At 34.8% G+C, this 63,534-nt stretch overlaps 1 protein-coding gene across 1 annotated transcript; it reads left to right on the top strand.

Moving 5' to 3' along the window:
• The first annotated feature begins 11,670 nt into the window (after window positions 1–11,670).
• LOC129220118 (carboxypeptidase B-like) lies at window positions 11,671–48,104 on the top strand. The gene is made up of 11 exons (XM_054854461.1): window positions 11,671–11,905; window positions 20,788–20,869; window positions 23,662–23,798; window positions 24,827–24,908; window positions 26,692–26,793; window positions 30,298–30,402; window positions 36,415–36,525; window positions 37,550–37,643; window positions 40,718–40,926; window positions 44,662–44,746; window positions 47,560–48,104. Exons 1-11 carry the CDS (start codon window positions 11,811–11,813, stop codon window positions 47,817–47,819), a joined length of 1,362 nt encoding a protein of 453 aa, XP_054710436.1. The 5' UTR covers window positions 11,671–11,810; the 3' UTR covers window positions 47,820–48,104.
• The last annotated feature ends 15,430 nt before the right edge of the window (window positions 48,105–63,534 follow it).

Genomic DNA, 63,534 nt, shown 5'->3' with positions numbered 1-63,534 from the left:
AAAAATTAAATAAATTGATAAATTCAAAATGTAAAAATTTAATTCTTATTCCATTCATTTAAAGTTAGATGACTTTTAGTTTAGAGATTTTGCAATTACTCTTTGTTGTATATGTATTGTCATTAAGTGGTTTAAATGTCATTGGAACAAAATTCAAAATTTAATCCCTCAAAAGTTCTTTTTGTTAGGTATGGTAAAGTTAAAATAATATGCATAAAAATGCCAAAAAGACAACTTGTGTTATTTTAGCTGAGCATTGTTCCAAATGAAGTTGGTATTTCTTTTTCCATCTACCTCAATATGTACAAAAGCTTCTGATCAAACGTTTTGTCAAGTCTTACCACTTTATTGATTGTGTTTTTTTTCTTAATTACAGGCTAATAATTTTTATTTTCAAATGCTCAAAGAATTAAATGAATCATCTTTATTTTTAGGTGTGCTAATTTTGTGAATTTTACTAGTCTGCTATATTTTACTGATATTGGTGTGTTATGAAGCTTTCAGGCATCTGTTTGTTTAGACAAATTAGTGTTTTGTTTCTAGTCACCAATTTTGATCAAAAGTAAATATCACAAAATGCAAAATGGGGGAAATATCAAAATTTGTGTTATATTTTGTAATATTTTTGAGCTTTCAATGTTGCCATCAAAGCAAAATTTTGCTAAAAATCATTTTGAATCAGGTATTATATGACATTAATCGGTTGCCCCCCCCCCCCCTATCTAGAAGGGGCTCTCCATTCGCATCATGTGGTAATAATGCATAACTTAAAGCAATATATTGGGAGGTAGAGAAGGTGGAGAAAATATTTGAGTTCCAAAGCTAGCACTTTGGCACCAGAGTATCATTCAAAAACCTAGAGCACAGGCTCTGGAACTGTGCTCCAGGAGGAGAGACAAGTATTCTGGCTGGTGTCTTGCTCCTTTTATATCATGCAATAACATACTGATGGATTTACCAGTGTGAAAAGTTAGCAACCAGGGTTGTAGTATTTTTCCCACATAGAACGGGGATATAAAGGGTGATCCAAAAGTCAAGACCAACTTTAAAAAGCAACAGTTCGAAAATGAACTAAAAAGATGCAGTTTGCACTGAACAAATTGGAAAAAAGATGGGTTTTGGGTGGTAACGAAACAAAAGTTGTTCTTTTTTCGACCAACAGATGACGCTATAGCATTTTATTTCTGCATAATTCTTATAATACAGTTTAACTAGCTTTCTCCACTATGGACAGCATTTCGATGCATATTAGCTTTGACTGCCATTGCTCCTTTTTATGTCATTTGTTGTTTTGCAAGATACTAGATCAGAAATCCGACAGCGCCATCTGTTGGTCGCCTACAGAACTATTTTTGGTTTGTTATCGGACAAAACCCGGCTTGTTTTCCATCCGTTTAGTGCTGACCGCAATTTTTTATCTTTACAGTCAAATCACGACTTACGCCAGGGATGCGTTCCAAGACTCCTCGTGTAAGTCGAAATTTTGTGTTGTGGAAAAGGGTATGTGTAAAAATTTTTGTAAACATACCTTATTTTTTGGACACTTGTTAACCCCACCTGAAACTATTTTAAACCATTCCTTAACTACACATTATCATTTCTTACATAAAAAACTGAATTTTTATTTGTATTTTTTAAAAAACTTTTAATCAACATAAAATACTGTTACAATGCACGAAATCAGTGATCAACGGGGAAGAGAGACATAAAATAAACCAGTACCGTACATACTGTATGTAGTAAAAGTAAAATGATGTTCTATAATAATACTGTGCAGTAGATTTAGTAATGATACTTGTTACTTTGAAAAATGAAGATTTTGATGATTTATGCTGCATGATCAAATCAATATTTTAATGTATTTTTAAATATAGTTGCTTCACTATTTCTTTTATAACGTTTCCATCTATGGCAACACTCCTCTTCTTAGTTTTTTTAATTCTCATTACAAGAGGAGACTCCATTTTCAAAATTTTTGCATTTTGCTTAGACACATTACTAGGCGAACCAGTGGCTTACACAAAAATTTTCGGGCCTGTCGCAAATAACTTTTACGCCACCCTCCTCCATATTGTTTACCCCTACTTCTCTATACATATTTCCCATCATTTTAAAAATCTCTGGCCCCCCCCCTCTAGGCCTTTCTCCCCCCTCCCTCTGTGCAAGCCCCTGTGGCGAACTTTTACGATTTCCTTTTCTTGACTTTTAATAGTATGGTATGGAAGATTCACTCACACCTAATTGTCATTCTACCTTCTACCGACTTCCTACTTGTTCAAGCACATTGAGAACCTTCATCTTTTTGTGAATTGTCAGAAACTTTCTCTTTTTCTTTCTGTCTTCACAAACTTTAGATGGAACTGCTCTTAGATGTCATTATATTTCATCAACTTTCACAATTGGAATTAAAAAAAATATGATAAATGAGGAGTAGTTAGTTGCATGCACTAACAAAGCTATGTTTAGACTAGTATGTTGTGGGAACTTCTGCTGAGAGAGATGCTAAAGGGATGAAGGTCCATTAATATTTTTAGTAGCCAATAACAAAGCGGATACTTTTACATCGTGATTCCCTTCAGAAAATTTTCGCGTTGTGGGCGAGGAATTCGCTTTGGGTCTAAAATTATTTACTTGAGAAAAAATCGCGTTTTGGCCATTTTGCGTAAATTAAATTGCACGGTAGCCGGAGTCGACTGTATTCATTTTCGAATTATTCCTTTTTAAAGTTGGACCTGATTTTTGGATCACCCAGTATTTCCTCCATAAAAAAACAAATATCTGTGGAGTGGAAAGTTAGGGTGATAATAACTTACCGATTAACTGAACAGTATAAACATTTAGCAACCGGCTTGTAATGATTTTTTTTTTTTTTTTTTGCTTTCAATAGGGATAATTTTTCCCACTTAAAAATATAAATTCTTTGGAATGGAATGGCAGGGGGGGTTATAAGTTACTGTTTGACTGACCTAAAAGAATTTGCTAGCTACCAGGGCTGTAGTACCCCACCCCCCTCCCACACACACATAGAGCAGTAGTACTTTTCCCCCCTTTGAACACACTTGTCTGTTCGATACAAGAGCAGAGGGCACTGGTATTTTTTTTTAAGAAACTTTTCTAAGAAAAAAAAACGAATGATGAAAAATACAATTCATCAATGGAAAATATGTAGTTTTTCAAGCTATTTTTGCAGTTACACATTATTGGGGGGCTCAAGATTTCTTTAAATATATTGTAGGGATAAAGTACTGGCTCTTTTTATATGGTCTTCAGTAATAAAGTTACCGAAGATTAAATACCCAAACTAATAAGCAATGCTAAGTATGTGCCTGTTTTTTAGAATTTGTTGCTATACAAATACTGTGTCGAGCAACAATATCTTTTTGGTGGGGCATCCTTTTTTCCTCCGGTTACCAATAAATATTTTTACAATTAAAATAAAAGAAACATTGTGTACCGTCAGACCAAACAACGTAAGTAGAAGCACATATTTGTAAATATGCTGTAATTTACAAATTTGTGCTTCTACTTACGTTGTTTGGTCTGACTTTACTATTCAGCACAAAGGTATTTATTTATCTTATTGTGTACCGTTTATTTATTTTTCTTTCTTTCTTTATCTGTGAGAGGAGACGAGAAGGATTAATCGTAATTCTATATAAAGATGGAGTAGCAGTAAACTAAGTTTGTATGACTAGTACTTGATGTTATTGCTTAACATAAGGCTTATGTCATTGTCACCAGAGAAATAAGAACTAAAAAAAAAAACATGGTGCACCAGTAATCAATATAGTTGAAGCTGCTACCCATAGATCTCATTCTACTTAGTATAGAAAATATGATGCTATATATTTGTATTGAGAGGTTTTTTTGTGTATGTATGTTTAAGTGGATAGTGAGGAGTAGATGAAGAATAAATGAGCATACTGCTCTCATTGGGACAAAAAGTTTAAAACTATGATTCAATGTCAAAGGCAGTTTCTTGTTTATAATTGTAATTTTCTCTAAAAATCAATTTTTCAATTTTATGTTGCACGAACTCTTTCTATGCATGGTTGGTCATTTCTTTATCTCCTCCTTTCTACCATCTTGCATTATTTATGTATGAAATATATGTATTCAATGGTATTGACAAAAGTTATTTAATTATAAAAGTTAATTACAAATTTTAAATCCTAATAAACAGCTAAAAATCAACTTAGACATAATAGTTTTTAATACTGGTCTATAAAAAAATTTCTGAATTTTTTTTTGCAATGAGCCTTTTATTATGGAACCACCATAAATATTCTGTAGATAAAGTGATCTATGGGTCTAAGAAATTTGATACTTCTGGTGTAGTGCTAGTGCCAAGAGGTAAAGAATGGGTCAAACAACTTATTTAAACATCCATAACTGTTGTAGAAGCCAGTAATGCACAAAATATTTTTTTCTAATGTCTAAAAAATTTAAATGGACAATATTTTGAAATTATAGTTATGGACCTAGTAACTGTTTCTTGGAATGCTAATGACATGTACTTCTGTCTAAAGACCTGTTATTTATTTATTTTTGTTGCAATTGATTTGTATTTCCTGAATATAATTGCATTTTATGTTCACTTTATATGAATTTAAAAAAATTATATTATTGCAGTTTTATTTCATTTTTTACAAAATAATTCCCTATTTTATCCATATTCCTGCAATATATGTATACATTGTACCCATTAATAGCAAAGTCAAATGGAGCAAATAAGTTTCATTATAACCTTAATTTGGTTATAAAAAGATAAATAATACATAATAAAACATGAAGGGAATCAAAGTTACTGTTGGAGTCTGTCATTTTCCCTCAGAGTTTAATCTGCAATGACTGGTAAGTTTTAATTTCTGACAAAATAAGTGCATGAGATTTATACTGCCGTGCTAAGCACAAAAGTCGTATCTGCACTTTTTATCGAATTGAGTAAAGGTCACCAAGTAGTTCTTTGTCACATATTCCACCCAAATACAATGTTTTATGATCATTTGTCAATAGGAAATATTTTTTTAAAAAATTCAAAAAAAGTTGCATATGAATCAAATACATGGAGACCCAAAACTTTAAACCGCAAATACTCCTTTTGCCCTCTGCTGCAAACATGTAAATTGTCTGAAATTTTCTAAAATGTTAAAATTCTCATAAATTCTATTCTCAATTCCAAAAAAAGTTCAGGAGCTGAGCTCCGATTATGCCCTGCTGTGGGGACTCTAAAATTTCCTGGATTTAGAATAGAAGACTCTACAATTTTTGGAGTAGAAGTGGTTTTGGGGCAAAGGAGCCGGAATCAGAGCCAAAGGCCCTAAATGTCCTGGATTTGGAATTGAAAGCTGTTAAAGTTCTTGGTGCTGGAGCCGATTGTTATCTCCTCCATTTCGCAGCCCTGATTTTTATTTCTCATTGCATATTATTTCCGTTTGACGCAACTTCTATTCTCTAACTGTGAATGTACTGCTTTGGCTGGAATTGGATATTTGGTGCTGCGATCAAAGCATGTGGTAGTGTATCTCATAATTCCACGGCCTAATGATTTTGTTCCAACTCTGCTGTTTGGAACTGTTGTAGAATCTGATTCTAAAGGTGGTACTTTGGCTAACACCACTATTTTTGGTATTTCATTTATTGTATTTATATGGTTCATTGCATCTCTGAAATGGTTTGTTTCCTTTAACTCTGAATGTACTGTGTTGGCTGGAAAAGACTGACTGGTGCTGTCATAGGAGCAGGTGCTAGTGTATCTCCTAATTCCATGTCCCAATGATTTTGTTGCATCTCTGCTGATTGGAACTGTCATTGAAGAATCTGATTCTAAAGGCAGTACTTTAGCTAATATCACTGTTTTCGATGTTTCGTTTATGGTATGTTTATGGTTCAATGCATCTCTGAAATGGTTTGTATCCTTCAACTCTGAACGTACTGTGTTGGCTGGAAAAGACTGACTGGCGCTTTCAGCAGAGCAGGTGCTAGTATATCTCCTAATTTCACGACCTAATGATTTTGTTGCATCTCTGCTGATTGAAACTGTTATGGAAGAATCTGATTCTATAGGTGGTACTTTAGCTAACATAACTGTTTTTTGTGTTTCATTTATTCTATGTTTATGGTTCATTCCATCTCTGAAATTGTTTGTTTCCTTTAACTCTGAACGTATTGTGTTGGCTGAAAAAGGCTGTCTGGTTCTGTCATCGATGCAGGTGCAAGTGTGTCTCCAAATTCCACGACCGAATGATTTTGTTATATCTTGGCTGATTGGAAATGTCATTGAAGATTCTGATTCTAAAGGCAGTATTTTAGCTAATATCACTGTTTTCGGTGTTTCATTTATGGTATGTTTATGGTTCAATGCATCTCTGAAATGGTTTGTATCCTTCAACTCTGAACGTACTGTGTTGGCTGGAAAAGACTGACTGGTGCTGTCGTCAGAGCAGGTGCTAGTGTATCTCCTAATTCCACGACCTAATGATTTTGTTGCATCTCTGCTGATTGAAACTGTCGTAGAAGAATCTGATTCTAAAGGAAGTACTTTACCTAACATCACTGTTTTCGGTGTTTCATTTGTTGTACTTTTATAGTTCATGGCATCTCTGACATGGTTTGTTTCCTTTAACTCTGAACGTACTGTGTTGGCTGGAAAAGATTGACTGGCGCTGTCATCAGAGTAGGTGCTAGTGTATCTCCTAATCCCACGATCTAATGATTTTGTTGCATTTCTGCTGATTGCAACTGTGGTAGAAGAATCTGATTTTAAAGGCGGTACTTTCACTAACACCACTGTTTTCGGTGTTTCATTTATTGAACTTTTACAGTTCATTGCATGTCTGACATGGTTTGTTTTCTTTAACTCTGAACGTACTGTTTTGTCTGGAAAAGCCTGACTGGTGCCGTTATCGGAGCAGGTGCTAGTTAGTTTTGTACTTCTTTGAGCTAGTGTTTTATTTGTCGTACATTTATTATTCCTAGGGTTTCTAAAATGGTTTGAATTTTCTAACTCTGAATGTTCTGCTTTATATGTATTCTGCTTATAGGTACACTCATCAGAGCAGGTGCTAGTGAGTTTTCTTCTTCCCTTATCTGATGATTTTGCTGCGTCTTTGGACATTGGAGCTTCTGGAAAAAAAGTGAACCCTGGAGCGCACTCTTTAAATCCTTTTCGAAATTTCTGTTTACTAATCTTACAGATCGTATTAGTTAGGAAAATTACTATGTCAAATATTTTCTTAAAAAATGAAGAAATCCATGTTTTACTATCATGGAGTTGACTATTCTCCGTTATTACTACACTCGGTTCTATTTTCAAAAACATAAATGAAAATCTGTAATTACCAATCACTATTACTATAAAAAGTAAAAGAAGGCAGACAAACAATGACTGAAAAACTGAAAGTTCAAAGAATATAGATTTTAGGCATTCATTAAGAACTCTTGACAAAACTATCAATGGGTGCAGTAAACAAGTAAATAGTGCGTCACAAACCGCTTGGATCAAATCTACTTTCCAATGTGCGTTCGCTAAAATTGCTTCATAATATTTTTTGCAATTAGCCTTTTCAGAAAATAATAGCTGAATACGCAAAGTTATGATCTCAAGGAGACTCATTTTTTCTTTTTCACATTCATGCTTATGATTTAAAGATTTTATGTAGAATTGGTTCTCTGCAATGACTTTATGATACAATAGCATCCAATGCCAGAACACTGACAAACCAAAAAGACAAGTGACACTGGCAAACCAAAAAAACAGACTTGCACCTCTTTCTCTCATATTAAATATTGGTAAGATTTCAGTAAGTAAAACGTTTTACATAAAAAATAAATTACCTCTTCCTTCACAGTTGTCTGTCGCTCATCTAAATGCACGTGATTAATAGTTCATCTAATTCGTTCAAGTGGAAATCTTCCTTCTACGCATTTAGCGGTGAAGCAGTTTCAGACGGAAAATTTAAAAAAGAATTAACGTTTTTATTGCCGTCAGAAATGTTGGTAAATTTATCTAAAAAGCAGTTCAACTACAGTCTTAGAGGCTTGCAAAAATACAGGGCTATGCACTTCTTAACTTTCTTGATGACAGACGAAGGTCACTGTAAGTCGTTAATCTACTAGCTTCGAATTCTTATTCCTTCAGAAAGTGAGAGATTCGAACGACATGTCTTTCTCAGCATGAAGGGGGATTCACCTTCAATGTTTACAAACCTGCAGGTGGTACTGTTCGTGCAAGTTTCAGTTTATCTTTCTTACGGAAAGTTCCTATATATAGATTGGATGGGGAGTGGTTAACACCATAATAACCAATAATAGTTGGGGAGCCACCAGGGCCGTATACAAGGGGAGGGTTCAACCCCCCCCCCCCCCCCGAAAAGTTTGATTTGACATTCAGTGAGTCAAGGCTTTCAAAAATGGGTGTAATCCCCACTATCTTCCGCGAAGCTCCGCATGAAAATTTTTAAACCCTCCCCGAAATTATTTTCTGGTTACCGCCCTGGGAGCTACACAACAAAGATCAATGAAAAACTGCAAATGTTTATAAGAACATGCCACTTGGTAAGAATGCTGTTTATGACTTTCCAATGAAATTAAGACCCAAATGTACCCCCAAAAACGATTTTAATTCTAGATGGCTGCGTTTTTCAAAATGACTTCCCAGGCTACAGATTTTTTAACATAAACCATACGAAAAAGTTTTTATACCGAATCATACATCCTGCCCCAAAAATATAGACACAAAGCATAAAATACAAATCACAGTAAAAAATAAGAAGCGGGTATTTTTATTTCATATGTGTGCAACAAATTTCAACGTAACGTATTTCGTACGTGAAACACAAATAAGGGATATTTTATAAGAAAAAACATCATATGTTGAATTTATTTTAAAAATCTAGAAAATTAGATGTCCCATAGTTAAAGAAAATTCAGATATTAAAATATCTATAAGGTTCAGAAACAGTTACAAATTTTAATATTAATTGTTTCCAATGGGGTTGTTTCCTTCAGTCAAAAGTAGTACTTTTTATCACTGAAATTGATAAAATAAGCAAAAAAAAAAAAACATGGACCCAGAATATACTTTCATTTTCTCAACAGTTATCTCTTAGTTAATTTTTTGAAATGTCCGATGTTTGAAACAAGGCGTGGTCTGGATGACATCACAAATGATGCACTTTGCCGCAGAGTCTCATTCAGATGAGTGGAATACGCGCATCAATATTTTACTTTTCCCTCTCAGTCAGGTAGATTCGTTTTATCTGGACGTTTGAAAATTCTATGCAATCCGTGGTTGGACAGTAGGTCTTTGCATTTATAGGCTCAGATAATTGGCATGAAAATTAGTTCCTTGTAACCTCAAAACGTATGCCTGCAAGTATTTATTTCTTTTGATTAAAAATGTTTTTTCTTTCTTTTTTTTTTCCTATGGAATCCGGACAATCCCCGCCCCTTTTTTTACGTGATAGACAATGATAAGCTTTCAGATACTTTTGAGTTGAGTACGCAGATACTTTATATTTTTATCTATCTCTGACCAATACACTGCTTTTGGGGGGTATTGCATATCGAGATTCCAACTTTTATTTTTTTTTCGGGACACCTAATGAATACAGTGCAACCATCTGGTGTTATCAGGGTGAATTTTATGAGCCACTTGGAATTTACAAAGAAGTGGTGGAAGGTTATGAACAGCTACCACGAGGTCCGCCGGTGTTTCATGTTCATTTGAATTATGAGATTTTAGATCTAAATATAATGAATTTTTGCACATTTTAAAAAGAAAAGGGGAATTCTGTCCATTTCTTAACGTTTTGGGAAGTTGAAATGAAAAAAACTGCCCCGACCCAGTGAACGAGCACCTCAACCAGTGAAGAAACACCACATTTTCTAATCGTTTTCTTTTTGGAATTGGGCTGAAGTGAGTTACTACTGCCAATGGGGTCGTTTCCAAAATGTTAGAAGTATTTTTTTCTGAAAGAGCATGCGTAAAAACGTGGGATCTGACCGTTTTTCAAATAATTTGTTTAATATTTTTTTAAAACTTTTAGTCACTGAAATTGATAGAATAAGCAAAAAAAGTAACATGGACCCGTCACAAATGATGCTGTTTGGCGCATCTTTGTACCGCGTTTCCACGTTATGATAATCAAGAAGCGAATTAAAATTGCGCTCTACGCTTGCTATCAACCATACCGTTGCCAATACACGTGAGTAAAGATGCGAATTAAATATTTTGCTCTGTGAATGGCAGTACAGAACGACATTTCATCATTTGTGATGTCATCGGCAAGAAATGTAAACAATAAAAGCGCACCGATTTAAGTAATTTTTTTTAAATATTGAACTTTAACAAATTATTTAAAAAAGTGTTAGATCCTATACATTTAAGCATGTTCTTTCAGAAAAAAAAAATACTTTTAAAATTTTGGAAACGATCCCATTTTAAATGACCTCTATTAGATCACGTTTTCGAATATTTCGCAGTTTTTTTGGAGTCTCACGATAAGCGCGATAATAACAAGAGGCTGCTGTGTAGTAATCTGCTTAACTATGGAGCTTCTGTTTTTCATTGCTTACTTAGGGTACAAGAAATTACCATTAGATTTTACAATTGAGTAACAATTATAAGCATTTTCATTCCGATGTTCCAAATGATAATCCAGCAATTTCTAGGGGAAAAATAAAACTATAGAATCGGCTTTTTATTTTATGCAGAGGCGTCACTACGGGGGCGTCTTCCCTGGTGTCATCCGTCTGGGGGATGACATCCAAAGTAGGATTGCAAGTTTCTGAAAAATATGAAGCTAAAGGGCATTTTTAGGACTACAAATTTTTTTAAAAAAATGGGGGGAACCCCCTCTCTTCCACACCGCATCATGGAGTGAATACTATACTCAGGATTAGGTTCATATTGCAAGGACTTAGACTGAATATTATATGGATTTCCTGCTTCCGTAGAATATTAAACTCCTTTTTTTTTGCATTGGGGGGGGGGGGAGGTGGAAACACAAACTACCGCTCCGGGTGTCACCCATGCTAGGTACGCCGCTGTTTTTTGTTATCAAAAAAATACTGAAAATGGCAAATAGTTACTGCCCAACACTGTCCAGTAGTCCAGAGTTCAGGAAGTTTTTTATGGACATTTCGAATCGTGATCAAGAGTTTGACGTCACATTGTTATCGGTCCGAGAATGAATTCCACAAACCGTTCACTATGATCACAAAAGATTTTGTGTTTGATATCGCTTCTGTTACTAAAACGATTAACAGTTTAGTGCAAATTAGAGCGTCACACGTTTTATTATTTTCTCTTATTGTTTAAAATTGCGGGTGCTTACGCAAGTTTCTATTAAATCTCTCACGTACAAGTTTTGTGAAATTATGGCATTGTTTAAAAAAGAATGTTCCAGAAGTGTCAAGTTTTAGAAAGTCTCTTTCGGTTAGACATAATTATATCTGCTTTGACGCACTCGTCTGCGGTGCTTTGCTTTAAAATCTAGATTTTTATTGTCAGTGATAATGAATTCGTCTGAAAATGCAATACCGCAAAAAAGTTGTCTGATTGCACCTGTTTGGCCTTGTTCACAGAACACATGGTAACACGTACGTTCATTCTATTGATCGAATCATCAGTTTCAAATATCCAACTGGTGCGAAAGGGAGCAAATGAAGGTAGTGTTTTTCATCAGTATATTTAAACTTCCTCTAAACGCATATTAGTCAGTGGAATGCTCAGGGAAAATAGAAGTCTAGTGAGTAAAAAAGTAAAGTTCTTGTAGATTATTGTTTCCATAACCACGAGAGCTAGTATGTCCGTCATGATTCCAACGGGTTTAGGAGTTATTTGTCTGCTTGTCGTAATTAACTCAGTCCATGCAGTCGAAATTAATACTTCTTACGATGGGTAAGTAAATATTTTAGTGTTTTTTGTTAAAATGCTGGAGTTAGATTACATAATACCCTTTTTTGAAGAAAATAAAGTTTAACCTTTTCCTTTGCTGCAATATTTATCAAACTTTTCTATCTTCCTTCTCTCAGAGTACAGTAAACAGACTGAAAGCTTAATTCTTATCTTTAAACAAGAAGTTCTGTCAAGAACTAAACGAGCCTGCTTTCCCGTATACCCATACTACTTTCTAGTACCTGATCAATGTTCTCTTCTAAAATCGCAAATTGTTTCAAACCTAATTTTTTAATATTTTAAACTGATTTCTAGGAATAAAATATGGGTTAATCCATGTGAAATCATACAAGAAAAGAAAAAAATGTTGCTCACTATTTTTGATTTTTAAAATTTTTTGCCTGTTATTTAACTTATATTGGGAGTTTGAAACAGTGGTTTAAAAATTCTTAAACCTTCAAAATCTTTTTTGGCAACCACTTTTCAGTAGCTGCGGAGTAGACTTTTCATGAAAATAATACTTTACAAAAACTCTTAGAATTTTTTTATTTATGAATGTATCAAAATAATTTAAAAACCATTAGACTAAGCGGAAAGTGACCTAAATTTCTAGGATAGATTTTTTTTTTCTGATAAGTTTTAACAAATATGTGTAACATTCATTGATTTAAAAATAAGAGTTTCCGCATAAAATTTCACATTTTTAGCATAAAAATATTAGTAGAAGGAAGTAAGACTCACTCTTACTTTTTTCCACATAAATAGATATCTTATAGAACTATTCTCAGAAGCAGTATGAAACGTCTGAAGCAAGTCCATTTCTTTTTTTTTTTTTTTACGTAATTAGTCAAACTTGCCGTCTTATAGAAACATGCTAAATTTAAGACTCAATATCCGAAAAGAGACTGAACGAAAATCTATGAAAATTTAACTGTATAACCTTCATATAGCAGTAAATATGTGGTAAAATTTTCATATTTGATCCCTTAATAGTTTTAGAAACATTGAGCCTCGAAGCTGACTTTAAAATCACATTTATTCTCACATCAAGAAATCATCATATAATGCAAAGTATATTCCACTCATTATATCAAATGATGTTTTGTGATATAAACTAACCTAACAGGGGCTGTCCACGAATGAAGTCCAGCTTTAAGGTGGGGTTCACGAAATAGTAACAGTTTGTGACAAGAGAGAGGAAGGAAATGACAAGAGGATCTACAATGGGAAGAATGAGATAACAAGCCTTTTTTTTATAAGAACGTTTAATGAAAAACAACGTGACATGTGACAAACGGGGTATGGTGAAGTGCGAAACTTTGTGACACAGGGGGGGGAGGGTTGAAAATGTTGAAAAGTGTGACATCAGTTATGCACCGCCCAACCATATAGTACAGTAAAAATAGGAGTTGGACCTAAACATCCAAAAAAAAAGCTAAACCTGGTGCAAATTGTTTATTACCCTCCCAATAAGAATAGGTAAAAAGTCTCACCCCATTGTGCGTCGGGTTTTGGAATGGGGGGGGGGGGGATCTAAAAATTGCTGTTTTTGGGTATTTTTAGAGAATTTTTAGAGTAAATTTAAAGTGAGAATATTATGTTATACTAAATTTAAAAGCATGAAATTATAGGTTTTTGACCCCAAAAGGGATGACATAACCCATCAATGCTACAGAGCCCCCCTATCTCCGTAAAACATTTCATATAGAAACATTTTTGTATGCTAAGTTATAGTTAGAAATCAAGTGTGTCCATCCACCAAGAACTATGGTGCACCTCCTCTCAAAGCTACAGCACCCCCCCCCCTCCGCCAAATAAAATAAATCCTCAACCCCCCCCCCCCTTTATTTCAAGTAGAAATATTATTTCATGCAAATCAAAAATATATTAAATCAGGACTGTCCACCCCATAAGAACAGTAGCTCACCTCCCAAAACGAAATTATATATTAAAAATATTATCTCCCCCCCCCCACCCCCTCTGATGGTGCACATTTGATTAAATGGCCAGATAAATTACGCTGAACTGTTTTTTTTGCTTTCAAATGATTTCTCCTAAGCTTGTGACAAAGAGTCTTCGTTATCAAGATGTTTTTTGGAATCTAGATCCTCAGCAAAATCGTTATTGTTGCAGCTATGTCTAACACAGTTTGTGCATATAACTGAGCATTTCAGTCCACTTTCAGACTTTTCAAACATTCACTATATCCAATGAACCCCTCAAAGTAAGCACAAGATTTGAGACGCAGAAAGTCTTCTAGAGCAGAAGGCTTGGCTGTTGCAATAGGACGCAGATTATATTTCTGTGGTGCTTTCTTTGCACCCACCAAAAATGACACTATCTTTCCCATACTTACAAGTGACCTATACACTGCATTGCTGGCATATTTCCTTGAAGCTTACAGATCATTACCAAAAATATGATCAAGCAGGTATCTTCCATCTATTATATATGAGGCAGTAAGAAGCAAAGGGATGTAAGTGGCAAAATTAAAAATTTAGAGATAACCAGTACAAATAATGGTTGGTGAACCTCTCCTCTATCTTGGGGCAAGATATGGTACTAGTAGACTTGGTAGTTGCTTCTATACAGCATGATTTAGAAAAGAAAATCAATGAAAGCCTACCTAGGATCTTATCTTTAAACACGTTTTATTCAAAACTTGAAAATGTCCGCTTACATCCCTTTGCTTCTCACTGCCTCATATATGACACCAGCTGTTCGTTCTGTGATGATGGATGAACTTTTTGCTTCAGATAATAGTACTTTAACGATACAGGATTTCTTTCCTTCTGAAACCAGATTCATCGAATATTGATGGAGGATCTGTTTCATACCATTCAGTGTAAAAGATGGTTTTGGCTTACACATCTTTACAGATAGTAACTACTCTCGTAATAAAAGCTAAAGACATAACTGCTTACCTCCTTTACAAAAAAAAAAAGCCTCAAAATCGTTTTCCTTCAATATTTTTTGATGTTACTACCCGAACGTTAAAGGTCTCATCGCAACTCACCTTATCATCAGCGAGCAATACCACAACCAACTTGAGAGGGAAGAAACTTCTGGGGGTTTTAGAAACGGATTGTGATTTTCTAAACTGGGAGACAAAAAGGTGTGAATATTTAGCATTCTATTGTTGTATTGCTCATTGCTCTCATCAAGATTTGTTCTATCGTTGAATCACTACAGGATCTCGACCATCTAAATTTGTCACTGCGTTAGATCGTTGGATAGCTGATGTTTTAGCTAATGTTTGATGTGATCAAATTTTTTTTTATCGCATAATGTACTCAAAAGTTTCAGATAGTGTTGCAAGTATAAGTCCGTATATTTAACATAATTCACATAACCAGCTGCGTAAAAGAGAGGTAGCTTGGTGTTTGCAAATGAGAACCTCCACCGACTTATAGGGTGCAAAATTGCAGCATTGCCCGTTTCACTATTGGCAATTTCGGTTTGTCCCCCTTTACGGTGATGGCAAAAGATTGTAGAAAAGTTGAAGTAATTTAATCAAGAAGAAGTAGGGAAACTTTGGTCAATTTGGACCTTTTTATGTTGCACAGGAATTTTGTTTTCCAGCGCTCTAAACAGTTTAATAACTCAGTCACAAATAATTTGGTTACTGAGCTCGCTTAGATCTTTTAGAATTATCATTCTGACATTACCATATCATTGTGTAGCATTTTGTACTTCGGAAAAGTTTAAATCAGGGAAACTTTTTCGTGAACTTCACTGCAATAGTTGATTTTAGATTGTTAAATTCAGGGTTCCCCCCCAAAAAAAAAGCGATGGCGTACCCCTTAGGTGTAAAGGAGTACCCATCCAGAATAAAAGCCCTCAAAAAAGAAAGAAATACCCCTTGAAAAAACTACCTTAAAAATTCCAATGACGCAAAATTGCTCCATACCCCCCTCCCCACCCCCACCCCCCGCATGTGCACCCCTATTAATTAGAATTTTTTTCTGTGAGAGTTTATTATTTTACTATTATAGAGTGGTTTCTGCGAGGTTTGAGAATTTTTTTTAAGTAATAGAAATTATTTTTATTTAAATAGAGGATTATTTCGCCCCCCCCCCCCCCCCTTAGGGACTTTTTACCCCTTCTTGCTGGAAGGTTAAGAAGTAATTTGCAACAGGTTTCACCTTTTTTTTTTTTTTGGATGTTTGGGTTTTGCCATTTTTTGGCCTAATTTTACTGTACTAATAAACAAATCTCAAAGACGATCTTTTATTTTAAAAGATGAACTATTATAGCGACGTCCAGTGCTTTCGAATGGACAGTTGCTACGAGTAGAGTTCGTTCATTTGATACTTGGAAATTTATATTTCTAATGACGAAGAAGCAATTCACTCAGTAATAGTAGACGTTTTATAAGTAATACTGTCTGATTTCGAAAATTGGATAATTTGCGATTTTTATCCACTGGCGTCAAATTTTTATTTCCAATGCCAGCGCGAAAAATATTTTTCCTTTGCATACGTAAACAAATAGTTGGGAAATATCTATTTGCATAGGGTTATCACAAAGCAACATGGTATCCAAAATAAAATTATTCAAGCCAAGAGTTTGACGCCACAGCAATTTCTCAATGGCTTTGTTTTCTTCAGTCAGAAGTACTACTTTTAGTCACTGAAATTGATAGAATAAGCAAAAGAAATAACGTGAAGCCAGAAAAACTTTAATTTTCCCGAGAATTATTTTTTATTGATTTTTTTAAATGTTCGATTTTGGAAATATTGCGTGGTTTTTATGAGGTTACAAGTGATGTACTACTTTGGCGCTACTCCATTGCCACGCTAAATGTTATGCTGTCAACTGCGTTTCCAAGTTATGATAATTTGCGCTGTGAGCTAATATCATCAGTGAATGGCATTTCATCGCTTTTGATGCCATGTGCAGAAGAGTAAAAAATAAATTTCAATCTTTGCACCAATTAAAATAATTGTTGAAAAATATTAGTTTTTTTTTCAAATTATTTAAAAAATGGTTAAAACCAAGTTTTTAAGCATGCTCTTTCAGAGAAAAAAAAATCCTTTTAAAATTTCGGAAACGATCCCATTTCCAAATTATTCCCTTTCATCAATTTATTTTGAGATTAACAGATAAAAGCAAAATTGGAATAAATTATTACTGTTTGTTATTGTGTGTACATATAAAAATTGTATGTTTTCAGATATGCAGTAAATATGAGTAAGAGTAGAAATAAAAGTGTTGGAAATAGTTAAATTCATACAAATTATCTCAAATATTCATTTATGAATAGGGTCGAATTTCGACCACTGGGCGAACACTGGTCATTAATAAATTGTTCAATTTAAACAGAGGTAAAGGATTCTACTATCTAATGGGATCGTTTCCAAAATTTTAAAAGTATTTTTTTTTTCTGAAAGAACATGCTTAAATGTATAGGATCTAACACTTTTTTAAATAATTTGTTAAAGTTCAATATTTAAAAAAAATTACTTAAATCGGTGCGCTTTTATTGTTTACATTTCTTGCCGATGACATCACAAATGATGAAATGTCGTTCTGTACTGCCATTCACAGAGCAAAATATTTAATTCGCATCTTTACTCACGTGTATTGGCAACGATATGGTTGATAGCAAGCGAAGAACACATAATTTTAATTTGCTTCTTGATTATCATAACGTGGAATTGCGGTAGAAAGTTGCGGCAAAGTGCATCATTTGTGACGTCATCAAGACCACGCATTGTTTCAAAAATCGGACATTTTAAAAAAATAATTAAGAAATAACTGTTGGGAAAGTGAAAGTATTTTCTGGGTCCATGTTATTTATTTATTTATTTTGCTTATTCTATCAATTTCAGTGACAAAAAGTACTACTTTTGACTGAAGGAAACAACCCCATTCCCGCCGCACTGTTTTTCGCTATAGCAAGAACAAGAAGTGATAATGGGGGCGGGGCATCCCCAGAAATAGAAATAAATACATTAATGCTACTTTATAAGCATACGTAAGTTCATTATTAATCTTAATTATATCTGTGAATGTAAGTTGAAAAATACGAGAAGGTTCTTCACTCAAGATCTGTGATTTGGCTCTAACTATGCAACATGCGATGCTTCCAATATATATTTTAATTTTTTTTATTGTATGAAAATTTTTTTGGGTCATTGAGGACTTTGGAGTAAGTTCGATACTCTAGTTTTACGCCAAAAAAAATATGTGCAAAAATGAAAAAAAAAAAAAAAAAGATCGGTTTTAGTGGTTTAAAAAATATTTTAGGGGGATTGGATACCCCAATGAGTCTCCCAACTTGCTCCAAATGTTCATGCTTCTGAACTTTGCACTTCTTCAGCTCCCTCAGAAGAATTTAAAGGTTAATATAATGCTCCTTGCCAAAAAAATAAATGAATAAAATAAAATAAAAGCCATAATAATAATAAATAAATAAATAAATAATGACTGAAACTGTCGAAAAATGAGGAGGGGGGGGTGCATTTCCCAAAAGTAGGTCGTAATGAGGGAAAACGGTGGTCATATTTATATTCAGGGTGTTATTTTACCTAAGAATCAGCAAGAAGGATGTCAGAACCATTTTGAAGTTTTTTTTTTTTTTTTTTTCCAGCTCTGCGAAATTCATACCTTTTTTGACTGCCACGACCAAGTCCCTTACAGAAGTTCTATAGGCCACAGTTTCAGCATTACTCTTCTAATTGGTATTACTAGTTCAATCTTCAAACTTAGGAACACCAAATTTCCACAAATCAAAAAAAAAAGAAGAAACTTCCTAGTTAATAAGTGTTTACAAACAAAGCAATTTAAAAAACATTGAATATAAAATGCGACTGCTGACAATTAAACTCATTGGCGTCCATCTCTGTCAGTTTAGAGAGGGGCTAGAAGAAACGTATTTGCTTCAAAGCTTTTATTTAACGTAAAGAAAGCTTACTTTCGTCTTATATTCACTAAGTAATAAAAGAAAATTAGATTCGAGTGGATTTGCTGTTTTAAAACTCAGACGGACTCCTCGCTTTCGTTGGGAGACGTGTGGTAATTTTCCACCCAGAACGCATGGTTACGGTCCTAAAAGCAAATAAATTGCAGATTGAAATTATAAAAAATTTAAAGTGAAGAAGGTTTTATTAACAGTCATTCATTAACGTCTTACAGGTATGTTCAAATGTTTTTAAACGATATTTATGCCCAAATTTTGTTAAAAAAATAATTGACAGTAGCAGTTTTTAGAGGGCGCATAAGCCCCCCTCTGCAACCGTCATGATCGCTGTAGACTTCGAAAGTTTAATGAAGGAATTCAAACACAAAGTGCAACTGTTAGCAGCAAGACTTGGACAGTTGAGTAATATAATTCAAGCAGACACCAGTCACTCATTAGAGCAAATATTTGTAATTAGACTTTGATAGTGCAGTCAAAGAACTCAAGCATACTCTAGTGCAATTATTTATTGCTAGATTTTGACAACTTAGCAGAAAAAGTTCACGCATGCCGATCACCAATTAGTCCTATTGTTAATAGCTAGACTTCAATGATTTAATATTTAAAAGAATTCAAGCGCAACCTATCATCCATTGTAATACAGTCGGATCCCGACTTGCGCGAGGGATGCGTTCCAAGACTCCTTGCGTAAGTCCAAATTTCGCGTTGGGGAAAAGTGTTGCGTATATGATTTTATTATTCATACCTAAGCATTTAGGACAGTTTTAAACAACTTTTAAACTGATTTAGACCATTTTTTAACTATATTTTACCGTTTCTTACATGAAGAGCTGAATTTTTAACGTATTTTTAAGAAAACTGTATTTTTCAACATAAAATACTGTTACGATGCACAAAATCAATGATCAATGACAGAGAGAGACATAAAAATAAAACTGTACGATATGTACAGTATGTCGTAACAATAAGACACTACACTGTACAAGTACTATACATTAGATACAATTAGTTACAATTATAACTTAAATATTAAAGATGATTCATGCTGCGCAATCTCTGATCGTCATTCTACATTTTTGAATACAGTAGATTCGCATTTACTTTTATAACATTTGCATCTACGGTAACACCTTTCTTTCAGGATCTCTCTAATCTAAAGTACAAGAGCAGATTCCAGTTTCATATTGTTTGCATTTTGCTTAAACACTACTCTGCGAGCTTCATTTTAAAACTAAGGTCTGAACTTATACGGATTTCTTTCTCTTGACTTTTAATTGTACGTATGAAAGATTCACTCATGCCTAATTTTCGTGATACTTTCCACCCACTGTCATGAAGTTAATGTTTAGTAGCCAATAACAAAGCCGAAACTTAGCATCACATATTTTCGTGTTGAGAGCGAGACATTCGCTTTAGCTCTAAAATTCGTTGCTCCTGAAAAACTCGCGTTATAGCCATTTCGCGTAAGTCGAATCGCGTTGTAGCGGGAGTCGACTGTACACTGGTATGTGACACCTGTAATACGAATTAATGCACTGCAATTTTACATAACTTTTTACGTTGTATTTCTGCAATTAAAATGTTGAATATTTAATTCTCTTACATCATATTTACCAACTTTAAGTTATTTTTTATTTTAAGATATATTTTTACGGTTTTGATTAGGGCTCCCCGAAAATATCTTATAATTCGCAGGGTTCCATGAGTCGACAAACTGAAGACCTCTGCTCTATTTAATGCAATAATGATGTAATGTGTAACGATTCAATTTTCAGTTCCTTTATCCTCACGAGGTTTAAACAGGAAGATTACCAAATATTTATCTTTGTTACAAACTTAGTTATTTACTAAGTTTTTCCAAGTAAATTCTCAAGGGCAAAATTTGCGGTTTTCTCAACTTATTGCCTGTGTTTTAAATAACTTTTCTTTGAAAAGCACTATACTGAAATTTTCTTTACAGATATTCCTTATTTCGGATTACGCCTCAAACGGACACACAGCTACAACACCTTTTAAAACTCAACGCCAATACTTCGAGTGGGGTGAGTATATATTTGTATTTGTATATTCTCAATTTCCTTTTGACGACTGTTTTCGTGAGATATGCACGTAGCGCGTATGTGTGTGCATAAGTATATGTCTCGAATAACTAAAAAATAATTAGCCCAAAGAAAGTTGAAATTTCATTTTATTTGAGTTTTCTTACTTTTACCAAAGAGGTAGAATTATATACCTTCAGCAATAGTGCACGTCCTCTAAAATGGCAGTCAAATTCACCTAAACATGGGGGGGGGGGGAATTCTATTGAATATTTGAGCTGAATTTTTCATTATTTACATTTAGTGTTTATTGTTGAAGAAAACCCAAATAAATACATCCAAGAAATAACAGAATTTTTTAAAAAATACTGAGCGTTTTTCATAATGCACTCAAGAGGATAGAATAACTTTCCTCGGTCAGAAAGGACAGTTTCAGTATTCCTGTAGTTTTCAATTATTCCAAGAAAATGACACCACAAACGAAGAAAAGTGCGGCTCAAGTCATGTAGAGAATTTCTTATTATTTAGCTTTCAATCATAAATTTGAGTGTTGAAACATGCATATTTTTTTAAACGAGAAAGTTTGGTTTGAAATGACTTGAGCCGCACTTTTCTTCGTCTGTGTTGTCATTTTCTTGGAATAATTGAAAACTACAGGAATACACTGAAACTGTCCTTCTGACCGATAAAAGTTATTTTATCCTTTTGAGTGCATTATGAAAAGTGCTTAGTATTTTTTAAAAAATTCTGTTATTTTATTCGTTTTAGTGTAAATGTATTTCAGAAGTAGAATAATGTTACTATCACGAAACGTCACCCTAAGTTTTCATATAAATGCTCCATACTAAAAGAAAACGAATCCTACATGCGTGTCTATAACTTTAAGCAATCGGGCCTAAAAATGTATACTTGTTCCTCTTTATGATATATTTGTGTGCTAAATTATTAGAAACATTGGTAATTTAACCAAACTATTTTATGTTTCACAGCATACAAGTTACTCGCGATAAATATCTTAATATGTCTCTTTCCTTAGCCCCGTCATCGTTATCGATTATGGGCATAGATGAAGATAAAAATCCCAAGGAAGTAATGATATTAAATACATTTCATGCTTGCTTCAGAGAAGCCTTGATTCAAATTTTTCATTATGATTGCTATTAACATTACTGCTCAAGGCAACAAAATTTGTAACAATGGGTTTTATGTTTAAACATTTAATGGGGAAATTACATGAAATTTGCTGTTTTGCATCCTAACCGAAATAATTATCGGGTGAGTGCAAAAGTTCGTGCGGAGTTTGTGAAAGAAAGTCATACAGTGATTAAGCAAGCAAAACTCTTTATTCAATCAATGATATGTTCTCCATCGTTGTCTATATTCTTCTTCCAACGTTCTGGCAGCATACGGATGCCCCGATCATAAAAACTGCGTGGTTTAGATTCGAAGAACGAAGACACGACGTTTTGTAAGGCATTCAAAGAGTCAAGTTTTTTTCTATTTAAATGATATTGCAATGACCGGAATAAGTGATAATCCGATGGTACGATATCAGGAGAATACAGTGGATGAGTTAGGATATCCCATTTCAGGCTATTCAGTTTGCGTAGCGTCTGTCTTGAAACGTGTGGTCTAGCGTTATCCTGATGAAAGATTACGCCTATGCGATTTGACAAACTCGGACGTTTCTGTTTGATTTCTCGGTTCAGATTAGTTAATTGACGACAGTACTTGTCGGAATCAATCGTTTGGCCGGCGGGGAGAAACTCAAAATAAATTATACCCTTGCAATCCCACCAAACACAGAGCATCACCTTCATCGGGTGCAAACTGACCTTTTTGCCATTGCGTCACCATGTTCACCTGCCTGTTTCCATGTGCGTTTGCGCTGAACGTTGTTGTACAGGACCCATTTTTCATAGCCCGTCACTAATCGATCCAAAAACGGCTCGTTTTTTGAGCCGCCCGCGTGAAGATACGGCAGCAGAAATTCGCTGGATTTTGTTGCTCTCGGTCAACAAATGGAGCACCCATATATCGAGCTTTAAATCAAATCCGATTTTTTTTAAACGCCGAAAAGCGGTTGATCGGTCAACGTTAAGTGCTGTAGCAACTTCCTCTGTTGAAATTCGCGGAGTATTCTGAACTAAAGAACGCAAAACGTTGTCATCAATGTCGGAAGGTCCACCTGAGCGTGCCTCGTCTTCCAGCTTAAAATCTCCGCAACGAAATTTTGCAAACCATTTTTCCACAGTTCGTTTAGCTGGTGCTTGGTCTTGATAAACGTCTTGAATATTTTTTACGGCTGCTGCAACGTTTATTCCCTTTCGAAACTTGTAAAGCATAACATGCCGTAAATGCACTTTATCAACACTCATTTTAAAAGTAATCTTTCTAGAAGCAGTTTGTATCTGCATAAATTATTTTGATTGGAATGAAAGCTGCTCACGTCACCTTTCCAACGATCTGACTTACGTAGATAATGGTATTAATGACAACACGTTACACCCGTTCTAAGGCCATCTATTGCAACTCCGCACGAACTTTTGCACTCACCCAATATTTTATTTTAGAATTTTAATTTTACAGCGTTAAGTTGTACCTTAGGATTAAGCAAATCATTTAAAAAAATTCCGAAGTCTCTAATTGGTCTAGTTGCTGAGATATAAGCAAAAGCATTGGCCAGATTACTCCGTGACAATCAGGCTAAGTATAATAAAAGTGCTTAATAATAATCCACGATTTCGGACAATTATTTTGGAAGATTTAATGAAATACGTTTCCCCTGCTTTCAGCTGGATTTTTGGCTCCGATCAACAGCCGTTAACAATTCTGCGGATGTACTGGTGGCGCCCTCTGCGAAGGAGCCTCTCCTAAAGGATCTCAGAGATCTAAAGATCACCTTCAAAATTCTCATTCAGGACGTTGGAAAGTATGCAAATGACGTTTGTGTTATTTTCATATCACGAAATACAGATTTCATTATTTCCAAAAAAACTGCTTACTGTGTCTCAAAACTGTACAGAGCTGTTTTTAGAAAAATTGCTCTCTCATCCGATGGGTTTTGGTTTATGCTGAGGTTTCCGATTGTAATTCAAATTGGTGCAACTGGACGTGAAGACCTGCGGAAAGGGGACGCTCCATTTTCTGCTCATGAGAGAGCTCCAATATATAACAACTAATTACATATGAGTATCATTATGTCATTGAAATTGGCTTCATAGAAATACTAACTAATTATTGAAATATCAAGACTATTTATTTATTTATTTATTTATTTATTTTTGTAATTCCAGAAAGCTTTTAAATTGGGGCTGTCCAATGCATAAATTGAAATTGTGTAATGCTTAAAATGGAACTCCAATTGTTGTTCCTCCCTTCTTGCAACAGCTTACCTTTCAGCCAAGTGGTTTTTAAACGGTAGTGTTTTCGCAAATTTCGCTTTAAAAAAAAAAAAAAAAAAAAAAATTCCCGGGATTGCGATAAGGTGCCAAATACATAACTCCTGTCATTTCTTGACCACTTTTCTCCGCTGTCATTCTGGTAAGATATTTCTATCTTGCAAAGAATGGGAAGCCGGAAGCGCATTTCATATCATTGTTGATCTAAAATTTATTTTGTAGTCATTCCGACTCAAAAAATTTAAACTTAATGTTTCATGCTGGTTTACTTATGTAGAGAAATATTTTAAGAATATTCGCAGCTCACTTTCACACTGTTGTTATCTTAATAGTCTTTTCCCTAAATGTTTGCAAAACTAGATTGTAGCTTTCAAGCGTTCCTGATGATCTTTATTCGGAATTGAAAAAGTAACATATTAAGTCTTAGAAACTTTTTGGTCTCCTGTACATTTCTTTTCATAACACTCATGATTGCAAATCATCTTTACCTGTAAATTATTTTATGTATAGTTTGTTCCCCAAGTGTCTCTCATTTTTATATTGGAGAAATATTTTTCAGGCTCATCAGAGAAGATAAACTGGCACCAATTACTGTTCCTCCAGGGTTCGAATTTTTTGGAAAATATCAGTCTATTGAAGATGTAAGTCTAGCTAGCAACTCAACGCTGTGATTATATTTGTTCATCGTCTTCACTTATGAACACCGAAGATATTAAAAAACACAAAGTTTTAAGCAAATTGCTTTTCTTAGATTGACCAAAAGTTATACTAAAAGCACAAGTAATTTTGTGAAAATTGAATTTTGATGATTGAACCAATATAGTAGTCATAATATCCGAAAGCAACAATAATCGGACGCATTGTTTTAATTCTTCTCTTTATTTCTCTATTCTACAGACGTCATCACTTTTCAACTAAGAGAATATATAATGTACTGTTGAAGGGGGGGGGGGGAAACGCAAAGTACGAGCAGATTTTTTTAAAGCGAGGTGACATTAGCCACAGCCTGTTGCCTGTAAATTTACAGTTAATCGTATTTATATTATGAACGCATTTTTCATGAAGGACATAAAAATCGGTCTCTGAAAACATGCTTTTGAAAGCAATAAAACATTTCAATTCAACTTAGAACTAACGTAGAAACAAAATACATGCATTCAACTTGTAAAAATTAATTTTTCTTCAAGTAACTTATTTAAGCATAGCGTCTTAAGGGGGGGGGGGCAGTTTAGGAGGACGAAATTTCAGTGTTTTTCGTTTTTTTTAATAGAAAAAAAATAATCAGAATTTTTATTGAACTTGGATAATATTTTATTCGTCCTTTGAAGCACGTCTTGCAATTTTTTTCAAGCCATTTCTAACAGAAATAGGGGAGTTAGAAGCTGCTGTCTATGGGTGGTCGCCATCAGAGCTTGTTGGTGGGCATTACCGAAGCCACAATTTTTATCTGTGTAGTCATTGCATTTTTTCTTTCTCCTAATCAACATATTTCTTAAGATTATGAACCTAATTGTGATTAAATAAATTGAAAAATTGCATGTTTTTGAGCTGTCTGATTACAATGTCATATTTCCTACCATTTTTTCTTACATTTCTTGCATTGAAAAAAATATTTTTACATGTATTAACAATATCACCCCAGAGTTAGGTTCATATAGAGTATAATTGAATAAAAAATACTCACACAAATTTTTAGAACGATTGGTCAATAACTCTTTGAGTTAGAATGTCCACCAGTTGAAAAAAAGGTTTTTCGAGAAAAATGCGTTTGAAAAAAACTACTGTGAACGTTTTCAACACAGTCAATTAAGTGCTCATAGCATCGGGAATAAGTGTTCATAGCATCGGAAATAAGTGCTCATAGCATCGGAAATAAGTGCTCATAGCATCGGAAATAAGTGCTCATAGCATCGGAAATAAGTGCTCATAGCATCGGAAATAAGTGCTCGTAGCATCGGAAATAAGTGCTCGTAGCATCGGAAATAAGTGCTCGTAGCATCGGAAATAAGTGCTCGTAATTTTTCACTGAAATTTTGGCAACATCTTCTTCAATAGTTTTACTAACATTTTATGACATTTTGAGATATGTCATAAGTGTTTAAGTCTGTATTTTTCTTTCTAATAATAGCTGAGAAGAATAGTTTTGGTACTAAACATTGTTCTTAATTCATGGAGAAGCAATTTTAAAATGTAAATAATGTTAATGCCTATTCTAGCTTTTACAATATTGGTTTACGCTGGTTAAATGCTCAGAATATATATTCTTTTTTCTGGCACCGTTCGGTGATTACCGATTTGAAGTGAACCGTTTGAAAGACATTGTTCATTGAGAGAGTAGAGACACTTTGCTTTAAGCATAATTATTTTAATTCAAATAGTACGAGTAGCAAGCAACTTTTATGCAAATTCTTTTCTTTTTTCTAGATCAATGCATACCTGGCACATATTGCTTACAACGTAACGAAAGGAGTATATCTCATGAACCTTGGGTATTCTTATGAAGGAAGACCACTGCCTCTAATACGAGTGAGTAATTAATTACTCTTAGATGATGATTATTCATATTGTTACAAATTTTGTAAATAGTAATTGTTTTTATGATTAATTTGTTGTAATCGGACTAAATTTGGCGTATGTTCCATTAATTTTCATCCAAAATTATCGTAGTAACTTAACCTGTAAATAGTTTCTTATAATGAATACACAACCCCCTAACATTCGAATGAAGTAAGTATATGGTCCCCTGATAAGGTTTTTGAATTGAATAAAAAGAAAACATCGAGAAATAAATTGAAGCGTGTCGAATTTTGTGGAAATTTCTGAATGGATTATAAAATAGCCATGGAGGCGTGATCAGTTCTCAGTCTCGTCTATCACTGCTGTCTGTGAATGTATTAGCGCTTGCGCTGTGATTTTCGAATTACTGTTCTTTTCACGTATCTTGGGTTAAAATGCGTGGTGTACTGAGTAATGTACAGTGTTTAACGATGTTCGATTAATTGCGGGATGTTTGCAATTGTACTCGACGTTAAATCCCGGTTATCACAAATTTGCCATTTCAACTGCGCTTGCGCACGGACTTTGCTTTTTGGGCTTTCTGTTTTAAGATTTCGTGTTGCTTGTTTATATTTAGGTTGTGCTAGAGTACCAACAAATTAATGAATGCGATTAGAGTATTTTTACAGCAATTTCGGGATACATTATATGAAACTATGGATATGAATAACTGATAATCTTTATAAAGAAAAGAGAAAAATTACACTTCAATATTTATTGGTTTGGAAATATTTATTTAACGTAAACGTAAAACACGTTATGTACATCAAAACTGATCGGAATATTACAAATATCCGTCTTTTGCGGATATTTTACGTTAGGCGTAAACAGCTTAGTATTATACATTTGTATTTAGGTTGAGCGTTCGGCTTTGTATTGGAAGTGATGCTGCAGGGGTCGAGTACGCTCTTCTGAAGTTAAAAATTTGACCCTGAAAAGGGCCTTTGTTTGATAGAAAAATCAGACTCCGAATCCATAAATAATTAAGACGCAAAACTCAATCTTTACCGAGGCGTAAAAACTAAATCAAAGAAAGCTTTGTAATTTCTAATTTTTTTCTGTTCTTATCTCATATTAACAAATTTAAATGCTTTTCATTAGTTTGAGCAAGAGTTTCGAAATCAGCAAAGTCCGCGCGCAAGCGCAGTTGAAATGGCAAATTTGTGATAACCGGGATTTAACGTCGAGTTGCAATTGTTACCTGCTCTATTGTAAATATTTGTAAATAAACTTATTGTGTTTTTATTAAGATTGGAATCGTCGTTTTCAAGAAAGTTTGAAGTTACATCGGACTCGTAACAATATCATTAAAAGTATTACTATAAATATGTTCTTTACACCAGTGGTTCTCCACCGATGGCACTCGTTCCCTTTGGGATATGCGGAAATTTGTGAAGGGTAAGCAATTAACTAATAAAATATATACAAAATTCAGGGCCGCATTCGGGAGGTGGTTTTTTAAAATTCAAACACCTTCCAAAATCTTTCAAAACTATTCCAAAAAGTGCTTTTTATCATACTTTTTTTGATAGTCAGTGAAGACTCTTGGAAACAGGGTGTCGGAGGCGGGAGACGAAGGATTTAAAATTCTAAGAGTGGGAGTCGATCATTTTCCCTCTGAGTCCAATTCTTCCGAAGCTGCTTAGTCGGAGTTGGACTGTTTTTGGGGTAAAGAAGTCGGAGTCGGAGGCTCTAAAGTTCCAGGAATCGGTGCCGGAGTTGGTTATTTTCCCTCCGACTCCGCAGCCTTGCCTTCAAATTCCGGAGCAGTGTGACCAATTTTTCCGTCCCTCCATATTCTATTTTTTTTTTTTTTTTTTGGATCAACATCAAGACCCCGATATTTAACTTGCAAATCTTCTTTACTAAAAATAAAGCCGAAAGTCTGGATCTCTGTCTGGATGTTTAGGTGTCTGGATGACTGGATCTCTGCGACGCGCATAACGCCTAGACCGCTCGGCCGATTTTCATGAAATTTGGCACAAAATTAGATTGTAGCATGGGGGTGTGCACCTCGCAGCGATTTTTCGAAAATTCGATTTTGTTCTTTTTCTATTCCAGTTTTAAGAACATTTTACCGAGCAAATTATCATAACATGGACGAGCAAATTACCATAACGTGGAGGAGTAAATTACCATAACGTGGACGAGCAAATTAACATAGCGAATTGGCGAGAAATTCATCATCCATTTATTGAAAATATACAGGCGAACCAAATGACCTTTTAAATTTCTGCTACTACCAAAGGCGGGTGAGTACCGTAAGTTTTCTAATTAAGCTGTCCATAAATGAGTAAATACATTTTGTTAAGTTTACGTTTGACTACTGAACTATGCCACTTTAATAATGCGCCACAGTCCAGGAACACTGATCGGAGGTTATCGGATTGTTACCTATCATAATATGCTTGAACTGCTAAGATTCGTTTCGGCAAGTGGTAGACTTATTTGAAGATGTATTTCCCTTAAATATTGCATCATTTTCCTGATTTTGCGCATCAGTCTTTTTGTATGTAATAACTCCTCATTTTGAGTTTAATGCATTAATTCTCAAAATAGTTGAATGACCTGCAATTAATTGCTGAAATCATTCAATAGAATTAGAATTCTTCGCTTATATAAAAAAAAATTAAAAAATCAAGATTTACATCTTTCTCAGCCATTTATTTCTTCAATTGAGAACAATAAGTGAATAAACAACCTAAATATAATATCTAAACTAGTGTAATACCGACTCCGTACTCTCTAGGCGTAACAAATAGCGGTTTGTGTAATTAATCTTCAATTACTATATTTCTCCCTGAGTTAAATAATTGTCTTAACTATATGTAATCAATGTTTTTTTTTAAATCCGAGTACAGCTTTTTTAGGCATTTTTCTACATTATTTGCTTTTTTTTTTTTTGAATAAGCATGTCGAATTTTAAAAAATACAACGCCGATCACTTGGTTGTTACAGACAAATGAATTCTGTAAAACATTTTTTTCTGCCAACGTACTGTCAATGCAAGAAAAACAACCGTTCCTGCCACACAACGAGATTTTTTTGTTGCATATTCTTATGCGTGATACCGTGTGTATTATGATGAAACTTATGATTTGTTTTCGGGGGGGGGGGGGGATAGAGAAGATATCTATTATGTTATAGCTTTGGAGGGAATATTTCAATTTATTTTGTAGTTATACAAACTGCGTATACTGGCATAAGTAACATGAAAGTATTGATTGCACCAGTTTTGTTCAGTATAGCCTTTTGAAATTCAGCCCATTAATCCCAAAAGAACTAACCAATCTGCTAGCACCAAGAGCTGAGTGAAGCAAGATTTTGGTTATTGCTTCGTAACATGGTGTGGCAAAAGTATCTGAAACATTTTGAAAGCTAAATAAAAGATCATAAAATGTGAATATCGGTGACAAATTCCAACTTAGCATCGCATCCTTAAAAATTGTAATTTTTTAAAATATATTTTTCTAGGTAACAACCAATCCTTACATACAGAAACCAGCCATTTGGATTCAAGGGGGCGCGCATGCAAGAGAGCAAGTTGGAGTAGCAGTAGTTGTGTATATAGCTCAAAAGGTGAGTATAAGAAATTCCTATGTTCAGTAATATTACAGTACAACCTTCGTAGTTATAGCTGTTATTTGCAGTAAATAACTTATATGTCTTCACAACGTCACAATCTAAATCATTTCTTGACATGTTTAGTTAAATTACAAATAATTTAATTTTTTTATTACAGACCAAATTGTAATGAAGCTCATCAGATTTCGTTACAGAAATGCAGGAATTTATACACAAATGTTACATCTCGAAAACTATTATGTATCTGAAGATAAATAGATTCATTACTTAGACACTATCGCATTATCCCATTAATCGATTTATTCTTCTCAGTGTGGCCCGTAAACTTCTTCTATTGCTCGTGTTTATTACACTAGAAATTGCTACACTTAACAGGATTCCTACTCTATCCAGATGAAAAAATTCCATGACTTTTCCAAGACTTTTTCATGACATCATTTTGGTTCTTTAAAGTACAAAGCACCATTCTTTTGTTAATTCATGTTTCTAAACCATAGATTTATTTTTAAAATGCATTTAGTAGTGAATAAATCTTCGGATTCAAATATACTTGTTTACTTATTTGCACGTTTTCAATGCTTAAGAGATTCAGAAATTCCAGAACATAGTGTTTTATACCTGAAATTGAAGGTAGCAGTGGGTTGCATGGATTTGTTTTGCGGGCCACATGTTGAGCACTTCTGTTTTAGAGTATTAGAATTCCTCTATTTCTGTATTCTGTCGCCTGACTAAAGATCTTTATTTTCTAAAACCTTCAACAAACTAAAACAAACTCTGATCAACATTAGTTTTTACGAGTGATGGAAACAAACTAGGATGCAATTGAATTGCGTTTTTTGAGTGGGCGTGGGAAAATCTAGAATGTACAAGTTCGCTACTACAGAATACAAAATAGAAGTGTTGAAAATAATGGTAACTTCAAAATGAGTGATGTCCAAGCAGTAAAATCACATTGCAGAAAAAGACGAGCGGCTGCTACAGAAGTGGATACAATGAGATTTCAAAATTCAGATCTGTTTTTAGGATCGTTCAAAATTCCAGGTTAAATGGCTTTTATATAAGCAATACTGTTATATCATTCTAGATTTCTAATGCTCTTTTAGCTACTGTTGCTTCCTCATTGCCTAAGACATTTTTCCATGATTTTAAATACATTTCCGTGACTGAATGAAAATTTCAAATTTGAAAGACTTTTCCAGGTCTGAAATTTGCTAGGGCTCGACCGATGGCATTTTTTGGCCGATGGGCCGATGCCGATTGTTGGCCGATTGTTCAAAGATGGCCGATGGCCGATGGCCGATTGTTTTCCACCAAATGGCCGATTGCCGATGGCCGATGGCCGATGCCGTTGGCCGATGGCAAAAAAAAATCAAACAGAAATAAATTGATAAGATTTTCAGGGATTTAAAGGATCATTGATTCATTTCACTTTACTCCCTTTCTACAAATAAAGAATTGTAATCACAAAAAAAAAAAAAAAAAATCAGATTTCGACCTAAATTTCTATTTTATGATTACCCGATCTATACTTCACAAGTTTGTTCGCTACATCTGCACATGCATATGTACCTAAGAATATATAGATGACTGAAATATCCATTTTGAAAGCCTCCTCAGCTAATTATCGCAAATTCTCTTGTGATGTCGTCATGCGCGTAAAATTGCGTCACTCAAAAACGTTATGAAATAGTAAATGGAAAACTCGTACGTACGTAGTATGATCTAAAAGTTCGAGGACAAGTTGTATAAAACCGAGGACAAGTTGTTTAGGGGGGGGGGGGCACCCACTGATTGTGGAGTAACTCACACTTCGGCCTCATTTTTACTTCCTTTTACAAAAAAAAGGAAGCATTGTATTCGCGAAAAAATTTCACTAAAAAATTAGCCTTAATTTCCATTTTGCTCACCGCTAAATTAATGTTTTTTTTTTTTTTTTTTTTTTTTTTTTTTTTGAACCTGACCACACGCGGATAAGTGCCTAAGAACGTATAGAACCCGAAATATCCATTTTGACAATCCCCGAGTTAATTACAACGAATTTTCTCGTGACGTCCGTATGTATGTATGTATATGCGTATGTATATCGCATAACTCAAGAACGGGATGTCCTAGAAAGTTGAAATGTGGTACGTAGGCTCCGGGTGGGGTCTAGTTGTACACCTCCCCTTTTGGTTGCAATCGGGTGTTTTTAGAGGGGGGGGTTGCCCCTTTTGGGGGGGGGATCATTGTTAATTTCGATGCAAACTCAAGTGGTGTTATAATTTGGCGGACACTTGACGATAATTTGCCAGTCTTTTGGTCGCCTAGTTTTGTTACGAACTTGGCGACAAATTTGGCGATTTAAAAAATATATTTATTATTTCTTTAAATCTGGTTTCAATTTGGCCACTGTTGGTGATATTTAGAGAATTAACTATTGAATCACATTAAAATTGCCAATAATGAGGAAATAATTTAAGTTGGGGTAAAAAGAAGTCATGTGATGCACACTTTAGCTCGTTTTAGTACAGAACCGTTACCACCAAAACCTCGGAAGAGTTTCTGAATGTACTTCAGCACTTCCGAAGAAAAAATTCAAGTCCCTTTGATTTCCTAATTATGTCACTATTCAAAACGTCTTTAATCAATTTCTTACATTAATGCTCTAATGTCTTCCTAAACAATAAATAAAGTTTGAAAAAAAAATCTCTAATTTTATGAATGGTATTAGTTTTAAACTACTCAGAAGTACAACTAGAGTTTAATTTCAGAAATTGAGGGAGTGGGAGGAGGGGCACGCAAGTGTTCTCGGAAATTAAAAAAAATAGTCATAAACATTGAGCAGAAAAACCCTTTCAAAACTTGCATCCGAGTTTGTTTTGACGTGCAGTGGCGGATATAAAATATAGCAAATGTTGCAATTGCGCGAAAGGCCTCATAACCACAGGGACACCGTAGGAGTTACAAAAATGCTTCTGATAAATGTTTTACAACTTCAATAATAGAGAAATAGGGCCCCAAAATGTATTTCGACGGGCCCCAAACTTATAGTTCCGCCGAAGCGATACAGAAAAGACTGCATTACTGTGATTCATATTACAAATATCGAAAAATTAAATATTACCGTCAGTTCAACGGGAATCTAATAAAATGACACAAAAACCGGTTTCGCCATCTCATATTTGTTTCCATGGTCTCTAAATCGGTAATATATCACCAAATGATCGTCAGTCTGAGACGCTATATTAGTTTTGCATTGAAATAAGTAATTAATAGCCACGAAAAATGAGTAAACAGGCTTTTCAGAACACGCGATTGAAAACAAAAAGGGAAGTGCACAATTGGAACGTATGCACACCCCACACGCGAAAATTTATCCTTCTACAGCTTACCATTTTTGAGTTATAACTTATGAGAGATACATACGTACATCCAGCTGCAAGAAACAAAGCAATAATTAACTTGTTTGGTACCTAAGAATGCAGTATTAAAACCTCTTTCAGGGGTGACTGATAGGGGTGTTATACAGAAATTTAAGTAAACAATTTTGTATGAAAACAGTAACTCCCTTTACTTTGTAAAGGGTAGAGGGTAATTAAAGGGGGGTAATTAAAAAGTAAAACAGCAAAGGTCCTTTTTTTTTTCAAAAACATCGGCCAATTCCATCGGCTTTTCGATGTTTTTTAAGACCGATGGGCCGATGTTTCCTGCAAGTTAGCATCGGCCGCCGATGCCGATGCCGATGGCTAAATTGTTGAACCATCGGCGCCGATGCATCGGTCGAGTCCTAAAATTTGCCTATTTTTTTTCATGACTTTCCATGATTTCCATGACCTGTACGAACCCTGACTTAATAAATGAGGGTGGGAGAGAAAAAATTCAGCAACCACAGCATTCATTTGCATTTTGACGTCGTGAATTCAAATCGTGTTTCTCTAAAAATCACGAATTGCGATAGGATCCTATTCGTTGAGTTTCTTGTTTCTACTGCAGTAGCCGCCGCTGTATGAATCACATTTGTTCTAAACCGTTTTGATTCCATAAAGTGGCTAATTCAATAAAGGTGGATTTTGTTCTGTTTTTTACAATTTGATTCATTAAAGCGGTTGATTCAATTAACCACCGATTCAATTAACCGGCGTCCTCTGTAATGAAATGGAATGGAAACGGCCAAGAAATTTGCCCTATCATTTTATGACTGGTAGGGATATTTCTTCATGAACAAACGGGTCAGAAATAACAAATCCTTTCGTTCACCTAAAAAATGAACGACCGTTCTTCTGAACGGCGAGCAGTTTGGAACATTGTATTGATGCACTTGCGATAAAATCCACTTTTTTTAAGAGTTACATTCATCTTCAAATTTTTAACTCTTAATCAATCTGAAATTTCCTTTTTCTCAGTGCAGTACAATGTATTCATTTCGAACTTTTTTACTTTCTGTTTTATTTTTATTTATTTTTCTTTAACCTTTGCAGCTCATTTGCAATTTTCAAATGTAGCCATTAGTAATGTTTTGTGTAACTTTTTTGGGCTACTAGCAAAGTATTTGGACTTTCCCCTTCCTGTCCCATGCACCTGTTTAAATCCTTCCCATTTTTTCTGTCGCCGAAATTATTTCTAAAAATAACTTTTATCATTTTTCTGGCGATTCTTTTGTCTTCAGTAATACAACCCACCTATCAACTACCATCTATATTGATTTGGTTTTATTTTTAACTTGCTAAGTGACTTCCTAGTTGCTTATTTTACATTCAATGTCCAGAGATTTTTAATAGGGATTATTACTTTGCTTTGGGGTCAAAAAACATCAGTTTCGGCAACTAACGTCACTTGTTATTTAAAAAGCGGACGTTTTATGATTATAATATATATTATAATATTATAATGATTATAATATTATAATATATAGCCTGCTTATTTTCGAAATTTATTTGTTTTATTTTCACCTGTGACCATACTACTCTTGGAGATATAATATTTCTATTTAAAATTAGTGCACTATTTTAAGAAAGTTCAATTTCGCAAATTTTCTTGCGTCATAAACAGTTTATTTATTTTTTATATAGTAAATTTAATAACTTAATTTTGTGACATTCAGAAATGTAACCTGCGATTTTTGGAATGGAAAACATAGCTTACCTTTCGGCAACTGAGAAATATCTCACAAAACGAACTATAATTGCTTGATACATTCAATACTGAATAAAGTTTTTTTATTCATTTTACATAGTCATATTTTCTTACTTTTAGATCATTTTAGTTAATTTTGCTTCAAAGAATATTACTGATCTAATGAAACATTTCGAATGTACGTAAGTATGTCGTGCATAGAGATCACCTGCAACTTTTTTAAATGAACGAAGTCGTTCAAATGAACGAGTTGAATGAACGGATCAAAAGAATGAGCGATCCTCTGATGAACGGTCCATTTAAAAGAGCGACATTGGCCACCTCAAATGACTGATGATTTTCTAGATTAGGTAGAACGGCATATCCATAAAAAAGAAATGGTAATTAGGATGCGGTAGTAAATATAAAGTTTTTATATCCGATATCCACTTATCATAAAAATTATTTACAGCTAATTTTAATGAACAAATGCTTATTAAATGTAACTTTGGAAAGTCTATCTAAGCGTACTATAGTGCATTCACCGAGCAGTGATAGTAGAAGTAAACAAAGCAACGTGATACTTGGCGATACCGCTCTCTGCTTGGCCTTGGGATTATTACAAACAACGTTAATTTGCCAAGTAAAATGTTTAATAAGAGAATCGCCAATTCAATGCCTAATTCATAAAATTGGCAAATGTTGGCGCCTACCAGCAACCTTCTTTGTTTACTTCCGCTATCACTTTTCCAGGAATTACGGAATAGCTTAGTTCAGAAGTGATAGGACGTGACTTTAGAAAACTAACAGTAAATTTGAAGAAAAGAGTTCGAAATGAAAATATTAATGAATTTACATAACTTCCGTTATTTTTAAAACTCATGCTTTTTTCCAACTTGTAAATATTTTTTCTAGTTGAGCAGTTTATGTGAAGAAAGGGTCGAAATCTGCACTCTGGTGGACGCTTTTGATTGGTACATTCTCCCTGTTGCCAACCCTGATGGATACGAATATTGCCAAAATGTGGTATGTGTGTATAATTATTTAAATCGAATGCCGACTCGAAGCGAAAAATCATGTGGATGTACGTATTTCATGTTGCCATTTTAATGTCGAACAACGCTAAGTGTAATATTAGAAGGACACAGCTTTTTCGATTGACTTATTTTGATAATACCACAAAAAGTAATGAACGAATGTTTACGATGTTAAATGGGTGCGTGGCTTTAATTTCAGTTTTAAGAATATGACACTTAGTACAGTTTAAAATTTGTTAATACGTTGCACCGAAATATGGTCCAATTTTCTAGCAACAAATAATTCTCCTTAATTTTACTAAAGAATGCTAAACTTTTGTGCCATACTTTCGCCAAAAAAATGGTATTCATTGATCTGTAACCATCATTTAGTACTAAGTTGAACCATTCTGATGGTGTGATGAAAAGAGAAAAACCATCATAAAGGTTCAACAGTGCAACAAATAATCGTTACAGTTAAATGAACTTAATTTCTCGGTGAAAGGTTGAACCAGAATTTTTAACAGAGTAGTTTAGTGCTTACTTAGTATATTGCCCGAAACATAGTACAGTTAAGCTCCATTCTTAGTAGTTTGCAAATTGGCGCAATATACCACCAAATTTACTACAGTGTAGAACTTAATTTTGCAAATGCACTATTCTCAGAACGAATAATATGGATTTTTTTTTTTTTTTTTTGACAATAAAGTGACGACATACATACCAAGGTAGTAAATAAACTAAAGTAGCGGCAGCGTAATTAGAAAAATTGCTCTGTTCTGTACAAACTTGTTTTCATTTGTTCTTCTGGATAAACGAATAGAAAGCGAATAGCAAGTAACTTTTGAAGAAAAAAAAAGTCTGTCTCTATGAAGGACAAAAGCATGATGAAAATAACATAATTAAATACAGAGGTTTCAGAACTGAAACTTAATTCTTAAATATCGCACCAATTGGCACATAAAAAGTTGATGCTTCATTGGCAGATCTCAAATTGTTCAGTAAGAAACAAATGTCATCGCTCTGTATTTCAGGACCGACTTTGGAGGAAAACACGTTCTATCAACCCAGAGAATCCAGAATGTGTAGGTGTAGATGCTAACAGGAATTGGGATTACAAATGGAGTGGTAAGATTCTTTAACTTTTTCCATAATCGGGAGTTTTATGCCTAACAGGACTGAATTTAACGCTTGACGGTTGAGTATAAATAGGGGGAGTGGGGGAAAGTTGGTCTGCTTTTTTATTTTTTCATTTTTTAGATAATCAAAAAATGGAATGAATAGTTTGAGTTTCAACTTATAAATTTCTTTTAATATTTCTTATCATCTCAAAATTTTTTTGAAAATTTCTAATTCATTGGCTTTTTTAGATTAATTTTTTAATAAACTTTTTAAAGTAGACCAACGTGCCCTATGCCTAGGATACATGGGTTTGCATTACAAAAACAACTTCTGTTGCAACTTTAATAACAAATATTCTCCAATATTGTGACTAACTTATTTTCTTTTGTGTTTAGAATGAAAAGACAAAGTTTCAAGATCAGCATAACATATTAAGTTAAACCAAATATTAAATTAATGAATTTCTACTTCAGCGCTATTTATGCCAGAATCATCTACAATTTCCGAAGAAGCAGCGCAAATGGGTCTTCATCAACTTTACTGTTGCTGTTACGAGAATATTTTTTTTTAAATTCCTCTCCAAGTTTTCATTTTTGCGATCTTCTAAAAGTGGACCAACGTAATCCGGGTCCTTGGCCTGAAAAAATACCAAGATTGCAGTTTCGTCCTTGTTATGGACTCATCAGTCTGGAATAGGCAATAACCGAGCTACCGAAAGATGTCATCTCATTGAAGCTGAGAGTGTCAACAAACTGGCAGCTAAAGTAAATTTAGCGCACCAGCGAGAGTCCTCTGCGATGGTATGGTTCAGCTTGTCAATTGAAGACAAAGCTTGAGTAAAAGCAGTAAGTTACCTACCTCCCTTAAGCAAGGCTAAGGCCTACATTCAATGTACCGAAAGCCTAATTATTACATCTAGAGGTTATAGTTTCCACTTTGTTATGGACTCATCAGTCTGGAATACACAATAACCGAGATGGAGGCAGATGTCATCTCATTGAAGCTGAGTTAGTCCGTGCTTAAGGTCAGAAGCTTACTGCTTAAAAATACCCAAACTTTGCCTTTAATATACCAGTTGAACCATACCATGTCTGCAGACTCTCGCTGTTGTGCTACATTCACTTTGACAAACTGTTTATTGACACTCTCAGCTTCAATGAGATGCCATCGGCCTCCAGCTCTATTCCAGACTGATGAGTCCATAACAGGGACGAAACTGCAGTCTCTGGATAGCATAACCAAGCTGTCGGTATATTGCATGAAGTTCTGCCTTAGCCTTGGCTTAAAGCGGTAACTTACGCTAGTTGCAAGTTTTTGAAACATATGATGCTAAAATAAATTTTTCAAGACTACAAATTTAAAAATTTTCCGGGGGGAAAACCCCTGGTCGCGCACTTTTACCAATTTTTTGTACATTAGCCGACACAATTTTTTTTTTATTTCACAGAGGGGGGGCAGTGAGAAGCAAAGGGATGTAAGTGGACATTTTCAAGTTTTGAATAAAACGACTTTAACGATAACATCCTAGGTAGCTAACATTGATTTTTTTCTAAATCCTGCTGTACAGCAGCACCTACCAGAGCCACTAGTACACAATAACCCAGATGGAGGCAGATGTCATCTCATTGAAGCTGAGTTAGTACGTGCTTAAGGTCAGAAACTTACTGCTTAAAAATACCCAAACTTTGCCTTTAATTGACGAGTTGAACTCTACCATGTCTGCAGACTCTCGCTGTTATGCTACATTTACTTTAGCAAGTGCAGGGTGCACTGGTTATCACTAAATTTTTCATTTTGCCACTTACATCCCTTTGCTTCTCACTGCCTCAAATGTAGTTTTTGAATTGCATGAATTTCATGTTTTCATATATTTTTTGCGTTTGTAGGGGGGGGGGATGACACCACAAATTACCGCCCCGGGTGTCACCCACGCTAGGTACGTCACTACTTACACCATAATAAAGAACCTACTTTAGGAGAAGAATTCAGTTCTTTTGCTCCAGTTTCGGTGAAAGCTGTTTAATAAATTAAAGTTGCTAAGGTTATAAAAACTGCACAGCACCAGGGCCGGATTACAAAACAGGCAATGTAGGCAGTAGCCTAGGGGCCCCGGAGAAATACCCAAGTTGCAAATACAAAACATATATATATATATATATATATATATATATATATATATATATATATATATATATATATATATATATATATATATATATATATATATATATATATTTTGTTTTCTTCAAAAATAGAGAGGGAGGGGGTGCTCCTTCCTTGTTTGTATTCAATAAAAATATATGTGCTTGCGCGTTGGGTGTGAAAAATTTAGACGCTACAGACCTCCGCCCCTGTTTGCTGACCTCGCGATGGCTCTAGGGGACCCCATCACTTCTAATGCCTAAGGGCCTCCGACTCCTTGATCCGGCCCTGCACAGCACTGCTGAAATAACCCTTTCTTGTAAAAAATTTGTTCAATATAACTTTACCATGGGATTTCATGAAACGATTTGTAATTTGTAGTGCTATTTGTAATTTTTAACTAAATTTATTATAAGTGCTATTTGTTGGTCATAAAATAAAACAGAAAAATATCAAAAGTACTAAGTAAAAATGCCTTGCCCTCTCACTTTTCAGAGTTAAATGATCGATTCAGAAATGAATGCTGTATGGTATATTAACATATTTCACGAAAGTGAAAACCAAAAAATCCAAATAAATGGACTTTTCTCATCTAATTTCTTCTCCTACGAATGGAACTTTGATATAGAAGGGAGGAATCTACGGTGGTCATCTGTCCCGATTTTTGTCATCATATTTTGCATTATTAGAAGTTCAGCATATTCAACAGTATTGATTAAATAATTTTAAAAAGCCAGTAATACAGTCCATTTTATTTAAAAAAAATTAATAATAATATAATAAAAATCAGCTTTGGGGACCACGCTCCATAAACCTCCGCACATCTTCGATCCGACGAGCATCGAATCCTAATACACAGCCATAATAACAACTGTTCTTCCGTTAGACAATCGTCCCGATTGTAGTGACTATTAAATTATCTGGGTTTTCCTTTCCAGATGCGGCCGGCTCAAGCAAAGATCCCTGCTCGCACAACTACGCGGGCCCCAGCGCCTTCTCCGAGCCTGAGACTAAATCCGTGGCCCAGTTTATGCTGGACAAGCTGAAGGGGCGATTGCTGCTCTTCCTCGATTTCCACAGCTATTCGCAGCGGTGGCTCACGCCCTGGGGATACACTTCGCAGTTGCCGCCCAACTACGACGAGCAGGTGAATTTTACAATCCAAGATTCCATTTTAGAGTGACTCCAATTTTTCTTGTGCAATAGCCTGTCATCCAAAAATTTAGCTTACAAATAAATAACTAAATAAAAATTAATTTGAATTCTGAAATTTTGAATTCAAATTATGTTTTTTGTAATCACGAGCTGCGACAGGATCCTACTCATTGGAGTAATTGTTTCTAGAAACGGCTCCTGTACCCCCCCCCCCAGCCTGCCCCTCCTCTTGGGCGGTGACATGTGTATAGTTGTGTATGTGTAGGCTTGTGTGTGTGAGTAAACCTATGTGTATGCACGGTGGTGTGTGTGTATGTGAGTGAGCGTGCGTGTGTGTAAGACATGGACGCCACCGACCAGGAGAAGCGGATTGCTCAAGACCGGAGGAGCCGCGCCTACAGAGGACGGTGGGGTTGTTAAAGGACCCTCGAACGTCAAGGACGGTCAAGTGAAAACAATTAGCAATCGTGATTGCTCAATAGTTAATAATAATAATAATGATGATAATAATAATTCTGCATCCAATCCCTGGTATTCGTTTGAATTGCGACGTCTTGAATTCAAATTATATTTTTAGCGGTCACGAATTGCAGTAAGAGTCTACTCGTTGGGTTTCTCGTTTCTACAAATGTCTCCTATACAATTGCGAAAAACATAGTTTGAATTCAAATTGTCAACACTTAAGTGAATACCTGATGGGGCTGAATGTTGTGTGCTGGGTGCTGTTTTTTATTTATTTTATTTTATTTTATTTTATTTATTTATTTTTTTTTTCTAAAGAGGAATGTGATAAATCGAGAAGGTAGGGTATAAACAAATCTTTCCCGGGGTACATGAACACTACCTCCCAGGAGGAAGGACATGCTCGTGAAGGGCCGTAAAACAGAAAAATTTGCAGAAAACATAGAAAAATAAAATCAAAGGAACATCAACTATCGTCAAGTGAAACAATCAGCAATCGTAATTGTTCAATAAAAAGAAAACAGCAAATTCTTTAAGTTAATCTTTCTGCCTTGGTGATACATAAATAATCTTTTAGAATTTTTGTAAAAATGCAGTTCAATTCAAACAACTTGTGTATTAAAAAAGACGAAATACAAGCATAAATGCATTTTATCATATAATTTCATTCATTTTCGTTTCTCCCATAGTAACCTTTTATAAAGTCAGATTTTTCTAGTAATTTTATGTTAAAAGTATACATTTTGGATTGAGATTGATTTAAAAAAAGGAATTCGTTTAGCTTATGACCTAATTTTTTATTGATTTTTACTACCATTTTTGCTGGATGGGAGGTAAGTTTCCCATCGCCCACTGGGGATACGCAAATGTAAAGCATCTTTTGTTTTGCATTTCTTTTTACATCGCATTGCATTACATTTATAAAATATAATTTGCAAATACTAAATTCAACAAAAGGAATTATGAATTAGATCAGAGGTTCCCAAACTTCGGACCTCCGTGGACCCCCTCCAGAAGAATTACGAACTTCGCGGACCCCCCCCCCCCCCCCCCCCCCGGGAGCGCGCAAAAAATATCATATGAGTTGTATTTTTATGGCGTTTTAGGATTTTAGTTATTAACTATGGTTCGGGCAAACCTACCCAGAAGTATAATGTCCTAGCTGTAAAAATGCCTCAATGTTTGCATTTTACTTAATATAGTTTTGCAACAATATGAACTTCGTTGTGTATAAAAAAATTAATTAATGTGTAGTGTGTTTACTTCCGAGAGTTCCGACGGGGGAGGGGGGGGGGGGGCTGCTGCATACTGCATGTACTTAAGCAAGAACTTTTTTATTCCTCTTAAATGTGCCTTCTTTTTGAATTAAAATATCGTTACTCGTCCTTTAATCTCAATTATATTTAACGTTTTAGCTGGATAGCACCAGGGAAACTCTGAATTAGATACATTTTGTAATCAAGTATTTAAGAATTGGTACCTACTGCTTTCCATGAAATTAAAAAAAAAAAAACAGACTCAGCACATATAGTAGGCATTTCAATATATGCAAACGTTTCTTGTTCCCTTCTCATGTGAATTAATCGAGCTCAAACAGCAACATCTATATGTTTTTTTTTCGTTAAGTTGGCAGACGGTTGCCAACTTTAATATATCGTATGTCATCTGGAATCAGCTTTTTTCTTAAGAAGCTTACAATCCATTGCTTGAAAATCTAGAAATAAGTTCTGCCAGCCAAAGCATTGCTCATTGGCAGGAAAACGGCTTCCCGTGGACATTTAAAAACTGATGAAGTTAGTGTAGGAAGTATATTTCGCAGCGACTTATAAACGGTTAATTCGCTTTTGTGCTATCGATAGTTCGACGTTTTTATATTCCCAACTGGAATCCGTGTTTTTCTACTTCAATGTTTTTTCTATGAAACGATCCAAGACGCATTCCGTACAGTGCTGGTAAAAAAAAATTGCATCACCCTCGCATTTTCACAACAATGGGATTATGTGAGAAGTTTTGGTCGACCGATTAACGATGAATGTATGTGAAATTCTGCAAAACTTATGAAATAAACATTTAACAGCAGGAATCCGATAATTATTTACGTAGATCGGGGCTGTTTCCGGGCCAAGACAGACTGCTGACCCCATTCTCATTTTTCCATTTCTGAACCTGCGTGTGAGTTTAGAGAAAAAAATTACTTAACCCCATGTCAATTTAAGTCTGATGGCAGGATGAAGATTTTTAAATTGTTACTTACCAGTTTTGCCCTAAGGCACGGAGCAGAATCATCCTGGAAAATGACGTTTGGAACTGAAGTAAAGTGATCCCGGATAGTAGGAAGCAATTTCTCCTCCAAAATGCCAATATGCACCTGAGCGTTTACTGTTCCTTGCACAAAGTGAAACCCACCAACTCCTTGATCAGAAATACATTCCCAAATCATCTGGGATACGAGATGCTTGACTGTGTGTTGAATGCAGTCGGGATGATATACCTCTCCTTTGCGGCTTCTAACTGAGCTGTCCGTCGGAGCCATGCAGGCTGAATTTGAACTCGTCCGAAAACATAACTGATTTCCATTGATCGACAGTCCAACCTTGGTGAGCTTTTGCCCAGTCTAGACGCTGTTTCCTCATTTTTTTGGTCAACAATGGTTTCTTTCGTGGTCGACGTACCACCAAACCCGCACCACACAGTCGTTTTCATACAGTAGACGTGGATGCGTGAACACCCGATTCGTTTTCCCATGCTGTTCTAAGGTCTGTGGAAGATGATTGTTTGTTCTGAAGACTGAGTCGTATCAAATACCTGTCCTGCGCTGCATTGGATATTCTTGGACGACAACTGCAAATCTTTCTTAATGTGCTTCTGGTGCTCTTTAGCTTCTTCAGTAGTCGTAAAAAAGTCGATTGCGAACAGTTTATTCTTTTTGCTGTGGAACGTGCCGACAATCCTTCTTTGTCCAATGCAACGGCAATACTCTTCCTTTGTGTTATCAGTTGAACGTATTTCGACATACTGCAACTCATAAGTCCAGATCGTAAATGAATGTGCCGAACGTTCAACTGGTGTTTTTATACGGTTAGATAGTTTATACAATCTTACGCAATAACTTGCGTCATGTACCGATGCCAATTCGTGTTATGTGATGCAAGAACCATTAAATATTTCATAATTACTTATAAATGCTAAAAATATTTGGATTTCGTGGGTGATGCATTTTTTTTAACCACCACTGTAAACTGAAACATTTTTTTCCTATCAACAGAAAAGCCTTGCTGAAGTGGCGACGTCGGCTATTGCAAAAGTGAATGGCACCAAATACTCTGTCGGATCGTCGGGCAGTATTTTATGTAAGTACTATTAAAGTGATTAAAGCCCTATTCGCGGCCTGACGGTAAAAATATCAGAATGCCTTTGGCTCCAATCCTTACGTAGCAGAAATTTCTTTGAGCTACAAAGAGTTGACGTTGCTTTTGTGACACAACCATCTGACCAGGGGCGGACTGGGTTCCCCAAGAGGGCACAAACCTTGACTCCCAAAAGGCGCCAAAAAAAAAAAAAAAAAGCGAAAGCGCATAGGTTTGAGACGCATTAAAAAGAAAAAAAAATGGAGACGCACACGTTTGAGGACGCAAATAAAGTAAAATAAATTAGAATTTGAAAAAAAGAATCGAGAGTGGGGGCGGGGGATACAAGGCGCGCAAGCCCGAGGGGCAAAAGAAAACCCCAAGGCGCTCAGATTCAAGGGCGGGAGGGGGGAACGAAGTCGCTCAGACTTGAAGGAGCAGAAAAACAAAAACAAAAGCAAAAAAAAAAAAGAACGGGGTAAAAAAAAAAAGGAAGGCACACACGTTCGAAGGCACAAACAAAATAAAACGAAAATAAAAACATTCGAGGGAGGGGAAAAAAGAAAAAGGTGCCCAGGTTTGAGGGCACAAAAAAAAACGAAGGCGCTCAGGTTTGAGAGCGCAAGGAAAAAACAAAGTCGCACTGGCTAGGCTAAAGGAACCGAAAAAGGCAAAGGCGCAAGAAAATAAAAAAAAAAATAAAGACAAGGGCGCATAGGTTTGAAGGTGCAAAAAAAAAAAAAAAAAAAAAAAAAAGGCGCACAGGTTTAAGAACGCAAAAAAAAAAAAAAGGCGAGGGCTAACGGGCGGGAGGGCGCATCCGCCCGCGGTCCGATGGGCCACTCCACCCCTGCTTCGACGGAAGGTCTGTGATTTTATACAAATCGCCTCAAAAATTTGAGCGAGGCAGCCATCATCACTCTCTTGGCATAAACTGAGACAATTTCATTAACTTTCATCTACCCTTAAAGAGTGGCATCAGTTGCGGCTTTAATGATTTATACTGCTTTTAGCTTTTTGGTTAGTTTTTAAATTCATACCTGCCACGTGCCACCCTCTTTCATTTTCGACGAAATATTTTTTCTCAATAATCTTCTGACCATCTATCTAGAAGAGAAACCTTCAGCTTTCTGCCTCCTGCAACGCATTTGACTCTAATTTTTATTCTCTTATTAGTGCTCAGAGACGAAGCTTAGGGGGTCATATCCCCTCTCCCATGAAGCATGTTTGAATACACATGTGCAAGTGCCTAAAATTGCACTTTTTGGCCTTTAATTAAAAAAAAATTTCATAAGACATGAAAATTTTCTCGCTACGCGCCGCAGACAGTTTTGCCCGATCTTTTTCTACCTGAGGGCCGCATCTCATACCTAGATAAACCTGGCGGGCCAGCACATTTATAAAATTACGATTATATTTTAAATTTTTTAGATAACATGGGAAAACGCATGAAATTGAAAAACAGAAATAAATAATTAGTAGTTGTTATCATTCCTATATGTTTATTTTATTGATACGAAGTTTCGAAATGCCTATTTCTGACCACTTGGCTCCAAATTCGCGACTATCATTCTTAATACCGAATAAAGATAAAAGATAATCAGCTGTTTCAGAAGTTTACGGAACATATTTTTCTATTCTTTACATTGATCACATAACAGCGGGCAAAAAGGATTAGCTTCACTGATCACATATGGCCCGCGGGCAGTAGGTGGGGCACCACTGTCTTGTTACCTTTTGTTTTTTGGAGCTAATGACGGGAACGAAAAACCGTCAGTTCATCAAACCACGCGAGTAAGCATGAGATATTGTCGCAGTTGTTGCCCTGACGAGCTAAGGGTTTACCTAGACAATGTTTACTTCTTTTTGGGGTAATAGGCAGGGAATAATTAGATACTGAGGGTCCCTAGACGAAACACTTCTTCGGCACCGCACCATATAATCAAATCTTACAATTTTAGCCATTTGCTAAATAGTCTCTAGGGGACCCCTAAAAAGTGGGGATCCTAGGCCAAGACTTAGTTGTCCTATTCAGTAATCAGGTCCTGGTGTTGAGGAAGAGCAATTGGGGCAGAGTTTAATGGGTTGCCTTTCATCACCTCAAATCCGAACCAATAACACTTTCCTTTTTCACTGCACTCAACAAAAAGAAGTAACTATTGTTAAGGTCAAGCCTCGACTTGTCAGAGCTTCACTATAATAGCTCCGACGCTAAAGTTTATTGACCTGTTATTAGTAAATTAAAAATTATACTATGAATAATTTCCTGGATAGCTGGATCTTTTATAGAAATTTATTTATTTATTTATTTTTTTTTTTTTTTTTTTTTTTTTTGACTCCTAGTGACTTTCAGAAAGCATCTACCTCACGATTGATTATTTTATTTATGTGCTTGCTATGTTTGTAATTTCTGCTATGAACACTTTTAGTACTCCTTCTAAATTAAATGGCCATGCCGTAGATTGATATTTTTTGTACAAAAACTTTATCGTAAGTAAAGTGGCTAAGCATTGGTGGCGCTCGGAGGAAGAGTCCAAAACATCGAATTCGTAGGAAACGGGGAGGGCAGAAAGCGGGATAAGAAAATCAAGACTCAACGCAATCATCACCTAACTGAGAGTTAGGCGTCAGAGGTCACTTGAAGTTAATTTCTTACTGTAAACAAACAACGAGGCTTCTCCAGAAAAACCTATTTTGCCAACGCGTGATTAAAGTAACCCATGGTTATCTTGTTTTAAACCGATTTGAGGTGGTGCCCAGTCCGAGCGCCAACAATCCTGATCTGAACTGTAAACAATTTTTTTGTTATTATTTAGATACCGTAAGTGGCGGGGCACGAGATTGGGTGTACGGTGTGGCCGGGGCCCGCTACAGTAACGTCGTCGAAGTTCGAGACCTGGGCGACTTTGGATTCGTGCTGCCCAGACGGCAAATATGGCCGACCGTCGTCGAAACATGGGCCGGAGTGCGGGCCATGGGGCTCGAACTGTACCGACGCCTCGCCCGAGAAGAGCTCGAGAACCTACGAGCATTAACTGCTGGTGCCCAGAAGCACACTGTCGAGGAATATTACTGATACTGAACTGTATGCTTTTTTTTAATAAACTGGTTGAGAAATCAGCTTATTTTCATTTTTGCGTTGTGACAACGTTTCTTCTTCTTATTATTATTTTATTGAAAGCAAAATATTTATTAATGGAAATGCAGGTATGATAGTTATCGGAAAATGATAAATGTTGAATTCTCTATTGAAGAGCTTGTGTGATTGGGAAATCAATTTGAATTAAATTCTAAACATCGACAGTTCAATATTTTAAAACAAGTTTCAACTTAATCTGAATACTTGAACGTATGTACATGAAAATTGAGCAAAAGAAGGTACATTCCAGAGTACAACATGAAGATGAAAAAAAAAAAACATTCAAACACACCTGATTCAACACGGCGACTCCCTTTTTGCAGGATCCACACTGATGCCAACAAAAATTCAGGAACTAATGAGTGCTCGTGACAAAAAAACAAAGAGGGCAATGCTGCAGCCCTTGTAATATAAATGTAACATGAATGAATGTAAATAATATGGGGAGTTTTTTTACTGAAGAACTGCGATGTGACTCGTATGCAACACGCGACGCTTCAAAGTTTTTTTTTTTTTCTTACAAACCGAACATATATTCGGAAATAGGGCTTATACGAGTGAGTCCGATACTCTGCTTGCATTATACCAGACAGCCCGGTTATCACAGCTAGAGACTGCAGTTTCGTTCTTATTAGAACCGCTATATAGATAGGCCGACGCATCAGCTTAAGTTTAGCCATTTCGGATCGGATTTTTCATTGTTGCGGAGCTAGAGTTACCTCAGCAAAGTTTCAGGTTTCGCCAAATTTGCCGAAAATATGACTATACAGTCGGATCTCGACTTACGCGAGGGATGCGTTCCACGACTCTTCGCGTAAGTCGAAATTTCGCGTTATGAAAAAATATTGTGTGTATGATTTTTTTTATTAACATACCCAATCATTTTAGACAGTTTCAAACACCTTTTAAACTGTTTTAAATCATTTTGTAAATATATATGACCGTTTCTTACATAAAAAGCTGAATATTTTTACCGTATTTTTAAAAAAACTGCATTATTCAACATAAAATACAGTTACGATGCACAAAATCAATGATCAATGGGAGAGAGAGACATTAAAATAAAACAGTACGGTACGTACAGTATGTAGTAATAATAAAGCACTGCACTGTAAGAATACTACACAGTAGGAACAATAAGTTACATTTATAACTTATGAATTAAGGATGATGATTTATGCTGCGCAATCTGATCGTCATTCTGATATATTTTTAAATACAGTAGCTTCGCATTTACTTTTATAACATTTACATCTATAGTAACACCCCTCTTTCAGGGTCTCTATCATCTACAATACAAGAGCAGATTCCAATATCATATTGTTTGCATTTTTCTTAAACACTACTCTGCGAGCTTCATAATAAAACTTAAGATCTGGATTTACTTATACGGATTGCCTTTCTCTTGACTTTTAACTATACGTATGAAAGATTCACTCATACCTAATTGTCGTGCTACCTTCGACCCACTTTCTAGTTGTTCAAGCGTATCAAGAATCTTTACCTTTTCTTAAATTGTCACAAACTATCACTTTTTGTTTCCATCTTCAAAATTTAGATGAAACAGCGTGCCTAGGTGCCACAATATTTCATCACCTTTCATATTTAGTATAAATAAATGAAAAATGAGGAGTGGTGATACACTAATAAAGCTATGTTTAAAGTGGGGTGTGGGAACTTGCGCAGTCAGTAATGCTAAAAAGATGAAAGTTGATTCACAAAGTCGGTGTTTAATTGTGAATAATAAAGCCGAAATTTAGCATCAGGATTCCTTTCCAAATATTTTCGGGTTTAGAGCGAAAAATTCGCTTTAGCTCTAAAATTCGTCGCTCCTGAAAACTCGCGTTATAGCCATTTCGCGTAAGTCGGATCGCGTTGTAGCGGGAGTCGACTGTATTTTATAAACAATTCACGTGCCGCTAATAATCGCTCGCAGCGAGCAATGGTTGATATCAGGACCTCTTTCCTCCGAACTAAAATTAAGGTTATGAAACTGTCGAAAAGAAAAAGCAAAGAAAGAGGTAGCTATCTCCTAAAAGTAGTTCGTCCGGAGGGAAAACGGTGATCGTATTTTGGATTTATGAGGTTATTTTACACAAATATCAGCAATTAATGGTGTCAAAAGCATGCAAATAGGTATTTTGCCACGCAGTGTAATTCAATCAATAATGTAAAGAAAAAAAAAATAAAGTAGGTTTTTGAAATGAAGAAATGCGTGTCTGTCGGTTTATCTGCTCACCCCTCTGCCCCTCAATTACTTTTGAGGGAGTAGTCCATTTTTCATTCGAACAATCTCGAGCAGAACATCTCATTCCTATGTTTCACATTTTATTGTAAAGACTTTTTCATTCAGTTTTGGACAAGTCAAAAAAACTTAACATTAGCGTCCACATAAAAATTGATACATCCCTTATCCCGAACTAAATGGCCGATTAACTTCGAACGAACTTTATCGAAAAATCTTTTGTCAAAGTATCATCCTTGCTTATGTCCACTTCCATTTTTTTTAAAAAAAGGAAAAAGAAAACAAATTAAATACTCCAGTTAAAAAAATAGTTAATAATTGGACTTGATCTAAACATGGCGCTTAATTGTTAGAAATAAAGAAAAAAAATATATCGTTTTCATGTTAACTTGTCTTCATTTCACATGTTATCTTTCGTTTTCAAAAATTACTTTTAACTCTTAAGAAGGTATATTTGGGTAAAGGAATAGTATTCCTCACCTCAGCACTGTTGGCTCTCAAAGGAAGAGTCAAAAACGTCGAAATCGTAAGAAATTGAGTGGGCAGCAAATCCAATAATCAAAACTTTTACAATGCTTTCCTTATCAGGATGTTTGTCGCGAGTTTGCAGATGAAATGTATTTCTAATTGTGAACAAACAACGATGCTTCACAAAAAAAAAGAAACACACACACACACACACACACACACACATATATATATATATATATATATATATATATATATATATATATATATATATATATATATTAGGGTGGTCCTTATTTTTGAAGTTGCAGATATTTTACGCGACGCCCCCTCAATTTGTTCCATTGTACAAATAAATGATCTTTGCAAAATTTAAAGTCAATCCATGAATATTAACACGTGCCCCTAGGGCCCCGTTCTTTGAGTTTCGAAGACAAAATTGCGGATTTTCTCATTTTTTTGTAAAAATATTCTAACGTTTTATATTTAAAGTAATTTTGAACCTCAATAGGTGCTGCTACTTCCAGATCGACCATTCTCTCACTTTCATTCTGTAAAATTTAATATGTTACAGAGAATAAAATGTATACCAATGGCCTTTGGATCAAGCGTACCGCTCTTCTGCGCTTGTTCCAACCAAGCGGCAGGGGAACGTTTCTTCCCATCAAGATGGACACAAGGGATTCTATAGGCCATTAATGAATGGCCTAGGCCATTAATGAACGATCTTTGACAACAACAAATTGCCTCCTCCATGTTTTGGGGGTGTTGATTTACAAAATTCCCTGTGTATGTAATAGGTGTGGCAAATAGAGTCGCAAGATTTCAGTGCTATAAATATAAGTAATTGCAATTATATTGTAATTCGCTGTTCTTTAGTTATAAACATACCTAAATGCTTATGCAATTTTTAATTTTTAAAATATAAATTTCGAAAAATCCTTGATTACTCCAAACATAAAAATATACTGTATTTTCCATAGCTAAAATATAAATTAAAAAAATATCCAGATCGGAACAATGTAGAAATCTATACTTTAAATTAATTTTTTCTATTTCAGTACATAATCCTTTATTATCATCAAATTCTTGCGATTCACAAGATTTAGAAACCGAAATGGGTATCAATCCTAACCTGCTGAACTTTTGTTTTCTACAGCAGGTCTACCACAATGCGAAAAAGCTTGACAACTATTGATATCTGCTCACCTTTCATCACTGTTAGACAAATACCATATTAGGGATAAAGACATTGTTCATTTATTTACATCCTATGTTGATGCAGTAAATTTAAATCCAAAGCACCTAGTGATCAATCGTACATTCCTTAAGAGAGCAAAAGAAAATTTTCGAGAGGTAAAATTAAATTTCATGAATTTAACCCGGGAGAACTCGCATCGGGCCTCTCAGACCCGGTCATTACAAAACTACACTGTTAAAAATTTTCCGGAAAATTTACGGTAATTGTTACTGCCATCCATGTTGCCAGTAACTATTACCGTAAAAATCAAATGTTACTGTAAAATTTTGCGGTTTCCTCGGTAGGCCACAGCAACCAATTGGCGCTGGGATCGCTTATTTCTCCGGTATAAATTACCGTAAATATCAGCGATGCGTCAAGTCATATATTACATTTGGATTGCCATCATCATGCACTTGAAATCGTACTGCAGAGTGTGTCCTTAAAGAAGTTCTTGCCTTTCTTAGTTCTAGATCAGATATTCAATTATTTAAGCTCTTCAAAATTTTGAGGAAAGATATCCATCATTCAGAACTTATAACATTTCAATCAAGTGCACATACCACTTAAATTCTAAAAGACGAAGAGGATGACATATTATTGTTCGTAAAAGGTTTAATTGAGAAAGATTACAGAGAATTCTAATAACTTGTAATAATATTTCGTGGTGAATTTCCTCCTACAGGGATATGTTTTTGGCAACTTGGAGCTCATCCCTGAGCCACATGGGTGGCAAAAGGAATTTTTGTTTGAAAATTTTTATGTTTAGGAAACAATTTAAATTGACCTTACATGAAACGAAAGCTCTTCAATGCTGTTTTACAAAGCTGTTTTACATTTAAATGCTGTATGAAGGTATGGTTTTTTGCAGCAACCCAATCGAGGCTCTTTTGAACAATATAATATGTCTGAAAAACTAGCAGCGTACAAAATGACGACAAACATTCAGCAGAAGCAGTGATTGGAAAATTCATAAATCACTTATGGTATTTAGGGGATAAGTAGCTTTGTCCGTATTGGATGTTAACTTTGAAGATAGGAAAAGACTAGTCCAAAACATGCTTGTGATAAGGAAGACGTGTCTGATGACTGTTTAACAAATTTCAGATAACAGTAGATGATTTGAAATACTTTCTTAGCAAAGATCTTCCTCTTTATAGAATCAATTACGAGTCAATAAAACTGTTTGATAAGTTACAAATACTAAAAGATTTTTTCCTATTTGATCCTGATTCACGGTAAAATGAAGGAAGTATTTAAAGGGAAGAGATATTGATAAAATGCTGAAAATTGTGAATGATACAACTGAAAGAGGAGCATAATTAATCAAAGAATTTCACAACTAATTTACCAAATATGAGTCACAAAGCAATTTATCTTACAGACCATCCAAGACTATCGAAAAAAAAAACACACTATCGAGATACATTGAGAAAAGCGTACACTGTAACAAATTTCGGAAACGTTTCTCGATATATCGGAAACGTTTCCGAAATAGTAGGAATCCTTCATCCAATAGCGAACTCCTCATTATTCAGAAAGCTTTTTGTTATTTCAAGAAATCTAGACGCGGAAGTGATGACGCAACGCTTCGAAACATATTTCATCCTTCCAACACGGGCGCCAATGAGTCGGAAATAACGAGAACTTATTTTTTTCTTATGTATGGTTGCTGCAGTCAGCAACTCTTTAGCATTGGATTGCTTGTTATTTCATGTCTAGAGAGTAGTAAAATGTGCCGAAACTAATTTTACGCCTTTGCATTTTGGACTGCCCTTGATTTTTTAGACGATGTACGCAGCTATTAAGTTAGTTAACAACCATTTGCTTTCCAGTGCGACTATAATTAGATATATATTGTGTGTTCAAGCGTGAATAGTTTCAACACCCGTGTTTATACTTAATGAAACGAAACCCTTTGGATTACTTATTCAGTTGTAATGGAGGTACTTAGATTTTCTTCCGCTCATGTTCACTTGTAAGTATTAATGAATATTTTAAAACATGTTGTTATATACATTTATATTTTTGTTGATTTGCATTTGATGAGGCTCCAATTGTAACTGTTTTTTGGTTTATCGAATTAATTTAAAGTTATCTTACATACCTATGTGCGCGGTGTATTATTTGTTGTAACCAACTGAAACTGATTAATAACGCAAAAGAAATAAGATTTATATTTGAGAAGCAATCACAGAAAAGTTATTTCGAAATACTTGGATGTACATACATTTTGGTTCAAAAAGAAAAAAAAAATCAATTGTTTAATTCATTAAAAATATGGTAATGCAAATGTTTTCTAGTATTGTAATATGCTTCACAAAAAATGTGCCAGTATTATTCATCTTTTTTTATTATAATTTATTCATTCATTTAAAAAATATTTATACCATTAGAAAATGACCCAGTTATCTATTAGTAAGCAACATAGTTATGCAATTAATTCACGTGCTTATTCATTTTGTTAAATGTGGTTGACAATGAAAAATTCCTTGACATTCGGTAAGTTGTTCGGTAAATAATATTTCCTTCGTGGATATTCTAGTTTAATGCATGACAGTCAGGAGGAATGAGTCAGTGGCAAAAATGGAACAGCTGCATTTATGCCGAAATAAAAAGTAATATTATTTCATGTCATTGTTTTAAAAGTGATCATTTTTTAAATACTATGTTATTAATATACAATGTTCATGTGGGGAGAAGACGAGGGGCGGTCACCACGCAGACTGTGCCATTGAAATTTTCAAGGGGTTGCTTTTTTTAAGGTGGGTGCCTTTATAGCATTTTATGGGTGCACCATCACTCTTATGGTGGGGGGGGGGGATTCTCATATATATGAAATGGAATAATCATGTAATAGAGTTCAATGTTTTAATAAATAAAATATATAATGCATTTTGCGCACACTAAAAATAAAATCAGTAACCTATTTTGATTAAGTATTTATATTTGTGATGAATTGGAAAAGGGCAAGAACAGAAGAATCAACCCGAATGGTTCCAGCAGGAGGGCTTGGTGTCATATTTAAATTCACCAATTTCTCTGTTGGTACTTTTCGGTACACTTTGTTCGCCACAGAAATTGACTTGAGGTGAACGAATTCCGGAACGCGAAGGGTAGGTAAGTTCTGTCAAATTTTATTCGAAAATAAAAGCTATCTAGTTTGATACAAGATATGTTTTAAAGTTCTGCATTAAAAATACAATATGTTGATAATTTTGTCTTGAAAATATTGAGAGAAAAACTGAAGTTTAAGATTGTTTAACAAACAATCCCTCTTTTGAGAAAGTACCCCCCCCTCCCCTCCGCTGACGATTTTGTGATTAAGAATAAAACTACTATATTATTTCATAAATTTTCAAAAAATTATAACTGCGCATATGTTATGCTGTTAACCATGCTATTTGTCATTAAAAATTCAGAAAAAAAAAATCCACGAATGATTCTAAAATTGCTTGTTTCATTGCTCTTATATATGAAGAATTGAAACTGATATGGTATGCAATAGTACAGTAAAGAATGATATTTTAGAAAAAATCACGGAAAAAGCATTCCGAAATTCTCGGAAACGTTTTTGAAAATTGTTTGGAGAATTCCGAAATACTCGGAAACGTTTTCGAAACTTTCATGAACCACAGCTGCACAGAATACTCAGAAACATTTCTGGAAATTACGGAGAGAGGATTCCGAAATACTCAGAAACGTTTCTGAAAATTACAGAAAGAGTATTTTAAAATACTCAGAAACGTTTCTGAAAATTACAGAAAGAGTATTCCAAAATACTCAGAAACATTTCTGGAAATTACAGAAAGAGGATTCCGAAATACTCAGACACGTTTCTGGACATTACAGAAAGAGAATTCCGAAATACTCAGAAACGTTTTTGAAAATTTCATGAACCGCAGCTGCACGATATACTCAGAAACGTTTCCGGATTTTTTTTACAGTGTACGATTAAGGAAATTTTCTAAAGCATTATTTCATTCTTATTCAACGTAAAATCTTTAGATGATATAATGTAATTAAAAAGATTAATTTTAGTGCTATCTCACTGTAAAAATATTTTGCAAACCTAGGAGAAACGATGTACCAGGGCTGAAGTAAAAACTCGAAGATTTGTGGGAAAATTTATCAAAAGTGTTAAAGTTCAACGACCTAGGGGCACGTGTTATTATTGACCGATCGAGTTCAAATTTTGCACACGTTACTTTTTATTATAGTGTCACAAAACTAGGGGGCGTCACTTGTTGAATTCCGAAAAAAAAAATTTCCTATATAAATAAGGAAATATATATATATATACTGTAAAAAAAAAATCCGGAAACGTTTCTGAGTATTTCGGAATTCTCTTTCTGTAATGTCTAGAAACTTGTCTGAGTATTTTGGAATCCTCTCTCCGTCATTTCCAGAAATGTTTCTGAGTATTCTGTGCAGCTGTGGTTCATGAAAGTTTCGAAAACGTTTCCGAGTATTTCGGAATTCTCCAAACAATTTTCAAAAACGTTTCCGAGAATTTCGGAATCCTTTTTCCGTGATTTTTTCTAAAATATAATTCTTTACAATATTATTGCATACCATATCAGTTTCAATCCTTTCATATATAAGAGCAGGGAAACAAGCAATTTTAGAATAATTCGTGAATTTTTTTTTTCTGAATTTCTAATGACAAATAGCACGGTTAACAACATAACATATGCGCAGTTATAAATTTTTGAAAATTTATGAAATAATATAGTAGTTTCATTCTTAATCACAAAATCGTCAGGGGAGGGGAGGGGTGTACTTTCTCAAAAGTGGGATTGTTTGTTAAACAATCATAAACTTCAGTTTTTCTCTTAATATTTTCAAGACAAAATTATCAACATATTGTATTTTTAATGTGGAACTTAAAAAAATACTTTGTATTAAACTTGATAGCTTTTATTTTCGGATAAAATTTGACAGAACTTACCTACCCTTCGCGTTCCGGAATTCGTTCATCTCAAGTCAATTTCTCTGACGAACAAAGTGTACCGAAAAGTACCAACAGAGAAATTGGTGAATTTAAATATGACACCAAGTCCTCCTGCTGGAACCATTCGGATTGATTCTTCTGTTCTTGCCCTTTTCCAGTTCATCACAAATATAAGTTTTTAATCAAAATAGGTTACTGATTTTATTTTTACAATGTGCGCAAAATGCATTATATATTTTATTTATTAAAACATTGAATTCTATTGCATGATTATTCCATTTTATATATACGAGAATCCTCCCCCCCCCCCCACCATAAGAGTGACGGTGCACCCATAAAATACAATAAAGCACCCCCCCCCTTAAAAAAAGCAACCTCTGAAAATGTCAAGGGCAGTCTGCGTTGTGAACGCCCCTCGTCTTCTACCCATATGTACATTGTATATTAATAACATAGTATTTAAAAAATGATCACTTTTAAAACAATGACATGAAATAATATTACTTTTTATTTCGGTATGTAAATGCAGCTGTTCCATTTTTGCCACTGACTCATTCCTCTTGACTGTCTTACATTAAACTAGTATATCCACGAAGAAAATGCTATTTACCGAACAACTAATGCCAAGGAATTTTTTATTGTCAACCACATTTAACAAAATGAATGAGCACATGAATTAATTGCATAACTATGTTGCTTACTAATAAATAACTGGTAGGACTCGACCGATGCATCGGCCAGGCCGATGCATCGGCGCCGATGGTTCAACAATTTAGCCATCGGCATCGGCGGCCGATGCTAACTTCCAGGAAACATCGGCCCATCGGCCTTAAAAAACATCGAAAAGCCGATGGAATTGGCCGATGTTTTTGAAAAAAAAAAGAGGACCTTTGTTGTTTTACTTTTTAATACAAAGTAAAGGGAGTTACTGTTTTCATATAAAATTGTTTACTTAAATTTCAGTATGAATTTCTATTTTAGTCACCCCTGAAAGAGTTTTTTATACAGCATTCAGGTACCAAATAAGTTTGTTGCGTTGTTTCTTGCGGTTGGATGTACGTATCTCTCATAATTCATAACTCAAAAATGGTAAACTGTAGAAGGCTAAATTTTCGCATGTGGGGTGCGCGTATGTTCCAGTTGTGAACTTCACTTTTTATTTTCGATCGGGTGTTCTAAAAAGCCTATTTACTCATTTTTTGTGGCTATTAATTACTTATTTCAATGCTAAATTAATATAGCGTCTCAGACTGACGATCATTCGGTGATATATTGCCGAATTGGAGACTATGGAAACAAATATGAGATGGCGAAACCGGTTTTGTTTCATTTTGTTAGATTTCAGTTGAAACGACGGTAATTTTTAATTTTTCGATATTTGTAATATGTATCACAGTAATGCAGTCTTTTCTGTATTGCTTCGGCGGAGCTACTTGTTTGAGTCCCGTTGAAATACATTTTGGGGCCCTATTTCTCTAGCACAGAAGTTATAAAACATTTATCATAAGCATTTTTGTAACTCCTACGGTTCCCCTATGGTTATGGGGCCTCTCGCGCAATTGCAACATTTGCTATATTTGAAATCCGCCACTGCACGTCAACACAAACTCGGGTGCAAGTTTTAAAAGGGTTTTCCTGGCTCAATGTTTATGATTATTTTGAACTCTATTTTTTACGATTATTTTTTGTATTTCCGAGAACACTTGCGTGCCCCTCCTCTAAATCGAACAATTTCTGAAATTAAACTCTAGTTGTACTTCTGAGTTGTTTAACACTAACACCATTCATAAAATTAGAGATTTTTTTTTTTTTCAAACTTTATCTTTTGCTGTCAGAAATTGATTAAAGACGTTTTGAATGGAAACATAATTCGGAAACCAAAGGGACTTTTGAATTTTTTATTCGAAAGTGCTGAAGTAGATTCAGAAACTCTTCCGAGGCGTTGGTGGTAGCGGTTCTGTTCTAAAAAAATGAGGCCGAAGTTTAAAGTTGTGAGTCACTCCAAAATCAGAGGGTGACCCCCCCCCCCCCCCAACCCACCCTCGTCGTTTCAAGCACTTCTTAAATATTTAGCGATTATTTATTTTGGTCAAGAAATATCATCTTGCGTATTTCTTATACTTGTTTCACCTATATTTCGTAATGCGCCATCTTTTTTGCATCATTAATAGCGATCGATTTTTTTTTCTGTTGTAAGTAACTAATTTTATATATATATATATATATATATATATATATATATATATATATATATATATATATATATATATATATATATATATATAATAAATGAATAAGTTATTTTCGTTTTCATCATATTTTTAATAATATGTTATAGAAAAGTTTCTTAGGAATTTCTATTATGCAATTTTTAAAAATTTCAGAAAATTATTGTTAAATTGAAAAATTTAATTTGAACTTGTTTGTAGTGCTTCATAAAAGATTAAACAATCAAAATGTTCAATATTACGTGTGAAAACATCAGATCAAGTAGTATATGTATTCAGTTATTAACTTGATGTAAATATTGAGTTTGTTTATTGTGGCTGCGTTTTAAGAACCTCGCTCTTTTCGTGGCTATTGCTTTTTCTTCGCAAAATTTATGTCACGGTTATAGCTTTTATGAAAAATGCAAACTTTTCCTTTCATAAATTTTAAATAAGTATAAAAATATTCCTATTATGATTTAATATTGTAATTTATCTGTTCCCTTTTTTGTTTAATTTGATGATTAAAAAATGTCTACGTGCAATCTTTCCACTTTAATTGCGTAATTTGTTAACGGTTTCATAGTTTTATTCTTTTTTTTTTTTTTTTTTGAATGATTAAACAACATAATGTTTTTTAATCATGTTTAGTGTACCTAAATCCATACAGTATTACAATATTACTGAAATCTTGGTTATGTGTTCAATTTAAAAAAAAAGTCAATTGGTTATTAAACAGTCTCTTTGTTTTTCTTCCTTCATTTTTATTTTATTTATTTATTTATTTATTTATTTATTTATTTTTTTTTTGCTGTTGTTCTTTCTCTTCCATCATACAGCAGTCAAAAATGGAGAAGCATAACTACACCCTATACAGATTGTACGTAGTACGATCCAAAAGTTCGGGAGACAAGCTGTATGAAACCTTCCTCAAAATAGTTCACATTACCTAAGCACATCCACCTTCAAAAGGGCACCTTGAGAGACTATGTACTTCTGCCAGTTTTCATATAACTCTTGGAAACACTCCTGGAAGCCATTTTTCGCTACCTTCTGTGATGCAGCTTTATTTTCTCCTGACGGAAGAAAGCGGCGTCCATGCAAATGTTTTTTTTTTTTTTTTTTTTGCTGGGAACAGGTAAAAGTCACACGGAGCTAAGCTCGACGAAACGTTATATTATTTGTTTGTCACATCAACGTTGGCAAAAGTGCATAGTCGTTCAAGGTGAGTATTTTGTAGATAGATGTACTTCGGTAATGTGAACTATTCAGGGTAAGGTTTTAAACAACTTGTCCTCGAACTTTTAGATGATACTACGTACGTATGAGCTTTCAACTTACTATTTCATAACGTTTTTGAGTGACGCAAGTTTACGCGCATGAAGCCATCACAAGAGAATTTGCGATAATTAACTAAGGAGGCGTTCAAAATAGATATTTCGGTAATCTATATGTTCTTAGGTACATACGCATGTACAGATAGATGTGCCGAAAAAACTTGTGAAGTTTAAATTGGGTGATCGTAAAATAAAAATTTAGGTCGAAATCTGATTTTTTCTTTTTTTTTGTGATTACAATTCTTTATTCGTAGAAAGGAAGTAAAGTGAAATGAATCAATGATCCTTTAAATCCCTGACAATCTCATCAATTTATTTCTGTTAGATTTTTTTTTTTTTGCCATCGGCCAACGGCATCGGCCATCGGCCATCGGCAATCGGCCATTTGGAGGAAAACAATCGGCCATCTTTGAACAATCGGCCAACAATCGGCATCGGCCCATCGGCCAAAAAATGCCATCGGTCGAGCCCTAATAACTGGGTCATTTTCTAATGGTATAAATATTTTTTAAATGAATGAATAAACTATAATAAAAAAAAGATAAATAATACTGGCACACATTTTTTGTGAAGCATATTACAATACTTGAAAACATTTGCATTACCATATTTTTAATGAATTAAACAATTGATTTTTTTTACCCAATGTATGTATATCCAAGTATTTCGAAATAACTTTTCTGTGATTGCTTTTCAAATATAAATCTTATTTCTTTTGCGTAATTAATCAGTTTCAATTGGTTACAACAAATAGTACACTGCGCACATAGGTATATAGGATAACTTTAAATTAATTCGATAAACCCCAAAACAGTTACAATTGGAGCCTCATCAAATGTAAATCAACAAAAATATAAATGTATATAACAACATGTTTTAAAATATTCATTAATACTTACAAGTGAACATGAGCGGAAGAAAATCTAAGTACCTCCATTACAACTGGATGAGTAATACAAAGGATTTCATTTCATTAAGCATAAACACGGGTGTTGAAACTATTCACGCTTGAACACACAATATATATGTAATCATGGTCGTAATCAACATCGTCTAAAAAATCAAGGGCAGCACAAAATGCAAAGGCGTAAAATTAGTTTCGACACAATTTACTACTCTCTAGACATGAAATAACAAGCAATCCAATGCTAAACAGTTGCTGACTGCATCAACCATAGATAAAAAAGAATAAGTTCTCGTTATTTCCGACTCACTGGCGCCCGTGTTGGAAGGATAATACGTTTCGAAGCATTGCGTCAGCACTTCCGCTTCTAGATTTTTTGAAATAACAAAAAGCTTTCTGAATAATGAGGAGTTCGCTATTGCATGAAGGATTCTTACTATTTCGGAAACGTTTCCGAAATTTCTTACAGTATATATATATATATATATATATATATATATATATATATATATATATATATATATATATATATTGCGATGCAACTCTGCCAGTGCTGTCGGAGTCGGTCATTCCCCCCCCCCTCCCCGACAGCGCAGCAGGGACGGCTCTAGTACTTCTGCCGCCCTAAGCGATATTGACAACTGTCACCCACCTCCCATTGAATAATAATAACAATAATATGAAATAATAATATATTTATAAAATAAAAATAATTGTAAAGTGCTTGAATTTAAAGTGAGTTTCTTGGTAAATTCCAAACTGGGTTTTGCATATCCAAGCACTGATACACACTTTAAATTATCTTTTTTAACATTAAAGTAGTGCTTACTTATGGCACTGAAACAGATATTAATATTTTTAAAAGACTTTTAGATCACGAAATTTGCCGCCTCTAAAATTAAATTGATTTTCTTCCGAACTATGTTTCACAAGCACTGATACACACTTTTTATTTTTATTATTAATTTTTTTTAAACATTGAAGCAGTGAATTTTATGACGCTGAAACAGATATTCATACTTTTAAAAAAATTGCCGCCCTAGGCGGCCGCCTACCCCAAGAGCTGGGCCTGCAGCGCAGCCTTGATTGCAACGCCTATTTGCAGAAATTCGCTCTAAAAACTTATGAGCACCAACATCCATGGGGGACATACATGTATCAAATTTCTTTCGATTTCGTGCATTACTTTTTAGCTAGAGTGGCCCCCAAAACCGGTCAAGGTGGATTTAGCATTCTTCTTACATTAGCAGTGTAAAATCGTCAAAATTCGGAAGCCTCTCCTCTACGTATTCGAAGAAGAAAGTAAAAACAATGTAAGAGTAATTAGCTCGTTCTATTCGAGTCAAAATAAAAGTAGATGCCGAAATTAAATTTTTGGGATTTTTTCGAATGAAATTCTGAATTTTTCCGAATGCTAAAATAGGGACATGCTTCCATACCATATCTATATAAATGGGAAGGGAAACTTTGGCATAAAAAAACTAATAATAAATAAATTTCAAATAAAAAGAAAGAAATCTGATATTGCAAAACTGTGTCCGAATTTACCGAACCATTCGCAAATACTACCGAATTAAGAAATTCTTTTGGAAGACACTGTGACTCCCGTGAACTCCTATTGGAGAGTCCCTGAATAAAACCAAGACTGAAGAAACCACAATAAAGCGACCGCAGTTCAAAAACTACTGACAGAGAAAGTGCAATAAACTGCAAAAGAAAAAACTGCGCCAAAATATGGTAAACCTTAAGGCTGATAATCATTCGCACTGAACCACCAAAGTTATCTTTTATCGGTCATTTGTGGATTTGAAGTGATTTCAGGGAATCCCCGTTGTCTGCTACGGACATTGATAGCGAAGTATTATTTACTTACTAGTGCAGCTTTCTTTTTTGTCGATAGTTTCGACTAAGTTTTTGCTTCGCAGGATATGCAAACTTCGCTATTTATAGCACACGCTGCCAGTGAGATCTAATCTGACGATTTTGTTTTCATGTTAAATTGATAGTGGTCATGAATTACGCCTCTATATCTCGTTTGTATAGAAGTGTTTTAGATGAGGAAGCGATAATTTCTAGAGTAACTCCTCAAGAAATAAGAACTGCATTTCAGAACATGAGGGACGTTTATGCGCCTGACCACTTCGATATCAACTCTTCAGTTTTACAGATTTTAAATTTCAATGATGCCGCACATCGTTGTGCTTATATGCACAGATATGCCCCGTTGCATACGGCAATGGCTTTGGATATGTTCCGGCTAGCAGTTGAAGAGAACTATGAAGTGTTTTGGAACATTA

This window comes from Uloborus diversus, chromosome 4 (assembly GCF_026930045.1).
Source record: "Uloborus diversus isolate 005 chromosome 4, Udiv.v.3.1, whole genome shotgun sequence".
Classification (NCBI taxonomy): Eukaryota; Metazoa; Arthropoda; class Arachnida; order Araneae; family Uloboridae; genus Uloborus; species Uloborus diversus.
This window is presented reverse-complemented; position numbering and strand designations above follow the sequence as displayed.

Coding starts and splice junctions, on each gene's coding strand:
- LOC129220118 (XM_054854461.1), top strand. CDS start 11,811: ATGTCCGTCATGATTCCAACGGGTTTAGGAGTTATTTGTCTGCTTGTC. Junction 23,799..24,826: donor CTCATTCAGGACGTTGGAAA/GTATGCAAATGA, acceptor AATATTTTTCAG/GCTCATCAGAGAAGATAAAC. Junction 26,794..30,297: donor GACCACTGCCTCTAATACGA/GTGAGTAATTAA, acceptor ATATTTTTCTAG/GTAACAACCAATCCTTACAT.